We start from the raw sequence: 67,098 nt of genomic DNA, 5'->3' as shown, positions 1-67,098 counted from the left end.
ACTGATGCCTCTGGGAGGGGACAATGTGAAAAATGCCAATCCCTTGTTTTTAAAATTTTAAAAGCTTAATAGTAATAAAATGGTTATAAAAATAGTAATATAATTAGAGTAATAAAAATTTGGACAATCAGGATTTAGGACAATTCGAGACAATAAATCAAAGACTTATGGATGGTCCGGGTACCTCTTTCTGGGCAAAATAAACCCGAAAAAGGCCCCACATTAACAGAGGATTGACCCTTAAAAACAACAGCCTGTTGCATATTCATACACCTCATCCACGATGCATAAATTCCATTCAAACACAGGATTCTGTCTGGTCAGTGTCAACTTCTTCCTCTGAATCCTGACGACATCTTCAGGGATGAGCAAGGCAGGAAAAAGTTCGTTTCTTCTGATAAGAGAGCAATAAATTCTTTTTCTCTGGAACATTTAGGAGTCCTGTGGCTGCTACCTTGGTGCAAGTCCTTTCTTTAAAGAAAGTATCTTACATAGCATAGTTTGTATTTTAACATTATGTTATAACCTAAAACTATATTTAACACACTACTTAGGACAATTAATAAAGTGTAACTTACTAACATAACACATATAATGTTCATTTTTAATATTTGCGAAAAGCCAATCATCCAGTACGCATTTTTCACAGACACCCAAGGTGATGGCCCAGGATCTCGGGAAGCCAGGAAAGCCCAGCAGCTCTCTCCAGATCTCTGAGTCCCGCAGGTCTGGGGGAGCTCCCAGGAGTCCCTTCAGCAATAAACATGTAAAAGTCTATATCTCCTATGTGGATTACTATATGTGTATCTTCAGCACAATCCTGTTTGCCTTGAGGAAGCCAGGGTGGTTTAAAACACACCGTGGGACTCAAGCAGGAATTTTCTTGCTTGCGTTAGAGAAAAAGCCAATTAACGCCATGTTAATTAGCTGGGGGCTCTGTGCTCCATGGCACTTGAACGTTTGAACAGGTGGGAGGCTGCCTTTGCAGAGGCAAGACGCTTCCTACGGCTTCGGGGGGCTCTTGGGGCCGAGAAATTTTGCCGCAGAAGTGGAAAAATCAAGTCCCGAGGGAGTTTTGAGGCAGAACGTGAGGAAAAACAGGAAAGGAGGGCGGGGAGTTTCCCGATCCGGCTGGAAAAAATGTAACTTCCCATACCGGGAGTCGAACCCGGGCCGCCTGGGTGAAAACCAGGAATCCTAACCGCTAGACCATATGGGAGGCGCTGAAGGTAGTTTAACCAGCGCCTCCCAAAGCGCTACTGTCGGCCCCGTTAATTGCCAGAATAGTTCTGCCGGGTCCCGCTCTGCCGTTCCATGGGAGACACCGGGAGTCACCGGGAATGCCTGGGACTCATCGGGACCCCCCAATAAACACCCCCGCTTTGCCAGCGATACGCTGCCCTCATCCAACATGGCGGCCGGGGTTTCGCCGGCACCCGCACCCGCATCAAGTGGCGCCGGGGGCGCGCGCGTGCGCGGGGCGGGCGGGGCGCGCGCTCACGTGACCGGCGGCGGCCGCCGAGCGCTGGGTCCCGTGAGCGGGGGGGGAGGGGGGCGGGACGGGGGCACCGCCACAGGCCCGGGCAGCCCCGGGCACCGCCACCGCCCCGCGCCGCCCCACCTGCCGGCGCTCACACCGGCAGCGCCCCCGAGCCGCCGCAGGTACCGGGGTCCCACCGGCATCGTCCCTCAAGCCGGCCCCGAGCCACCCATCGCCGCCGGAGGTACCGAGGCGCGGCCCGGCCCGGGGTGCGCGGGCGCTGCGGGGAGTCCCGGGGGAATCGCGGGGATGGGGCTGCGGGGAATCCCGGGGAAACGGAAGGACGTGCCGGGAGAAGGGGCTCCGGGAATCCCGAGGGAAGGGGCTGCGGGAATCCCGAGGGAAGGGGCTGCGGGAATCCCGAGGGAAGGGGCTGCGAGGCACTGCCGGCCGGGACGCAGCCATCCCAGCCGGGGCGGGTGGTTTCGGGAACGCCGGAGCTTTCCCGGTAGCAGCGGGAGTTCCCCATGGGCCGGAGCAGGGGGAGGGGAGCTGGGGCTGTGTCAGCGCTTCCCCGGTACCGGGGGTGGGATCGGCACTGGGACTGGCATTGGCGGATCCTGTGCGTGTGGAACGCGGCGATCCAAGGCGGCCTTCTCTCTGCAGGTGTGTGATGCCAAGCACAGCCATGAAGAAAAAGGTAAGGACGGGCAGGAAGATCCTGTGTTTCCCTTCCCCATCCATGGACACCGTTTGTTGTATCCATCCCTCGCACGGGCCTCCGGTGCCTCTCGGAGTCAGCGCTGCATCCTCTGCTGGAGGTGCCGGGCGTTAAACCCAGCTTTAAGCCTGGCCTGGATGGGCTGGGTTCCTGCAGAGCTTTCCCCGGCAGTTGCTGTTTCCCAGCGCTGCTGGGGCTGTTGCAAAACTATCTGCAAAACGCTGTGCTCAGGGAGGAGGATCTGCTGTCCCTGGGCCACCCTTCCGAGGTGTCCCAGGAGCCCCGAGGGTATGCCGGGCTCCAGGAGCATGAAATTTAACATGTGGGGAAGGAGCAGCAGCTCTGGACGTGGCAGGGGTGGGTGTATCCCAGCAGGAGCACGTCCGGAGCTCTTAAAGGAATATCTGGCTGCCTTTCCACAGTGAGGTAGGATTGGTTTTCCTGCCTGACTCTCCGTACTGCTGTCTGACCCCTTTGCAAGGCCCCTGCAGCCTAAACTTTGGGAATTGGGGCTGGTTTGGGCCGTGCCTTAGAGTGGGATCGAGTTTCTGCCTGGGATTTTGTGCTGGTGCTGTGAAATAAGAGCTTGGCTGTTCTCTGGGATCAGCTCAGGGGACAGGACAGTACAGGACAGCATCCTGGGGGCCCTCCCCAGCCCTCCTGGGTGTGGAACAGCCAGGAATGCTCCTTGTTGCCAATCCTGGAGCCTGTGGGCAGCTTCCCTCTGGCCAGGGTGCTCCCAGCATGGAGCTGCTGCAGGGATGAGCTGAGCACACAGCACTGGGGAATTGTGCCTTGCTTTTGTGCCCAGGCTGTGGCAGCTCCTGCCCTGCTGTCCAGGGTGGGGGTGGGAGGCTGGGCAGGCACTGGCTGGGCTGTTCTCCTGAAATCCCTCCTGGATGGTAGACTGGCAGGGCTGCTGCCAGGAGCTGGATTTGGCTTTGTGACTGGAACTTGTTTAACAGCTGGGTTTTGTGAGCAAGGCTATGTTGGCTGCCACTGATGGGTTTGTTTTGTTTAATTTTTATTTTTAGAACACAATGTAAAACCTTGCCTGGTGTGACTGTCTCTGGTGTGACTGTCTCCCCTCATCCCCACCCCCAGCAGCATTCCCTACTTTTTGGCTGCCTCTCCTTTCCCCTGGGGTCTGCAGGGATGGGATATCATGGAGCCAAGAGTCTCCTCTGGAAAGGCATCACTGGAGCCATAAAGGGTCTCTCCTGCTCTGGGGATGCTGACCTGGGTTGTCTCATCTCTCATCTGCTTTTCTTTTTTTTTTTTTTTTTTTTTTTTTTTTTTGTCTTCTGGTACCTGAGACTGGGAATGTCCCTGGTATCTGGGGAAAGGAAAAGCAGTCGTTTTATGGGAAGAGCAGTATTAGAAGGTCTTTAAGGTCCCTCCCACCCCTGTGTGGTTAGGACAGAGTGTTTGGGGTGGAAAACCAGGAGCCTGAGGGGTTGGTTTTGGTCTGGAGGGTGGAGACAAAGCTGTTCCTCATCTTTAAAGTCCTTTGGTGGCACCAAAGCCATCAGGTGGGAGGGACTGGGAATGGGGAAGCAGCTCCTGCTTTTCCCAAGTCCTGTCCATGTTTTTGGTGAAAAGTGTTCAGTCTTCCCAAGGACAGCAGGGAGGTGGGATGACCATGGCCCAGTGACCACCCAGGAGTGGCTGGGGTGTCTGTGCTGCTCCCCACGTGCTGCCCTCTGCCTCTCTCCTGGTGCATTCCCAGCTGGACTGTGCCAGTGCTGTGTTCAGTGGCTTTGGCAGTAAGATGTCAGCTCGAGGGAGCTGGGAGGGACTCAGTGCTCTGAGAGTGCTCATTTTTCCTTCTTTCCCTGTGTGCAGGTGCTGCTGATGGGTAAAAGTGGGTCTGGGAAGACCAGCATGAGATCCATTATCTTTGCCAACTACATCGCCCGGGACACGCGGCGCCTGGGGGCCACGAGTAAGGAACTGCCGGCCCCATTCCCGCAGCCAGGGCTCCAGCCCCTCATCAGAGGGGCGGGGCTGCTCCCTGCAGCGATCCCTGGGTCCCTTGGGTGTGTCCCTGCAGGTCCTCCCAGCTGCCACACCCCGCTGGGAGCTTCGGGATCAGCCAGGGACAGGCAGGAAGTGGAGGGAAGGCAAAGGCAGCACTGGGATTGGCTTTGCTGCTTTATTGTTCAACTTTTATCCTTAACTCCCTTTTTTTGGGATCAGGAAGCAGCCTTTGGTGCAGCTACTCCTGTCAGAGCCTCCTCTGTGCTGGTGGAATGTTCCTGCTCCTGCAGGGATCTCCAGCACAGGGATCCTGCAATGCCCCTGTGGTTTTGGCAGGATGATGCACTGGGCTTAATGAATGCTTTTCCTTCTCTTTCCAAAGCCTTTGTTGGGAAAGAGCAAGAAGTGATTCCTCTGAGAGAGGTGGATGAGTTGTTGGGATCTGGTGCTTCTCACTGGGAGGAGCCTCTGTGGATTTAATGTCAGGGATTGGTGTAAATTTCCTCTTTGCCATGGATTTGGCCTCTTCCTGAAGTTTGCATTCCCTGTGCTCCTGGTTTATTTTGTTAGGGATGGCTTAAAGCCCTGCACAGTCATTCCTACATTATCCCAGGGACCAGGGAATGTGTGAGTGAAGGGGAACACTTACTGCACTTCTCAGGAGAGCAGTGGGCAGGGAGGCCTGATTTCCTCTGGGAAATGGGGTTTTGGTGGGATTTTACAAAGTGGGGCTGCTTTGTGAGGAATGCCCATCCCTGGAAGTGTCCAGGGCCAGGCTGGATGAGGATTGGAGCAGCCTGGGATAATGGAGGGTGGCAGGGGCTGGAATGAGGGCTTTAATCCCTTCCAGCCCAAATCATTCCATGATTTGGTGCTGATTTCCATGATTTTTGGCTGCCCAAGCTCTGCCCTGGGTATGGTGCAGTCAGTGAGCTCCTGCTGTCTCTTTGCAGTTGATGTGGAGCATTCCCACGTCAGATTCCTGGGAAACCTGGTGTTGAACCTGTGGGACTGCGGAGGGTAGGTACTGATTCTTCCTGGCCCAGCCTTTGGGGTAGGCTCTGGGGAATCAGGGATGGAGCAGAGTGGATTCTCCTCCCCCTGGGATGAGGTGGTGCCAAGGGAATGCTCCTTCTCCTGCTGTCCTGAGGTGCTGGAATTGCTCACTCCAGCTCCATCCAGGTGGGATTTGTGCAGAGAGGCCATGCTGGAGGTTGATCCTGTGGCTCCTGGAGGCAGCTTTTTTCAAGGAATGTGTCCCCTCCTCAGCTCCATGGCCTCTGCAACATCTCAGTCATGTTCAGCCAGAGTTAAAGGAGATTTCAATCCTGGGATTTAAGGCTGAACTGATGCTTTGGGTCACGTTTGACCTGTTCCTGCTGCTGTGGGCTTTCACAAATAACTCCTTAAAGCCAACCTGGGGCCAGAAACAGCAGGACATGAGGGAAGCTTTGGCTTCCTGTGGGACTGGGGGGCTGATGTTCTCCAGGAGCATCCAGCTTTCCTTGGGAATGCCCAGGGCATGCAGCTCCAGCCTCCCGAGTGGGGGCTGCAGTTCCAAATCCCAGCCTCCCCCTCCTGGCAGGAGGAGCTTCCCACAAACCCAGCCTGCCAGGCAGGAGCTGCCCTAAAGGGAGTGTCCTGCTCTGCTCCCCCAGCCAGGACACCTTCATGGAGAACTACTTCACCAGCCAGAGGGACAACATCTTCCGCAACGTGGAGGTGCTGATCTACGTGTTCGACGTGGAGAGCAGGGAGCTGGAGAAGGACATGCACTACTACCAGTCCTGCCTGGAGGCCATTCTGCAGAACTCCCCCGATGCCAAGATCTTCTGCCTGGTGCACAAGATGGACTTGGTGCAGGAGGACCAGCGGGATCTGGTGAGGAGCTGGCAGTTGCCATGGAAACGCATCCCTTGTGCCCTGTGGGTCACACCTCAAAGGCAGCCCCTCGGGACTGTTCCTCGAAGGCTTTCTCAGATGTCCTCAGAGCTTTTCCTGCCTTCTTTTAAAGTGTGTCATCCTAGAATCCAGTGGAGAAGAGCAGTGCTGATTTTTAGGGACAAGAAAAGCCTTTCCTGCCTGGTTCCAGAGCTCCCAGCACACCTTGGCTCCTTCCAACCCAAACGATTTTGGGATTCTGCGGCAAGACATCCCTGGCCCTGCTGCTCCCTGGGAGGGTTCCTGGCCACTCTCCCCTGCAGTATCCCAGAGATCCATGTGAAACTCATCCCATAAATCCATACAGCAACCACAGCACAGGCAGGAACATTTAACTCAACCCTCAACTCTCTTTGCTCCCCAGATTTTTAAGGAGCGCGAGGAAGACTTGAAGCGCCTTTCCCGGCCCTTGGAATGTGTTTGTTTCAGAACTTCCATCTGGGATGAGACACTTTACAAGGTTGGTGCAGCTCCCTCTCCACATCTGCCTTCCCAGTGGGGAGCAGAGCAGGAGGAGGATCCCTGGAGCTGCTGCTGCTGTGTTCAGCTCTGCAGCTGCTGCATCTGCAGGGTGGCAGTGAAACCGAAATTAATCCTGGGTTTAATTAATTAATTTTAAAAAGTCAGGAGCGTGTGGTAAATATCAGGAACTTGGCAGACAGGCATCCCAAATATCCCCCTGGCTCTGGGAAGGGTTAGTTTGCCACTGCCCCACACCTGGGTCAGCAGCTGGGCAGGGAGGGGAGGCTGAGCTTGGAAAATCCCAGTGTGGATGAGCACAGATAGTGATCCCAGCGTCCCCCAGCCCCTCCTGGGCTTGTTCCTGGCCTGTTGGGATAAGGTGGAACTTTGTTTGGGTCAGGGATGAGCTGCCAAGTGTCCATCTGAGTGCTGACCTTGCTCAGGATTAAAAATCTCTGTGAACTTGAGTGGGAGAAGGAGACAGAAGCATTCCCAACTTAAAGCAGGGCTGATTTAAGTCTGTTCAGCAGCACTGTAGTTTCTCTGCCTGCTGGAGAAGAACTGGAGCCAGGGAAGGGTCTCCTCAGGTCTGGGCTCCCTCTGGGATCTGGGTATGGAGGGTAGAGAAGCTTCCCAGGCTGTCAGCACCCAGAAGTGCCAAAAATCCCTCTGGGAGCACATTTCTCGTGAGGGGCTGAGAAGAGGAGCTGGTGGGACCTTTCTGTGTCTCCCTGTCCAGGCCTGGTCCAGCATTGTCTATCAGCTGATCCCCAACGTGCAGCAGCTGGAGATGAACCTGAGGAACTTTGCTCAGATCATCGAGGCAGACGAGGTGCTGCTGTTTGAGAGAGCCACGTTCCTGGTGAGTTCCTGCATGGGCTCCCTGGGTGAAGCCTCCCTTTCCCTCCCCTCTGCTCTGGAGCCATGCTGGGAGAGCTGGGGGTGCTCACCTGGAGAGGAGAAGGCTCCAGGGAGAGCTCAGAGCCCCTGCCAGGGCCTGAAGGGGCTCCAGGAGAGCTGCAGAGGGACTGGGGACAAGGCATGGAGGGACAGGACACAGGGAATGGCTCCCACTGCCAGAGGGCAGGGATGGATGGGATCTTGGGAATTGGGAATTGTTCCCTGGCAGGGGCTGGGATGAAATTCCCAGAGCAGCTGTGGTGGTCCCTGGATCCCTGGCAGTGCCCAAGGCCAGGCTGGACACTGGGGCTGGGAGCAGCCTGGGACAGTGGGAGGTGTCAGGCTGGAAGTGGATGAACTTTGAGGTCCTTCCAAGCCAAGCCATTGTGGGATTCCATGGAAGCTGGGAGGTGCCAGCCCCAGTGCAGAATGCCCTGATCCAGGCCTTGGGATTCTGAAAGCAGCTGCTGGGACCTTGTGGCCCATGGGACCATACCAGAATTCCCCCCTGCAGCAGCTGAGCTGAGATTTGGTTGGGGTTTCCTCTTACAGTCTCTGGGAGTGTTTCATGTCCCCATTGTGGTGGGACTGCTCCAAGAATCCCCCTCTGCACAGGGCAGGAACCTTTTCTAGCTTCACAACCAAACCTTTTCACTTCCTCCTGCTAGGGCATTTGAGCTGGACCTGATTTCTTTTGATTTTTGATGTCCTGCAAATCCAGAGCATGGATGAGGGGTCAGCCATGGGATTGTGATGCTTTTCCAAGTCCCTGTGCTCCTAATCCCTCTGCAAGGTGCTGGATAAAACCACTCTTGGTGCTTGTCCATATTCCTGATTGCTGGGCTGGGCTCTTCACACTTTGCACCAAACTCTTGCTGAGCTGAAGGAAATACTTGAATTATTTGGAGTGTTTTCCTTGCTGGTGATTTGGAAATGATGGAGGGAATTTGGGAAAGGAGCCATGAGTTTTTTTTCCTCCTTAAACTATCAGAAACAAACACTTGGCCATGCCTGGCAGGTTCTGCTTTTTGACCTTTTGGAGATAATGAATAGTTCCACCTCGGGGTGTGTGACAGTGTGATTGTTACAAGAACATTTTTAACTGAAAGAAATTATCTTTGCTTCAAAAATTGTGTTCTTAATTTAAGTGCAATGGTGACTTCTTAAAAAAACTCCCTTTTTTTCGTATACTTAAACATTCCCAGAACTCTCTTCTCTTGAAGGAAAATCTTCCTGTGAAAATCTCTTTGGGAAATCTTATTCTGAAATTTTGTTTAAATTGTAGTGAAAAAACCTCATCTGGGAAGTTTAGGAAGGAAATTGAAAGCTGGCAACTGCAAGTCTTGAATATGGCTAAAACTGTGCTTGTGGGAATAATTGGGCAAGTTTAAAAAGTGATGGGTTTAAGGTGGTTAAGGGAAAAAAAGAGGAAAAACCCCTAAAAACCCTGTTAAATGTGACTCCCTGAATAGAGCAGTTTCAGATCCCTGTGCAAGGCAGTGACACATGCAGTGAGAGCTGATTTTGGGATTGTGAAGAGTTCAAAGCAGCTGGCCTAAGGTTTGGAAGAGATTCCTGTCAGCTTTGCTGTGGGGATGGAGCTGTTTGGGCAGGAAATGCAGCTCTCACTCCATGTGGCTGAGCAACAAAGGGTTGGGGCCACCAGCTCGGTGGGAGTGTTTATGGAGATGTTTTCAAGGGTTCCTAAAGCCCTTCAGACCCTCTGGGTGTTGGCATCCAGGCACTCAAGGCTGCTCCCTCTGCTCCGACTGGAGTCAGAGAAGGAATGGAGAAGGAATGGAGAAGGAATTCCCAAGGAACCAGCTGCCTTTGAGCTGCTTTTCTTGGGGAGGAGCAGCTTGATTTGACTTTGTGGTCACTGCCTGTGCTGGATGGGAGGGAAAATCCATCACAGTACTGAGCCCATTCCTGAAGTGATGGACACATTTTTTACTCTGTTTCCACCTATTTTTGGATCAAGATGTAAATTGCTGCTGAGGTGAAGCCCTCAGAGGGGACAGTGGTGTCACCTGGCAGATCCTTTGTGTGCTGATCCTGTCAGAGTTTCTCCACAAAAACCCCACAAGAATCTCTGTAAACACTCCCAAGATCCAGTCAGCCAAAGGCAAAGGGGATCCTCCCTGCTCCCCAGGCATTCCCAGACCTGCTGTGGGAGGGCTGGACTGAGATCCTGACTGGCTGTGCCCCCTCTCCAGGTGATCTCCCACTATCAGTGCAAGGAGCAGCGGGATGTGCACAGGTTTGAGAAGATCAGCAACATCATCAAACAGTTCAAGCTGAGCTGCAGGTGAGCTGCTCCCATCAGCACTGGGGACATCAGGGCTATTCCAGCTTTTTCCAGAGAATTCCAGTTTGTCTCCTCAGCAGCTGGAATGCCAGGGTGGAATATTGCTGGGACACAAATCATTTAAATGTTAATTTAACTCTTCCTTTGCACGTGGTGGGAGAGCTTTTGTGCTGTTTTATTCCAGGCCTCCTCCTGGATCAAGGCAGAGGAATTCCAGGGCTGAAGTGATCAGAAGTGTTTCTCTTGGAAACTGGGAATGGCAGCTGGAGAGCTCTGCTCCAGCCCAGGCCCACAGGGCTGCCTGGGGAGGATGGGGCTTGCAGGCACTGTTTATCCCTGTTCTCAGTGGACAAGTGGGAAGCTTGGCTTTGCACAGCCCTCAGGCTCCACTGCCAGGTTAATTCTGAGGATGTGTGGAGCTGGATAGAATGGAGAAGTTTCTGGGGGGATTTACAGATATTCAGATGTCTCCAGATATTCCCATTTTATGCTTATTTCTACTGCTCATCCAGAGTGTCCAGCTGGGAATGGCTGAGCCCTGCTATCCATGGGGAGCAGGCCTGGTCAGGGGGGTTGTGTCTGGAATTTCCTTCATTCAATGCACAAGCAGCTGATACTGTTCTCATTTGGCCCCAAACTGAGGAATTTGCCTTTAAAACCAAGCCCAGCCAAAGCCCTGCTGTAACCACACCTTGCCAAGTGGGAATTCCAGCTCCTCCTTGTTCCCAACAGCTCAGATCAGGGATTTTGGCCATGTGGGCACAAAGGCTCTTCATTCACTCTTTTTCCCCTTTATTTCCTTGTTTTTCAGTAAGCTGGCAGCTTCTTTCCAGAGCATGGAGGTCAGGAACTCCAACTTTGCTGCTTTCATTGACATCTTCACATCCAACACCTACGTGATGGTGGTCATGTCAGACCCCTCCATACGTAAGTCAGAGCCAAGAGAAACCTGCTTGGGGAAAAAAAAAAAGAAAAACCTCAAAAAAGGTGGAATTAGTCCAGTTTAAACTGTGTTTCTCTTGGAAAATCAGTTTTTAATTACAGAATTGAGTAGGAGAGAGGGATTGAGTGTGAGCGGGACCCTGCAGAGGTGGTGGCACAGCTGAGCTGCTACTGCTGTCACAGGGAGCCACCAAACCAGACCTGGCTGAGCAGGTCGTGCCTAAAGCCTATTTTGGGCAGCTGGGAGCTGGCAGCCCCGGTGATTTTTGGGGAGGAAGCAGAGCTGGCTCATGTTTGGGTGTTGCTGGGCTGTCTCGGGTGGACAGGCTCTAATTTTAGCAGCCTCTATTTATCCCAAGGAGGAGCTGCAGCAGTGCCAGCCCGCAGCCCCTGGGAGCAGATCCCTGTTTACACAGCTCTTGGAGTTGCTGCTGGGAGCTCAGGGGCTCCAGGGACACTGCCCAGCACTCCTCAGGCCTGCTGCTGTGCTTCCCTGCCCTCTTCACTTGGGGAATTAGGGACACTGTGGCATCCCTGGCAGTGAGGCATCAGCTGGGTATTGCTGGGCTGGAGAGCAGCTCTGGGATGAGCAACTCTCCCTGCGAGAGGCTTTTCCTCACGTTATTCTGGGATCAGCCAACTGCCCTGACCATTCCACGTTAAATTTGCCCAGACTATCCCACACTAAATTTTGCCCAGAGCTTCCCATGCTGAATTTTTACCCGTCCCACATGAAATTTTGCCCAGACCTTCCCACGTTAAACTTTGCCCAGGCCATCCCAGATCAAATTTTGCCCAGATCTTCCCCCACTGAATTTTCCCAGACCATTCCACCTTAAACCTTGCCCAGATCATCTCACATTAAATTTCACCCTGCCCAAAATCCCACTGTGGATTTTGCCTGGCTTGGGAGCAGCAGGATGCACCCGGCCCCTGCAGACAGAGCTGTTGGAGCCAGGCAGCCCTGAGGCCATGGTGACTCTCACCCTTTTTAACTTCTTTTTATCTCCCCTGTCCCTTTTCCGTCTCAGCTTCCGCGGCCACGCTGATCAACATCCGGAACGCCAGGAAACACTTTGAGAAGCTGGAGAGGGTGGATGGACCAAAGCACAGCCTGCTCATGCGCTGATCCCAGGCACCGGGGCTTTGGGGGGAGAAAAAACAGATTGGGACTACTTTTTAGGAGAATCTAACACTGTCCATGTCTTTGTTGGGCTTTCAAATGAGTGTGCTGCTTGTTTTTTCTCCTCATCACGTTGGACACTAGGGCTGGAGGCTGGCCGGATCCGCCGCGGACCTTCCCGGAGTTCCCTGGCACGGGAGGGTGGGGAAGGAGGCAGGACGGATGATGTGCCCGCAGGGGGTGTGGCAGAGCCCTCCTGGATGCGTGGCTGCCGGCTGATGGGATATTTACTGTTTCCTTGGATGGTTGCTAGAATAAGTTTATAAATTTCTCCTCATCTTTGGTCATGGAAATAAATTTTTGCTACCAGGGATTTCAGATCTGAGAGCTTTGTAAAGTGGGTTTGCTTTCTCCCAAATCCCAGGGCAGCTTTGGGAAGCAGGAGCTGTAGGGGCTGGGTGGCTCCCTTCGTGGTTTTGGGGGGATTTGGCTAAAAGCCATTCTAGAGTTTTACTGGGAATCGCTTGGCAGCATCTCCCTCCCTTTATTCTCTCTTGCTGCGTGAAATTACTGTGTAAAAAAGGGTGTGGTGCCTCGGTGCCTGGCTCTGCCCTGTATCCCTGCCCACACACCCGCTGGGAGGGGAGAAATCCACCGGGGCGAGCCCTGGAGTGGGAACGAGGAGCTAAAAGGGCCGGAGAACCTGGGGGCTTCGCACAAGAGCTCCCAGCCCCTCTCCATCCTCCTGGAATTCCACACCCGCGTCCTGCACCGCCCAGCCGGCAGCTGCCGTGCCTCGGGCTTGGGGAGTTCGATGGGAATCGTACCTGTGGGAGAGGAGCTGCTCCAAGGGCGACCCTGGAGAGCTGTGAATGGGCCGGGCCCGTGGCAGAGGTTGTGTTCCCCGGGGTGCAGGTGTGGAATACCTGGAGTGGGAATCGTGGAACAGCCCCGACACAGCCGCTGTTCCCCCATGGAGCTGCCCCGTGCCGGGGATCAGACCCTGCTGGGAATGTCACGGCTTCCCACGCTCCAGCCGTGCCCCGGAGCAAGAGGATGAGGCAGGTGTTGGAGCCTCTGGAATATCCCATCCCACTGGGAAGGGCTTCAGGAGAGCAGGAGAGGCCGCGGTTCCAGGAGCTTTGAGCACCTGCTGCAAGCTGCCGGGAAGGAGGGACGGTGGGAATGCTGCTCATTGCCATGGTGACAGGAGTTGCCGCTGGGTTTCCTTAGGGAATGAACCACAGCAGCACATGGAAGTGGGATGATGTCAAAGGGGAGTGTGGAGTGGGGGGCAGGTGACAAAGAGCTGTCAGGAGCCAAATCCTGGCCGGGCTGGAGCTCCTGGGACAGTGACCCAGTGAGGTTGGAGTAAAGTTCTGCTGTTTTCCCACTTCAATTCCCTTTTCCTGAAGTGCAGGGATGTGGGGGCTCTGTGGGAACCAGCCTGGTCCTTTTGCTGTGGCCGAGGAGCCGCTGTGCTCATCGAGTGACAGCCTGTGACAAACACGGGAGGCTGTGTCAGAGCACCTGCCCTGCCCGCTCCCGTGGCACTGAGGTGTGTCCTTTGCTTCCCAAAGCAGATCCCAGGCCTTTTTGGGAGCCTGGGGTTGGTAGGCACTCTGGCTCCTTCTAATCCAAGCAGGGAGATTTGGGAGATCAGGCTCATCATCCTCATCCCAACCTTTGGTGGGAAAACTCTTCCCACTTTCTCTGGCAGCTCCTGCCCTGAGGAAAAAAAAAAAAAAATTTGATGCCTGTTCCAGATGTTTCTCACACAAACATCCCAAACCTGGATGAGGTGGCTGTGACCCAGCCTTTTCCTTCAGCACTTGACCTTGTCATGAGGAGAAACTTGATGCCATGTGTCACTGAGATCCTGAATAAATCCCTCCTTGGCCCGATTCCTTTCCCTGGGAGCTGCTGTGGGGCCCAGGGCGAGCTCCATGGGACAGGCTGTGCTCCCTGGGGCTGTCCTGGAGCTACTTCCAGATTTTTTGACCATTTCTTTCTTGCTTTGGAGCGTGGGTGGCTCCAGTGGGGTCAGCCCCAGGCTGTTCCCCCCAGGATGACCTGTGTAGGGTCAACAATTCCTGAGGGTCTCCCTGGGGATGCTTCCACTTGTTTTTCCTCCTTGGTGGCACAGAATTGTCCCCAGGAGCTGCTGGGGGGGTGGGCATGGGGCTGTGGTGGCCACACTCAGCTCTCCAGCTGGAACCAGCACCTCCAACCCATCCAGGGGGTCACAGATTGTCCAAAGTCACCCAAACAGTCACTGCTGAACTGTGCCTTGTGGGCACCTCGTGAGGAGCATCTGCACCATTCCCTGCCTGGGCTCCAGCCCCTCCTGCCCAAATCCATCCTTGGGGAGCAGGAGAGGGGACCTTGGGGGGAACCCCTGCCCTGCTCCCCCCTTTCCTCTGTGCTTTTTGGGAGGTCACCTGTGCCCACTGCTGGTCCTTCAGCTCGGTGACATTGGGTGCAGGGCCCCCAAAAGCTCCCCAGGGGAGTTTGGCCAAGGGAGGGTCCCTACCTGAGCCTGTCCTGGGGCCTCCCTGGTGTTTCCTGAGGAGGGAAAGGGGTCTTGGCAAAAACGAGGTCGGATTGGTTCTGGTTGTGTATGGTGTGGTGGCTTGGCAGAAGTGGGGGTCACAGGGGTCCCCTCCTCACCCTGGATGAGCTCTGTGTGTGCCAAGGTCACCGCTTCGGTGGCCATGACCTGCTCCTTGAGTCACCCCTGGCAGGGACATCATGAGTAGGGGATACCTGGCTGAGTCCCCATCCGCAGGGTTTCCCATCCCTGGGGATGAGCTGGGTCAGAGCTGGGGGTGGGGGGTCCGGCATTTGGGGGGTCATGGAGTGACTAACCCAGTCTGGGCCTGTCCATTGGCAAACAGAGCAGGGTGGGGATCTGGGGACATCTCGAGGCTGGGGACACCCCGAGGCTGGGGACACAGCGCTGGGGGAAGCCAGGTCCCCAAGGGACGAGGGCTGGAAAACCTGTGGGGTTCAGGGAGAGTGGGGGTGGATTCCCACTGGCAGTTCCACCCCAGGCCAGGGGCTCCCTGAGACCCCCAGACCCCTCCAGGAAGGGGCCAGGGGGCCCCCAGACCCCCCCGCAGCTGCAGCCCCCTGGAGAGGCTCCCCCAGCTCTGCCAGGACCCTGCCACCCTGGGAGACCCCGCTGGGGTGCTGAGGGGGTACCCCACATACCTGGGGGGCTCACCTGTGTGGTGGGGGGGCTCGGGAGGCAGGGAGTGGGGGCAGTGCAGGCAGTGCCCCCCGGGCACCCGTGGGTGCTGGGATTTGGGGGTGCTCCCAGCGTCTGCAGATGGAGGTGCAGGAGAAGCCCAGGACCCCCGGGTGGGGGTCTCTGCTCCCCCTCATTTCTGCCCCGAGCTCCCCCGGGCTGAGCCCTCCAGCACCGCCCCCCTCGATTTTGGGGTGCACTCCGTGTGAGGGGGGTGGGAACAAGTTGGGGTCCACCCCTCTCCCCCAAATCCTGCGCGTTCCCATGGCAACGCCGGATGCGAGGGGAGCCGCCCATTGGCTGCCGATGATGTAATCTCAAGGGCGGGGCACCCCCACCCCAAAAAAAAGAGGGTGGGGGAAGGGAGCTCCGCCCCACGCGGCCCCTCCCCGCCCGTGGGGGCCCCACCCCGCCCCACCCGGCACCGCCCCGGGGGCAGCGGCGGCGGCGGCGGCGGCCGGGGATGCGCTCGGAGGAGGCGCGGGGGACGGTGCGTGGGGCCGGGGGCGCGGGGGGCGCGCGTGGGGGCCTGGGGGGCCGGGGGGGGGATGGGAGCGCGGGGTCGAGCGGGGGGAGGGGGAGAGAGGAGGGAGGGAGGGGAAGGAGGGATGGAGGGGGAGGGCCCCGCCCCCCGCGCCCCCTCAGGCCTCCCCTCCCCCCTCGCCCCCTCACGCGGGGGTCGCGCGTGGGGTGTCCCCCCCCGCCATGCGCCGCGCGCGCTTCCGGGCAGGGCGCCCCCCCGCGGCTGGGAGGTCACACCGGGCGGCGGCCCCGCCCTTCCCTCCCCCTCCCACGCCCTTTGCTCTTAAAGGGCCAGACCCCGCTTGCGCTCCAGCCCCCCACCCCCGTGCGCCCCGCCCCCCCACCACGGGGTCCCCCCTCTGTGTTCCCTCCGTGCCCCCCCGCCGTGTCCCCAGCGGCCGCCGGCGGAGGGTGGAGCGCGGAGGAAATTCCACGGGGGGGTGTGGCGGCGGCGGCGGGGTGTGACCCCCCCCACGCCCACGGGTGGGGGACACGCAGCGGGGGGAGGGGGTGGGGACACGGAGGGGACAAAGCGGTGTGGGGGGGGCCGTGGAGGCGCTTTCCCACGCTCCCCCTCCCCACCCCCCCGCCCAAGGTCACCCGAAATGCCTCCTTAAGCTGTTTAGGGCTAAAAACGGGGAGCACTAATTATTGCCGGAGTGTGGGGCACATAAAAGTGCTGGGAGGGGTGCACAGCACCCCCAGATATGTGGGTTTGAGGGGGGGGCCCCCCGAGCCCCCATCCCGCACCCCTGGCTGGCTTTGGGGTGCACCGGGCTGAGGACGGAGGAATTCAGTTCACCCAAAGGGGGGGAGGGTCAACAGTGTTGGAATTTGGGGGGCAACGAGGGCCCCCCGCCCACTTAGCTGCCCCATGCCGCACCCCCTACCCCCGCGGGGCTTTGGGGTGCAATGGACCCCTATATTTGGGTTAGGGAGGGTCCCCCCGGGGAGGACAAGCTGTCCCTTTTGCACCCCCCTCAATGAACCTGTTTGTGGGGACCCCCCGGGTGTGAGGGGCTGGTCCTAGAAGGCTCTGGGGGGACACTGAGGTCCCCAGGTGCGGGGGGCAGTTTGGTGTCTGTCTGGGGGTGTCCCCTGGTGAGGTTTTGGGGGGGGTCTGGCTGGAGGAGGTGCATTGAGGACCTGGGGATGTGTTGAAGGGGGTCCCTGACTGAGCGTGTGGTGGTTGATGGGTGTCTCTCCTTGTTGGGGAGGTGTTTTGGGGGTCCCTGGATTTGGAGGGATCTCTGGGGGTCCCTACCTGAGAGTGGAGGTTTTTTGGGAGCACTGGTTGTTTGTGAGTGTGTGAGGGGGGTGTTTTGGGGGTCCTTTGCTGGTTATGGGGGTGTTCGGTGGGGGTCCGTGGCTATTTGTGTTCGGGGATCGCCCCAATATGTGGGTACTGGGGGGAGGGTCTCTGTCTCTGTTTGGGGGTGTCTGGGGGTGTTTGGGGGTGTACCGTGTGTTTGGAGGGGGCTCTGTGCGTTGGGGGGTTCCCCAGGTGAAGAGGCGGGTTCTGGGGAGGGGGGGATGTCTCTGGCTCTTTTTGAGGTGTGCTCGGGGGGCTCCCGGCTGTATCTGGGGGTGATTCGTGGGGGGCTCTGTCTGGGGGCTCCGTGGCTCTGTGCCTTGGTTGGTGGGGTCCCTGGCTGGGTGGGGGGTTCGCGGGGGATCCCAGCCCTGAGTGTGGAGGTGCTTTGGGGGGACCCGGTTTTATGGGGACGGTGAATTCGGGGCTCCGTGTATGAGCGGGGACTCCGTGCCGGTGCCTCGGGCTCGGTGCCGGGGGGGTTCGGTGCCGGGGGCTCGGCGCCGCTATCGGGAGGGTTCGGTGCCGGTGCCGAGGACCCTGTGCCGGTGCCGGGGGGGCTCGGTGCCGGTGCCGGGGGTGCGCTGTAGCCGCCGCCCCCCCCGGGCGGGGCCGGGCCGTGTGCGCGGGGCGCGGCGCTGGGTGTGGTGGGGCGGGGCCGCCGCGCGAGGCCGGTGCGTGGGGGCTCCGCGGGCGGGGACGGTCCCTGCGTGGGCAGGTACGTGCGGGGGGCCCGGGGCAGCGCCGGGGGGTCCCGGGGCAGCGCAGGGGGTGACGAGGAGCTCGTTCGGCCGGGGGTTCCCCCGTACCGCTTGTCCCCACGCGTGCCCCGGGACCCAGCGCGGCGTGAGGTGGGGCTGGGGGTCCCGCTCCTCCCTCGGTCGTGTCGCGGTCTCGCGGGGGCGCAGCGCCGGCCGTGCCGCGGGTGGGGCCGTGCCTGGTGCCTCCCGCGGGGGCCGGGCCGGGCCCTTTAAGAAGCTCCACCCGCGGCCGAGCCCAGGTGGAGCCGCGGGGCCGTTCGCACCTCGGCCAGCGCGGCCCGGGAGATGGTGCTGCGGGCGGCGGGGGGGAGCTGCGAGCACGGCGGACACGCGTGGGAGCTCCGCGGGTCAGTGTGTGAGTGACCACGGGCGGGGGCGCGCGGGCCGGGGGGGGCGCGGCCCCTTTAAGGAGCGGGGGGAAGGAGCGGGGCGGGGCCGCCACCGCCCCGCGAGCGGGACACGCCCTCGCCCCGCCCCGCCCACGGGGGGCGTGGCCGGGCCGGCACAAAGGCGCGGGCGGGGGGGCGGGGCCTGCGGTTCCCGCCCTCGGCGCCCGCAGCCGCCGCCGTGAGGGGCCGGGCGGGTCCGTCAGGGACGGGCGGGCCCGGCCCCGCCTTAGGGCACGGGCGGGCCCCGCCATGCCCGGCCCGGCGACCTCCGGGTGGCCCCACGCCCCGCCGGAGCCGCCCCGAGGCGCCGCCCCGGTCGGTTGGTTGGTGAGAGCCCGTTAAAAAAACCCCTTCGCCCCCGCCCCGTGCCTCAGTTTCCCTGGTTCCTCACGGACTGCGGGTCTCTTGCAGGGCCAGGGGAAGGCGACGCCCGCCATGAGCTCGTCGGCGCTGCTGGCTGAGGGCCCCCTCGATCCCCCGGTGCTGCTGACCGACATCAAGACGGAGCCCCCCGAGGAGCTGCTAGCCAGCGACTGCAGCCAGCCCCAGGCCGAGCCCGTCGATCTCTCCCTCAATAAATCCAAGGTGGCTCCGGCCTCGGCCCCGCCGCCACCGCCCCCCACCTCGGTCCAGTCTTCCCCCATGCTGGTGGCTCCCCCGCTTCCCACTTCCAGCACCGTGTCCATCCCGCCCTCCGGTCTCAGCTCCACGTCCGCCATCCCGGCTGTCCTCTCACCTGGCTCCATCCTGGCCTCCACGCAGGGCAGCGGAGGGCAGCAGATCCTCCACGTCATCCACACCATCCCCTCCGTCAACCTGCCCAGCAAGATGGGCAACCTGCAGACCATCCCCGTGGTGGTGCAGTCCCTCCCCGTCGTCTACACCACCGTGCCCACGGACGGCGTCACCGCCATTACCGTGCCCCTCATCGGGGGCGACGGCAAGAACGCTGGGTCTGGTAAGGGCACCTGGGGGAACGCTGGAATCTGGGGGGTGGAGGGTGTTTGTCCTGCCTCGTGGAGAGGCACCCTCGAGGGGGATCTCATTTTTCACTGTGGTGTGTCCCTGCCACCGCTATGTGCCACTTTCATACAAAGCCCCTCAGCCCCCAGCCTGTGCCCCGCAGGGGACATGGGGAGGGCAGGGACACACAGGGCATGGCACTGCCTGTTCTCCACCCATCCTGCTGCTGGCAGCCTGCCCTGCCCTTCCCACTGGCTGCCTGCTGCCAGCAGCTCTGGTTTCAGCTCAGCTGCTCCCTGTGCCCCCCACAATCCCCTTTCCCAGGACATTCCCAGCTTCCCACCTTATCTGGGGTGGGAGACCTGGATCTGCCGTGCTCTGGGCAGGAGCAGGCAGCCAAAAGTGGTGCGCCCAAGTTGTTTCCTCCCTTTGAGGGCTCTCTATCTACCCACTTGGATTTCATTCTCTGTAGGGACGAGCTGTGCCAGGAGCACTGCAGGCTGCACCCTGATGTGGGGTGGGTATTTTGGGGATGTCTCTGTGCTGTGCTCACCCCTTGCCTCTTTGTGCCTAAAGCTTTCCTTTCCCGGACCCCTCCAGTGAAAATGGACCCTGGCTCCGTGTACCCCATGGACATGAACAGCGACAGCGAGGACAGCGCCTCCGAGAGCGGCCCAGCACCTTTCCAGGACCTGCAGAGAGAGTGAGTGTCCTCCTGCCTGTGCCTCCCCACCCTTTAGCCCCCTGAGCCCCCTGTGGGCTCCATGGGCTCCGGGGCCGTGGCTCCAGCTCTCCCTGCTCCCAGCAGGCCGGCAGTGCGGGGGCCCAGGGCCGATTCCCCGGACCTGAAGAAGCGGCGCATCCACCAGTGCGACTTCGAGGGCTGCAATAAGGTCTACACCAAAAGCTCCCACCTCAAAGCCCACCGGAGGATACACACAGGTGGGGGGGGAATTGGTGTCCCTGGATTCCCCATGGGATGGTGCTGTGGCCCTTTGGGAGTGCTGGGTGGAGGTGCTGAGGGATTCCCCGTTGGGAATTTCTGTGAGGGCTTTGGGGGCCCGTTGTGGCAGTGCTGACCCCTCGGTGCTCCCCCGCACAGGCGAGAAGCCCTACAAATGCACGTGGGAAGGCTGCACCTGGAAGTTCGCCCGCTCGGACGAGCTCACCCGGCACTTCCGCAAGCACACGGGCATCAAACCCTTCCGCTGCTCGGACTGCGACCGCAGCTTCTCCCGCTCCGACCACCTGGCCCTGCACCGCCGGCGGCACGTCATGATGTGAGCGGTGCCCGCCGCGCTGGGAGCCGGCAGCGCCTCCCTGCCTCATCCATCCACACCCCGCGGCTCCTGCGGGGCGGGGCGGGGACTGCGGAAGCGCCGGGGCCAAGCCGTGCCCGCTGCAGGAGCCCCGCCGGCACGGCACGGGACGGCAAACAATGGATTCTGGACTGCTGCCCCTTCTCTCTTGTTCCCAGCTGTTTTTATTCCTGGGTTTGTCCTCGCCTGGAGGCTCCTTGACTCCTCACTTGGAATTCACCCAGCAGTTGCCTCCGGTTCTTCAGCCTCCTGCCCGTTGTTGTCCCCCGTGTGCTCCCTGTCCCTCCCAGTGCCTGGGAGCCGTGGCAAGGACGGGGGGCTGGGGGTGATGGGCTCCGTGGAGGAGCTGTTGGCCATTCCTGCTCCATCCCCAGACTGTCCCAGCAGGAGAAGGGCCATCACCTCTCTGTGTGTCCCTCAGCACATGCTGGGCTTCATGGGAAGTGCTGGGTGTGCAGAGGGCCAGGAGGAAAAGAGGAATCAAGAAAGGGAGAAACAACCCAACAATGACCCACAAACAAGACCATCACCACCACACAAAGGGAAACTTTGTGGAACATGGAACTTTTCTTTTATGGAATTCTCTGAGGGGGTGGGACAGGGTGGGGGGGATGAGGGCCAGCAGCTCTCGGGTTTTTTGGAAGACTCTGGGCCACTTGAAGTGTTTCTAAGTTAAACCAGCGGCTGTGGCCACACACTTTGCTTTTTAATAATGGTTTTGGAAGAGTGTTTCTTCATCCCCCCAGCCAAATCCCCTGGTTGTTGGGAGTGTGTCAGGATTTGGGGTTGGATGCTCAGAGCTGTTGGGTGGTGGGAAGGGTGATGGGGACCATGGCACCTCCCATGCTCAGGGCAGTCCCTGCGGGGAGTTCCCAGACTCCCTCTGAGCTGGTGCTTTTGCCCTGGCTGTGTGGGGATGGGGGAACTGATGTGAGGGGGGCTGGGGGGCACTTCAGGGATCTGTGGCCCCTGAGAACAACTCTCAGCTGCTTGGGAAAGTGCTTTTCCTCAGCTTCCCATCTGCCAGCCATGGTGTGCCATGGGCAGAGCTTGTCCCTGGCCTGAGGTGGTCCCTGACCCCCACGGCCTGAGGGAGAGTCTGGCTGGGAACAGGTGAAATGCTGTGACTGCCCCTGGCCACAGCCACCCCACCCTGCAGGCCTGGGCAGAGCATCTGGAAAACTGCCAGGTGGGGAATGTTTGTTCAAATGTATTAATGGTAAGAGGCACTGTAGGAATACCCTGGATTGGCCTAGTTGGGGTGAGGATGTCACCTCCCACAGGGGACAGGGACAAGGCAGAGCTGTTCAAGGCATTCTGTGTCCAGAGGATGGACCAAGGGGGTCCCAGTGCCCTGAGCTGCATGAGGGGACTGCAGGAATGATCTTGAATGAACTTGTGCAGGATCTCCTGCTCCAGCTGGATCCCTCCAAATCCCTTTGGGACCTGGTGGGATTCATCTGAGAATCCTCCAAGAGTTGCTGATTCCATCACAAAGCTTCTCTTGATGATTTTGAATGGTCTTGGGACTCCAGGAGTTCCCAGCTGGCTGGAAACTGGGGACTGTTCTGATTTTCCAGAAGGGCAAGAAGGAGGTCCCTGGAACCCACAGGCCTGTCAGTCTCACTTCAGTGCCCAGTAAAATCATGGAAAAGATGATTCTGGGAAGTATTGGAAGACACCTGGAGAACAACACAGTCATTGCCACAGCTCCATGAGGTGAAAGTCCTGCTTGTCCAGCTTGATTTCCTTCCACAACAGGGTACCCCACCTGGCTGATCAAGGAAAGCCAGGAGATGGAATCTTTTTGGACTCCAGCAAAGTTTTTGATCCTGTCTCTCCCAGAGTCCTTCTGGACAAAATGTCCAGGCTGCAGCTGGATACACGTGGGATGGGGAGCAACTGGCTCCTAGGTTGGTCTCAGAGGATGACAGAGTGGGGTGACACCAGCCTGGCACCTGTCATTACTAGGGTGCCACAGGGCTCCAGCCCCATCCCAGTTCTCCATCATCCAGATGAACAACCCAGATGCAGGACTCTAAGGAATACTAAAGAAAAAACCTCGAAGTTCTTCAATTGGAGCTTTTTGGGGATTTTGCATGAAAGATGCCCTATTCCAGAGAGAAAAATTACAAAGAAAAGATAAAAATACTCCTTACAGAAATGAAAAAATCCTACTTTTAGAGGATTTGGGAATTCTGTCAGCTTTTTCAAGAGCCCCGTGGCGTCACCTGGGCTCGGCCGAGGGTGGAGCTTCTTAAAGGGCCCGTCCCGCCCCCACCCGCAGCACGGCCAGCGGGACCGAGGGACAATCGAGGGACAGGCAGGACCCCCAACCCCACCGCACCCCGCGCTGGGTCCCGGGACACGCGTGGGGCACCCGGAATTAGGCTGCCAGGGGGACCCCCTGCCCAAACGGGCTCCTCGTCAGCCCCGGCACTGCCCCGGGACCCCCGGGGCTCCCCTGCACGCACCTTCGGGGGTGTCACTGGGGGTGCTGGCACCCCCAGCCACAGACTGGGGGTCCTTTGGGGGCACAGGGTGCTGGCAGTGTGTGTCAGAGCTGGGGGGTTTCCCCTGGGGGCACGGGGGGGGCTCTTGGGAGGTGCCCTTTAGGGGGACAGGGCGTTCTTTGGGGGTGCTGTCACCCTGTGTTAAGGTTCAGGGTGGCACTTTGGGGCACTTAGGCTCTGTGCTTCCCCTTTTTGGGGTGCTACTAGGCAAAGCCATGCTCGGGGGGACCCTCCTGTCCTTCATTGCCCAGGTTGGTTATGGGGTGCCCCCTCCTCCTGAGCACCCCCAGCGCCCCGCAGTCCGTGTGTGCGGCTGGGACCCCGGCAGTGCCTGGGGCTGGGTCGGGTCCCGGTGGGCGCTGTTCGCACCCCAAACCCGGCCGGGCCCGCTGCTGGGACCCGGTGCCGGCGCTCGGGCACCTGGTGGCGCCAGCGGCCCGCGCTGGGCGACGGCTGGAGGTGGAGCCGAGGGATTCCCGTTCTGTGGGAGCTTCCCCGAGCCCCTGGGGGCAGCCGTGGCAGCGCTGATCCCCCGGTGCTCCCCCGGCACCGGTGAGGAGCCCTAAAAATGCCCGTGGGAAGGCTGTACCTGGGAGTTCCGCAAGCACGGGGGCATCAAACCCTTCTGCTGCTCGGACTGCAGCTCCTCCGCTCCGAGTGCCTCGGCAGGGACTGCTGGCACAGGCTGGGCTGGACAGGGGGAATGGAGGGACAGCGCCCAGGTCTCGGGAGGAGCTGCACAGGTCTGGGGGTCACACAGGCTCCTGTTCCAAACGCCCGTGACAAAGGGACAGCGGTGTGTGGGCATCACCCTGCGGCTGGAGAAGATGCCGAGGTCCTGCCACACAGGAGCCGGTGCCACCCCTCCCCAGGGGCTGGCCCCGCCATCCCAGGAGTCCAGGCTGTGCTTCCCCCCAGCCGCCTCTCCTGGGTGAGGCCTGAGGGCTTTTAATCGCTCTGAGCAGCCCCACTTGAGATCCCCACCCACATCCCTGGGCCCATTTAAGCTCAGCCTGGGGCCCCCAACTGCTCCCTGCGCTGTTCTGTAGCTGTCTGAGCCCTTTGCACAGCCACAGCCCCCTGGCTCTCACCTTGGCCTGCCCCATCCCTGTCACCTGGGACTGTCCTGCAGCAGGTTCCAAGGGCAGGGTGACCCCCCAGGGAGGGCTGTGCCACCCCCGTTCTGGTCACAGGTAGTCCCTGAGCTTCAGCAAAACCCCTCCGGCAGTGGCTGCCAGACCCTGTGGCATGAGAGGCAAATCCAGCTCTGCGTGCCCTGGGAATTCTCCAGTGCCTGGGGTTGTGCTTGGTGCAAGCCCAGAAGATCCTCCCAGTTGTTTTGCAGGCTTGGTGAAGGTCCAAGGCTGGGGTTTAGGGGGAAAAAAGGCCGATACCATCTCCTTCCTTGCACCCCGAATTTTTGTCCTGGAAACTCAGCTCAGCCTCGGGCCCTTCTGCTTCCTCACCTCCCTCCTCCTCTCCCAGGAACGCCTGGAGCTGCTCCATCTCACTGCCTCCCAGAGCTCCCCCACTGCCTGACTGGGGGTACTCGGGGCCTCCCCTGCTCCTCTGGGCTCTTTCCCCATCATCACCTGCCTGCACTTTTCCATGACTGGGAGGAGAATTTAGCAGTCCCCAAACTGCTTCCTTGCCGAACGAGCAGTGACTGGGAGGGGTTCTGCAGCCCTCTGGGGGGTCCTGCCGGGTGGTGGCCCCCCCGTGTCCCGGGGGGCAGTGGGGTGGCGGTGCCCTGGCTCTGGGATTCCCGCGGTTCCTTGTCCCTGTCCCTGTCGGGGGTGCCGGGGCCTCTCCGCCCGCCCGCCCGGCACTGCTCAGACTGGTTTAGCAAGTGGATGGGACGGGGCGGCCGCTTTTCCTTTGAAGGGCTCCCGGGAAGCATTTGATGGCTGGAAACCTCCCGAGGAGGAGAAAGGAAAAGACAAAAATAGGTGGTTTTGGGTTTCGGTCGGGGAGCGGGGGAGGCGCGGGTCTGCTCCGGCAGCTTTGCAGACCTTTGTGTGCCGGCCGTGGGGACGGGCGAGCGGGGCCGGGCCACAGGGAGCCCGAGCAGCTCCCGGCACAAGCCCGGGGTGGCCTCGGCCCAGGGAGGCAGAGCCAGAGCGGACTGGGGATGTCCACCGCGGCCCCGAGAGAGGTGGGTGCTCCGGGGTGCCTGGGGGGGTTCGGGGGGCAGCAGGGAGGGAAGAGCTGCTGCAGGAGAGAGACAGGGCCAGGGACCCCCAGGCAGGGCCGGGCCCCTTCCCCAGCTCCCCCTCCTGGGTGGGACCTGAGGGGGGGCTCTTGGGGGTCCCTTGGGGATCCAGCTCAGTGGTGAGGTGTGAGGGTGGCTGTGGGGATGCTGGGGACAGGCTGGGGCTGCCTCTGCCTGTGCCTGGGGTCATTTGGGGAGTGGGAGCTGAGGTTTGCTTCCCAGCCTGATCCAGGTTTCCTCAAAAGTCGGTGCCTTTCTTGCCCTTTAGCTCAAGTCTCTGTAATCCGGGGCTTCACCTGCCTCATGCTCCCTTGTGAGAGGAGGACCTAGCTGTCCTTCCTCTCCATTCCTATGGACCCGGAGTGCCGGGACCCGGGATCCGGGGCTGGCTCCCCAGTTCTCCCGCAGTGACCCCCAGCAGCCCCAGCTCCTGGGTTGGGACCCTCTCTCAGCTCCGTGCGGCCCCTCCATCCCTCCCTGCACAGGAGCTCCCTTCCTAAACCCCCTCCAGCCTCTCGGTGTCGGCTTTTCAGATGGGAATTCTGCGTGCGATCAGGGAGGGAAGCGTGAGGAACGTCGGAAGGGGAGCGCGTTGGTGGCCGGGTCACGGGGAGCCGCCCTTATCTCTGCGCCATCGCGGGTGACACGTGGGGACACAACGGGACCAGCGGCGCGAAGTGCCGGTGGCAGAGAGGGACCCAAGGCCATTCTCCCGGGGCCGATAAGGACACTGCCTGGGTTTGGCCCATCCCTGCAAGGAGGGGCAGCTCCGCCTGCAGTGAGCCCCGCTCCTGGGATTCACCCGCCTGTGCATGAGATGGAGAGAAAGGGGACCCTTGTGGTTTTTATAATGGAATCATGGAATGGTTTGGGCTGAAAGGACCTTAAAGCCCATCCCATTCCACCCCTGCCATGGCAGGGACACCTCCCACTGTCCCAGGCTGCTCCAAACCCCAGTGTCCAGCCTGGCCTTGGGCACTGCCAGGGATCCAGGGGCAGCCAGAGCTGCTCTGGGCACCCTCACCACCCTCACTACAAACTTCCTCCTTTCCCCGTGTGGTCCTGCAGGGCTGGTGACACATCCCCCTATCCCTGGCACCCCCTGGGAGCCCTGGTGAGAGTTCCAGCAGCAGCATAGCTTCCCTGGAAAACAAAACCCTGCAAGGCCTGAGCTGTTCCTGTGCTTGCTCTCCCAAGGGCTCACAAGCTCTGCTCTCTGGTATGCTCAGCCCCCCCAGCTGATGGTTTGGTCCCTGGTGTGGGGTGGCAGCTGTGACACCAAACCTCTGTTGTGGCTCCTGCTCTGAGTAGTCACAGGTCCCATGTGAAGGCCTTGGAGTGGCAGGAATGCCATGGGAACAGGCATTGCCCTGCCCTGGCAGCACTGCAGCTGCTCTCCCTTTGGCCAGGGGGTAGAGCAGCCTTGGCCCCTGCCCCCACTCACTTCCTTCTCCTGCTCCTGTGGTCCCCTGGAGCTGCTGGGATGTTCCCAAGGTGGTGACAGCAGCATCCCTGCCTGTGTGGGATCCTGCCTGGGATACACAGGAAAGTGGGGAATCTGATGTGGGATGAGTGAACACAGTGGGAGGATCCAGGCTCTTCCGTGGGGAGGGGCTGGGGACAGTCAGGGCTGGATTATCTGGAGCAGAATGGCTTTTTTTTTCTTTTTTTTTTTATTCTTTTCCCAGAAAGGTAATTTTTATTCCCTTTATCTCTGGATCTTTACACTCCTTCCTTTCCAGAAGTGAAACCCAAACACAGTTGCCTGGTGTCTCCATAGAACCCTGTGCCCTCCTACCGGTGTGTGCTTTTCCAACTGTTGCTTTTCTTTTCCTTTAGGGTTTGTCCCTTTTATTTTTGATCCTTCCCTTTTATTTTTGGTCCTTCACTTTTTCTCCCTGGGAATGAAAAGTGTGAGCAAACAGGAATCTCCTCTCAAATTTAGTTTTGATACAAATTTGACCCATTCATGGGAAAATGGCATTTTCTCATTGAAAAGTCCCCATGTCTGTAAAAAAATGGAATGTCCCCCTTGTTTCAGTGCAGGGGACTCAGTTTGGGGACAGTGGCCCAGCCGGGGGTTGTTCCAGGCCTCGGGGTTGGGGACTGACCCCTCCACGCTGGTGGTGTTGAGCTGGCTGGGCCCTGTGGCTGATGAGGCTCCTGGAAGGGCTCAGGGATTGGGATTGGGATTGAATCCTGGAGTGTTGGAACTTCCTGGGCTCTCTGTGGGAGCAGGGCTGGTGCCAGAGTTTGGAGTTGGGGATCAAATCCTGGGTGTGGGATCTTTGTGAGCTCCGTGTGGAAGCACAGCTGGTGCCAGAGTTTGGGGTTGGGATCCTCCTGAGCTCCGTGTGGGAGCATGGCTGGTGACAGAGCTCCTGCCTACCTGCTAGGGGTTGGGATTGGGATTGAATCCTGGGGTGTGGGATCATCCTGAGCTCTCTGTCAGAGCACGGCTGGGGACAGAGCTTGGGGTTGAGCTTTGAGTACTGGGGTGCTGGAGGTTCCCAAGCACATTGTGGGGTCACGGCTGGTCACAGAGCTCCCAGCCACCTGCTCAGGGTTGGGGTTGGGATTGAATCCCGGAGTTTGGGACCTTCCTGAGCTCCCTGTCGGAGCACGGCTGGTGACAGAGCTCCCGGGTTGTGTCTGGGGTGCTGCAGCTCCCCGGGCTCCCTGCCGGGGCTCCTCTCGCCCTTTTATGAGCGGTGTCCCGGCGGGGCCGGCGCCGGGAGCCTGATTGGCTCCGCATCACCGCGCCGCTTCCCGGGGCCGCTTCCTCCTCCCGCGGCCAGGTAGAGCCTTCCCGCGGCCAGGTAGAGACTTCCCGACCGCCGCCGGCCTCCCACCAGCGCAGCTCGCTCCGGCTCGCCTCAGGGTTTTTTTTCCCCTTCCCCTCCCTTGTTTCTCCCCCTTTTCCCCTGTTTCCCGGGCCTGTTTCCCTGTCCCCGCGCGGGGCGCGGGGGGATGAGCAGCGGGCTGGTGGACGCCGCGGTGTTGGCACCGCTCAAACCCGTCAGCATGTCCGGGGAGCCCAGCGAGGACAGCCCGGTCTTCGAGGACATCAAAGCCCCCTCGCGGCCCCTGGAGACCCCTCCCGAGCTGGCGCAGGTGAGCCTTGGGAAGGGGCCGCTCCCGCCCGCTCAGGTGCCGAAGCCTCCCCGCAGCCTCTGGGTTTGGGCTCGATTCTGCTTTGTTTCTCCCGTCCTTGCTGCGACACCTCCGTGGCTCTGTGGGCTCCCGCTTCCCCCTCCACTGGCTTTTCTCCTGGGCGTGTTGGGTTTCGTTTGGGAATTTTGGTTTGGGTTTTTTTGCCTCCTGTCTGCCTTCAAAACTCCCTGGCGCCAGTGTGGGCTTTGCTCCCGCTCCAGGGTTCAGTCCCTGTCCCCTGGGCTTGGCAGGCCAGGGGCTCTCCCACGGGGAGAGGTTTGGGGATCGGGATTGCTGTGCCTGCGTCTGCTGGACGGGTCACGGGACCTTATTTTCCATTTTATTTGTTTCTCCGTTCTTTTCCACCACCGCCGTGGGGAAGGAATGCTCCTTGAGATTCCCTGGCAGCATTCCCCCCAGATAAAGGCCGGGATAAGGCTTTGGGATGTTCCTGCAGGCCCACCCCTGTCCTGGGCCCTGCTGCCCACCCCATATGGGGGGACCAGGCTCCATGTGCCACCCCCAGAGCCTCCGGCCGCTCTTCCTGCTGGAAGGAGGGTGAGGCAGGCCAGGCCCCACCCTGGAGCAGAGGTTTCCCCTTTTCCCGCTCCGTGGGGCGCGGGGTGCCCGGGGTAATGATTAACCCCAGCCCCACGGCCCCAGCGCCATTTTGATCGGGGCGGGAGCGCTCCGGGCCCGGCTCCAGGGCCCCGCAGGGACCCCCACCCTGCTGCTGCTCCTCCAGAGACCCCCGGGAGGCCACCCCAGCGTGGCTGGCACCAGCCAGGCTCAGGGCCATGTCCCCAGTGCCCCTGCTCTGGTCCCCACGTCACCGGAGTGCCCAGGGCCATTTTGGGACTGTGTCCCGCAGAGGGAGGTGGAGGCCATGGCTCCATCCCTGGATTTGCTGGAGCTCTGGGATCCTCAGGGGCTGCCAGCGGTGCTCGTGGCTGTGGGGTCAAACAGGGGAGCCATTCCTCCCTCCCCTGTGGGCTTCTTGCTCCTCTGTGTGGGGTTTGGGGATCACCTGGATCAGAGCTGGGTGGTGGCTCTTGGAAAGCTGGGGATTGTCCCCAGGGCCTGTCCTGGGGGGAAAAGTTGTCAGCTGTCCAAACCCCCCCAAAACGGGCTGGGGGAGGGCGAGCTTGGCTTCCTGCCTTTTTCTGTCCAGGTGGGATGAGGCAGTGTGGCCATGGCTGGCCCTGAGCCACCTCCTGTCCGCCTCATGGGGACACCCGTGGCTGGGGACACCCGTGGCTGGGGACACCTTCACCCCACCCCATCCCTGTTGCCCTTCCAGGGGAAAGGCAGTTTCTCCTCCCAGATTGGTCCCACTTTGCTCTGGGGTGGTGGCAGCTGAGGGGTGGCCTTGGAGGTGTCACCCTTGGCCACTGACCCTCCTGTGTCCCTTCTGGGCAGTGGGATCCTGGCACAGCAGCTGTGGAGCTGAGCAGGTCCCATGGATCCCAGGGATCCCCAAAGCCACTCAGGGAGCAGGGCTGTGCTGGGACACCCCGAGAGCCCCGGGCTGGAGCCCACAGCCCCCGGGCAGGAGTTTCCATGGTCTGGCCCCTTTTCTCCAGTGGATTCAGAGGCTGTGGTGCTGTGGGAGCCCTGCCTGGAGGCTGGGGAAGCTGGAAGCTGCAGGGCTGGGGAGCCTTTGCTCCAGAGGGTTTTTATCAGCTTGGCAAGGCAGGTGCCAAAGGCTGTGACCTGTCAGGCTCCAGCTCGGGGCAGTTCCTGCTGCTCTGGCTGCCCCAGCTTGGGAAGAGGCAGGAGCAAATTATCCCTGTGATTTCAAAGTTCCATTGCCATATATCCCCCTCAAATTGCTTTTCAGGTGGGAGCTCTTTGCTGTCAAAAACTTTATTGGATTCGGCTCAGTTGGAAACAGATCCTTTGTGGAATTTCCAATCAAATTTTCCCTTTCCTTGTCTTTTCCAACCAACAAAAAAAAAAAAAAAAAAAAAAAAAAAAAAAAAAAAAAGAGGAGGGAAAAGGGCTTGTGAGAGAGGAAAGGACTGTTCATTCCTGATTTGGATCAGATGAGCCAGAAAAAGCATTTTCTTCTTTAAGTCTCCAGTGGCTGATGCTGGAGGCAACAATAATAATAATAATTATTATTATTATTAATAATAATCAAAAGTAAGGCAGTAAATAATAATAATAACAATAATAATAATAATAGTAGTAGTAGTAAAAGTAAAGCAAAAGTAATGTTCAGGGAACATTTCAGGAGAGGAGGAGCTGATCCCTTTGTGTGGCTGTCGGGTCCTCTGGATGAGTGAGGGTTCTGGGGGATTTATCCTTGCTCCCACCTGGCTGCCACAGCATTCCTGGGTCCCTGGGGCTGCAGAAGCATCCCGGGATTACCCGGGGCCAGGAGGGGCAGGACAGGAATTGGCTCCTCCAGGCTCCCCTGTGGCTGTGGGGAGGTGGCTCTGCCACCCTCTGTCCTTGAGGGTTTGGGAAGGCAGTCCCTGTGTCCGAGGCTCCAGCTGGGGATTCTGGCTTGGGCTGTTGAGAGAGGGCAGGAGCTGCTGGGAGGAGACAGAAGGACAAACCCCTGACCCTGTCCCTCAGTTTAACCCCTTCCTGCCTGTGCCAGGCCCCAGGGCAGTTGTGGTGGGGCTGGTGAGCTCCCGGTGGGGCTGAGGCTGTGGTGGGAAACAAGGAAGATGCTGATGATTGTGGAAAGGGATTTTCCTCGGCTGTAGGCTGAGGAACAGCAGCCAAGGGCTCCCTTTGTGTCCACAGTCCCAGTTCCTGCCCCACAGGCACTTCTCCACCCTGTCCTTGGCTCCCTCTGGGCTGGGGGGGCTCAGGAGGAATGAAACATCTCCAGCATCTGGGGGGTGATTGGACACGAGATGGGATGAGGAAAATGCTGTTCCCAGAGCTTTTCCTGGTACTTCACCTCCTCAGTGCTGGGAATGGCACTGCCAGACCCTTCCAGATCGTGGAATAGCTGTGGAACAGGGTGCAAGTGCTGTGGTGCTCCTCTGACTTCATCTTGGCAGGGATTTTGCTCCTGGATCACAGGAGAAGCTGGATCCAGCATTTTTAGGAATGCTCCAGCTTTCAGGAGCTGTTTCAGTCCTGCCCTGTCCCTGTGCCATGTCCTGCACCACCTTTGGCACATCCTTGTAATGAATGTGGCTGTGGTGGCTTGAGGGTGGCTGTCCCTTGGATGGCTTTCCCTGCTTCTTGGTGCTCCAGTGCCTTGAAACCAAGGTGATGGATCCTGGTCAGGGCCAGGAGAGTCCTGCCTTCCATAAACAAAGCTCCTTTACTTTTTAGGAGAGATGTTGGAGTGCCCACCATAGCTCCCAGGGGATGATTCATTTCCTTGGAATCTCAGGAGCTGCAGGCAGGGAATAAATTTGGCTTTTCTGCAGGGAAAAGGGAGATGGCTGCTTTGGAATTTTGCTGTGGATCTGGAATGAGACGCTTGGGGAGAATTCCCTCCCTTGGGGATCCTCCTGGCTTTGGAGAAGGGTTCAGAAATTTCATGCAAAATCCATTTCCAAAGGGTACTGGCAGCCCAGGCAGGCTCCTGGAGTGAGAGAGTGCAGGAATGGGGTGAGAGAGATGGGAAGTTAAATCTTGCCAAGGAGGAATGAGAACACCTGGTCCCTCTGGCATGAGGATGGGTTTGGGAGCAGGTGGAGCCTTGCATGAGGGATCTCCAGAGGGAGGGACCCTTCCCTCTGTTTTGCTTTGGGATCAGCTGATCCCAATGTTTTTAGGACCAGCCCGTGGATTTGCAAGTCTGATGGGCTTTGTGCCTGGCAGGTGTCTGCAGGGCTACGGGGAGCTGGGACAGATTCCCACAAAGGATCCATTTATCCCTCTAATTTTGCTGGAAGACCCTCAGGAGAATCCCCAGCCCAGGGGTGTGCCAGGGGTTGGTTCCACGGCAGAGCAGCTCCAGAGCCTGCAGGAAGCTCTGGTAGAACCAGTGAGCCAAAACCCGGCGCATGTGGGGCCTTCATCCCCAGTGTTCGTTATTGGATTTTTCTGGAGGCCCCAAACCCCTCTGAGCTCCCTGGGCAGGGGCAGGAGGGAGTAAGGAGCAGGATGGAAGGAGCAGCAGGGTGGAGGGAGCAGCAGGGTGAAAGCAGGGGAAGGATGGAAGGAGGGGCAGGATGGAAGGAGCAGCAGGATGGAGGGAGCAGCTCCATGGAGCAGCTCAGCCGGACTTTGAGCCGCGGAGCTGCGGCTCTGTCCCGCCGGGACAAAGGCTGATTGTTCTGCTCGGGAAGGAGGGAGCGAGGGAAGGGGACGAGGATTCCAGGTGTGCCGTGCTCGTCCTCCTCCCTGCGACCTGCCATCCGCTTGGATTAGCTGGAAAAGCGCCTGCTGGGTTGGCCTTTTTTCCTTTTTGGAAAGCTGCAAAGGAGGGAACGAACGGGGACCTCCGGATTCCCTCTAGCTCCTCCTGAGCGCTGTGTGGGAGGCAAAGCCCGTCACCTGAACTCGCTCCCCGGGCTTTGGGGAATGCATTTCTGGCCCGTGCATCACCGCCCGGGAGTTTTCCCCCTCTCAAACCTGTTCGGTCACCTCCCGGCGCTGTTTTGTTCTCCTTCCCTGCTCCAGTGAGTTCTTTTATCCAACCCATCCACTGCAAATAATCGCACTTACGAGCGTCTTGTGAGCTCGATTACAGTGTTTGCACTGCTCGTGCTCCATTGGCGAATTCCCGCAGTCACAGGGTCCGGCCGGGCTCCGGGGATTGGAGAACTCGTGTTTACAATTCAGATGTACTCAGAACTTGAGCTAGCATGAAAACCCTCCAAAAAAAACCCCATGGGCTGTTTACCACATCAAAGAGCTTCAGCCCCGTTCAAGCTCGGCTTGAAACTCAAACAAAGAATCTTTCATTGAGTTCAGAAATGCTGCGAGAATTCTTGGAAAATTATTGTTCTCTCAGCGTGATGGGGAGGAACCTTCCAGTTCCCACCCAGAGCAGGATTTGCGAGTATTTAAATGCATTTCAGGACCTCGCTCTTGGTAGGATTTTCAGTGCAAGCAGGAGAAGAGAACGGCAAGGAATTCATCACAGTGTAGCTGCTCTGAAAACACAGGTTTATCCCAAAAAGCAGGGTATCATCCATCCCTTATCAGACCCCTCACACCTGAGGTGATTTATCTCATGGATCTGAACCCATTGTGGAGAGGCCAGAGGATGTGGATGCTCTCCAGCCCATCCAACCTTGGGGTTTTTTATTGTGTATTTATTTACTCCAAATATTTTAATGTTGTCTCTACAAAATCATAATTTTTCTGCTCCTCAGGGATATTTCAGGGAGCTCAACCCAGGAATGGCTGGATATGTTACAGTTCCTCATAACGAGCAGGTTTGATGTTCTCTAAGCTGTGGAAAAGCCCCAAACTTGTTGGGAAAGTCAGGGCATCTCCCCAGCTTCCAAACGTTTTGTTCTGGGCAGCTTCCAATATTTGGGGTTTTTGTGGTTCTGTGGTGTGGGAAGAGCTCAACTCCATTAATTTGGGGTTTGCCTTTCCCTCGGGGGTGCCAGGAGTGTCCCAGTCCTTGTGTTTCCCAGGGCTGGCTATGCCCAGGCTCCCAAATGCTCCCCCTGGAGCTTCTCCAGGGCTCAGAGCCTTGCCCTGGGAGCTGTTACTGACCTGTGCCATAATCAGCTTCCCTTAATTAACAGCAACTGGGGATTCCTTTATACACACGGAAAGTATGGAAAGGGAGGGTTTTGGTGGAAACTGCAGATTTCTGCTCCCAGCACCACACCAGAAGCACAGAGGTCCCTGCTTGTGGCAGGGGGTGGAATGAGGAGATGGTTGAGGTCCCTTCCAACCAAAACCATTCCAGGATGCCATGAAATACTCAGCACAGGGCCCGTGGCAGGAGTGGGCGTGCTCCAGTGTCCCCCTCAGCCCCTGTTTTGGCAGATCTCCTTGGCCTGGGGACATTCAGGCTTGGAAGAAGGGTTGGCCCAACCCAAGGCTGCCTTGGGCTTTGTTCTGTTTTCCCAACTGCTCTGGGAGGAAGTTGGGGCTGCAGGGATGGGGGGATTTGCTGTCTGCACGTGAAACCTGACCTTGCCCGGGGTCTGTCCTGTGGTTTTCCTGGGAAGAACAGGATTTGTGGCCTCTTTGATAGGATCTGGATGCCAGGAGGGCTCCACAAGCCCCGGCAAGCAGCGAGTGACTCATTCCATTGTCAGCCCCTGGGAACTGCCTTGGACAGGAGAGTGAGCTGCCGCAGGGGTTGGGGGAAGCAGAGTGAATCCCACCAGCTGGGGATGATCCCTGGGAGCTCCAAACCTCTCTCACAGCACCTTCAGGACCTGGGGCAGGGATGTGGAACTGGGGGAACTGGAAGGTCAAAGACAGCCCCAGTGTCCTGTGAGCAGGGACAGGTGGATAAATCTGTCCAGGTAGTCCTGGGGGCTGTGGCACCCAGGAGTCAGGGAGAGGCAGTTCTGGGCTGGAGCTGAGTCCAGAAGGAGCAGTGGTGCTGCAGGGGGCCCCTGCTCCTGGCTAATTCCAAATCCAGAGCTGATTTGTGCCCGTGTAACCCAGGGTTCCTTGAGTGTTTTGGCTGAGACTGGAGCAGCTCCAAGCCTCTTGATCTTCCGGGAGTTGAAATGGCATTAAATCATTTTTCCCAAAAAACCCTCCAAGGGGCTGTAGCAGCTCACACCAGGAATCAGCCCAGATTGACCTCCAGGAGCTTTGATGGAAAACCTCCATTGCCTTCAGGGGCTTCACCTCAGCCTTTGCTGAGCAGGAGCAGCTCAGAAATCATGGAATGGGAATATCCTGAAAGCTGTGGAAGTCCAGCTCCCTTAAACCCTCATGTCCTCCCTTCCCACGCTTTGAGAGTTGTCTTCACACCGGGTGGAGCAGTGGGAGAGGGGAGAGGCTGTCCCTAATTCCCACCTCCCTTCCAGCTCCATCCAGGGCTGAGGTGGCTCTCGATGGTCCTGCAGAAGTGGGATCTACCCCAAAAATGTGGATCAACCCCAAAGTCACCATGGGACCCCCTCCACCCTCACATCTGGAGATGCTCCTGTCATTCCCTTCCCGCTCCGTGTCTCCAAGGTTTTGTTATTTTTCACTCCATTTATGGCTTTGTATTTGGAAAGGTTTCTGCTTGCTGCTGGAGCCTGGCTGTTCCCAGCTGCTCCTCTTGCAGCCCCTTGACCTTGGAGTTGGATGAGGCTGTTTTCCCTGGCTCCCGTGGCCTTTGGGATTGTGGCATGATCCTGGGTGATAAATTCCTGAGCTGGATTGCCTTTGAGGGAGCCTTTATCAGCTGCTGGAGGGAGGGAACTGCAAACACAGCCAGCAGGTCTGGGAGTGGGGCGGCCTGGATGGAGATTGCCAGCTTCCCTGGTTCCTGGGAACTCATCATCTGCTCAGGGAGTTCCAACACAAGGGCAGGAAAGAGCACTGGGATAACCCTCCCCATCTCCTGGGCCATCCAAGGGCACAAACCTGGAGAATTAATGAAATTCCATAAATTATTTAGGAGCAGCACCTCATCCTGGAGTGCTCTGAACACCCAGCTTTGTGCAGGATGGGGTCTGACATCCTTTGTCTGGCAGGGAACTGGGGCAGGAAAAGGGGAAATGTCTGGGGCGGGTGATGTCAGCCTTGGGCTTGGTCACCTTGGAGATATTTTCCTATCCAAATAATCCACGAATGCCTCGAGGGCAGCCCCTCACCCTGGAGGTGCTTGGAGCCCATCCAGGGCCTCCTTGGGCCCAGCACATTCCCATGGGAGCTCAGATTCCATCTGGGACAGGCTTTGTTGTTTACAACAGCAAACGTTGGGCACTTGAAAGGAAGAGTCCCGGGGCTTTCTTTGCTAATCCCGTTTTACAGAGAGTTCCAGGAGACGTGAGGAACAAACAGAAAATAACGTCGATCCAGGTCGGTATCAAACCCAAACGATCAGAGGATCAAATATTTACCCAGGTCAATATTTAACCAGGAGACAATAAATGCTGATATTGAACCAAATCTGGATATAAATACAGGCTATTTATAAAGTGAGCCTGCAAAGGGGCACTGCCAGGGCTGTGCCAGGGGGGTTGATTGATGATTATCCTGCCCATTGTTTGCTGATTCCCTTGGAGGCTGGAGTTTTGTGCAGGTGCACAGAGGAGAAGGAGCCCGGGCTGGGCTGTGGCACGGCCGTTGTGCCACACCTGTGCCCCGGGTCCCACATCCTGGGACAGGCTGGAGCCTTCCTGCTGGAGCCACCTCCTGCTGCTCCTCCATTCCTTGAACCCCCAGGTCAGAGAATCATCCAGTCAGGGACTGGTTTGTGCTGGGGGGACATTAAAGATCACCAACCTGACACCTCTCACTGTCCCAGGCTGCTCCCAGCCCCAATGTCCAGCCTGGCCTTGGGCACTGCCAGGGATCCAAGGGCAGCCACAGCTGCTCTGGGCACCCTGTGCCAGGGCCTGCCCACCCTCACAGGGAACAATTCCCAATTCCCAACATCCCATCCATCCCTGCCCTCTGGCAGTGGAAGCCATTCCCTGGGTCCTGTCCCTCCAGGCCTTGTCCCCAGTCCCTCTCCAGCTCTCCTGGAGCCCCTTCAGGCCCTGGCAGGGCTCTGAGCTCTCCCTGGAACCTTCACCTCTCCAGGTGAGCACCCCCAGCTCTCCCAGCCTGGCTCCAGCCCTGGCGCAGCTCTTTGGCCTCCTCTGGATTCACTCCAGCAGTTCCACATCCCTCTGATGCTGGGCCTCAGGGCTGGCTGCTCTTGCCTGCCCAGCATGGACGCAGGTGACATTTTTCTTGCCCCTGTCCCCAAAGCTCTTGCAGCCCCCCACGCTGGGGACTGGGTGTGAGCAGGAGCCTGGATCCAGCTGAGAGGGAATCTCCCACCTGGGAGAAGAGCTGGGAGCTCTGGCCAGGCAGAAGTGGGCACAGGGTTGGTGAAATACCTGCACGTCCCCCTAACCCCCCTGTGCCACCCTCAGAGCTGGTGCCTGTTTAGCAAACACCAATTTCCCTCCTGGTCCCCTGGTGCTGCTGGGAGGTGACAACACCTGATGTTCCTCCTGGGGCCGTTTGTCATTTATCACCTGCAGATTAGGAGGTGTTTAATCAGGGGACAGCCAGTCCCACCCCAGCCCCAGCCCAGCTCTCTGTGCTTGTGGTTAATCCGGGTTTATCTGGGGCCTGCCAAGAAATGTTTGTGTTGGACTCTGCTTGAATCGATCTCTGTGCTGATAACAGCTCCCCCAGGCTGGGACATCTGATCCAGGGATAAATCCCAGGCTCCTGCAGGATTTATGGGAATTGCCAGGGCTGGAGGGGCTCTTGTCCACCCCTATGAACCACTGGAAAATCCTGCTTCTGAAAAATCCCCTCTGGAGAGGTGGGATGGCATTACTCTCTTTATCGAGCCACTGGTTTTACTGGGGCTGGGGGATTCATACCCTCCAGCTCTCCCAGGGGCTGCTCCTGAGGTTATCCCATCCTCCAAGGAATTTTGGTCACCAGGTTTGGGTGTGCTGAGTGTAACACTGCTGGTCCAGAGACACAAACTGGTGTCCTGTGGCCTTTCTGGAGTGGGCAAAGTGCTGCTTTGTGCCTTCTCCTCGTTTTTAATTTGGTTTTCTTTCTCTGCCAAGTTGAGGAGATGCTTCTCCAGGGTCGAACTTGGGTGACTTTGGGGGGAAAATCCCCCCAGAATTCAGTGCTTTGGCTGTGAGAAGAGTTTCTTGTTGGCTTTCCCTTCCTGGGCATGTAAAGAAGGCTGCAAATCAAAGAGGGTGGGCTTTAGGTGGGATTTTGGGAAGGAATTCCTGGCTGGGAGGGTGGGCAGGCCCTGGATCCCTGGAAGTGTCCAAGGCCAGGCTGGACAGGGCTTGGGAGCAGCCTGGGACAGTGGAATGGAATGAGCTTTGAAGTCCCTTCCAGCTCAAACCATTGTGGGACTCTGTGAAGGATCCCAGTCCCCCTGGCCTCCCAGAAGGTTTGTTGGTGTTTCCCCTTTCCCTGAGCTGCTGATCCCTGTCTCTGTGGTGGCTGCTGGAGCGGTGGCCATGCAGTCAGGGTTGTCTGGTGCCTCCTGCCCTCATCCTGGTCCCCAGGGATGGCAGGGATGGCCTGGCCATGACTGTGAGGGAAACTGGGCCCGTGACCTCACTGAATACCTGCTGGCTCTTCATCTGCAAGGCTCTGAGGTCTTTCCCCATGAGCCCACATCTCGTGCACTGGTGGGATAAGCTGAGCACCCTGTGTGTGGAATAAATTCAATCCTGCCCAAAAAGAGCCAGGAAATGCCTCCTTCCTGGAGGGGGGATGGGCTGAGCATCCCAGGTCGCTGCTGTCCCATGGGAGGGGGACAGGCAGAGGATGTCGGGTCTCCAGCTCTGAGATCTGAAACTCTCCTGGCAGTGAGCAGAACCATGTGGGATGAGAAGGAGCCCACAACCAAATACTGGTTTGGGATTTGGAGGAATCCCAGATCTCTTCCCCTCTTCCTGGTGCTGGAGGGCTGTGGCCTGTTTGGAACACTGACCTTGGAGAAAAGATCTAGGAAGAGCCCTCAGCCCTCTTTGGGAATCTGGGAGAGGCAGAGGCAGGAGAAGGGAGAGGTGCAGGACATTTGTGAGCTCACTGTCATCCGTGTGGGGTTGATAAAGGGATTTAAGGTACCATGCCTCCTCAGGAGAGATTGGTACTTCCCATTTGTCTCTTCTTTCCAAAGAGGCTTCCCTGTTCGTCCTTGGACAGGCTCCAACTATGGTGGGCAACCATCAACCCGTGGTGGGCAACCATCAACCCGTGGTGGGCAACCACCAGCTGCTTCCATGGTGTGGGGTGGGAGGAGACACCATTGGCATGGGGATCACCTGAAGACCCTGGGGGGCTCTGGGGGTGCTGCCCTCCTTGGCCAGGGGAATTTGGCGGGTCTTTGGTGTGGCCAAGGCAAGGAGGACACCCCACTAACCCAGCCCTGCCTCCCACAGCTGCACCCCATGAGGATGGACCAGCGGATGCCACCACTCATCCTGGAGGTGAGCACCTTCCCTCATTCCTTCCCCTGCATCCTCCTGCTCCTGCTGGGAAGAGGAAACACAGGAGTCCCCAAGAGACCAAGCTGGGACATTCCCCACTCCCCATTCCCATGTCCCTCCCTCTCTGCCAGTCCCCTGTTTGTGTCACTGTCACCTCCATGGCCTGTGTGTCCCCACGGGCTGTGACAGGAGTGACAACCAGGAGCACCTGAGTGCTTGAGTGTCACTTGGTCACCTCAGTTGTGCTGGTCTGAGCTGAGGACTTTGTAGGATCATGGAATTGCTTAATTTGGAGAAGCCCTTTCAGACCATCAGGTCCAACCATTCCCCAGCACTGCCAAGGCCACTGCTGACCTGTGTCCCCAAGTGTCACATCCACATGGCTGTTAAATCCCTCTAGCAATGGGGACTCCAGCCAGGGCTGGAAAACCCTTTTTGGGGAAGATTTTCCCACTGTCCACCCTGAGCCTGCCCTGGCCCAGCCTGAGGCCGTTCCCTCTCCTCCTGTCCCTGTTCCCTGGAGCACAGCCCGACCCCCCCGGCTGTCCCCTCCTGGCAGGAGCTGTGCAGAGCCAGAAGGGCCCCCTGAGCCCCTTCCCAGCTCCCTTCTCCAGGCTGAGCCCCTTCCCAGCTCCCTCTCCAGACTGAGCCCCTTCCCAGCTCCCTCTCCAGGCTGAGCCCCTTCCCAGCTCCCTCTCCAGGCTGAGCCCCTTCCCAGCTCCCTCAGCCTCTGCCCTGAACTGCTTTCCCCCTGCCTGGGAAGTGCTTTGGGGTGGGAGGTTCCAGCACCCAGCCGGGCAGAGTTTTCCAGGTGATTCTGAGCCACAAACAAAAGGTTCCCATCTGTCCCTGTGGGAGGGACGCTGGTGCTTGGGGTTCCTGCAGAGCTGTGGCACGGTGGGGCATTCCATGGGGTGGGATTGTCCAGGTCCTGCACACACACAGAGCAACGGGGCAGGGATGGTGTCTCCCTGCCTGGTGACAGCCACTGCTGTCCCTTATCACCCCTTTCTCCAGGAGCCTGGAGGGGAATGACTGTGGTTTTTTAAATGGAAAGACCAGGAAAAGATAGTGCTCTGCAGGGAGGGGTGGTTCTGGAGGACAGGAGGTTGGGTGATGCCAAACAATGACCCTCCATGGACATTTGGGCCCTTGATGCCTTGTGGAGGCTGCCCTAGAGCAGAGGCTGGACAGAGCTAAAGAATAAAGCAGGGATTTATTAGGAGGCCTCCATGGATGCACCTTGGGCAGCACTAGAACCCAGCCAGGGCTGCACCCAGGATGAACCAAAATGGTCGCAAAAATCCCCAATTGGGCACAGGGGCTCTCACTTTGATCAGGGTCTCTCACTTTGATCAGTTCTGCTCCATTTGCATATTGGAGTTAATTGTCCCATTCCAGCTTTAGCCCATGCAGTCCCATCCTTCTTGTTTTTCTCTCTCCAGCCCACGGTGTTTGTGCTCTTGGGCCTGAGGTCTGGATCATTTGTCCTTGGTCCCAGCTAGAGCAGGAATTGTTTTGTCTCCCTGCTCTGTGCACAGAGCTCACCATCCCCTCATATGAAGCCCAGACCCACACGCTAAAGCAGCACAGAACCTGAAAAACAGAAAAGCTAAACCTGAGGCATCACCCTCCATTGAAATTTGGGTCCTCCATGGAATCCTTTAGTTTGGAAAGGCCCTTTGAACTCCACACCTTTCCCAATTTCTCTCCTGCCTGGTCCCCTGGGCAGAAGGACCTTCCCTTGGGAACTGGAGGTGAGAAAGTGAAATGCCAGAGATAAGGGAAGTGTGAAGGAAATGGCAGCCAGCACTCGCCCTGCCTCTGCTCCTGCCAAGTGGGGCCGTTCATGGCTCAGGAATGTGTGGCATCCCGAGCTGCCCCGGGCGAGCTGATTCAGCTCGGGTGCCAGGAGTGCCCAGGGCTTGGCTCCAAGGCTGCGCCCGAGGTTCTCCCGTTCTCCCGTTCTCCCGAGGGAGGAACCGCCCTGCGGGGAGCAGTGAGGGGTTGGAGCTTTCCATGGGTATGGAGTGGAGCTGCAGCTCTCCCAGTCCCTTCCCTTCCCTGCTGATGCCTCAGGGTAAAGAGGGAGGGCAGGAACCAGGGAATGGATAGAGCTGTGCCAGGGTGGAGATCGGGAAAAGTTCCTTATCCAGAGGGTGCTGGACACTGACCAGGCTCCCCAGGAAATGGAGCTCCAGGAATGTTTGGTCAATCAGGATGAGGTTGTTGGGGTGCAGGATCATGGGCTGGATTGGATGATCCTTGTGGATCCCTTCCACCTTGGATATCCCATGAGTCCACAAGCAGCTTTAGGCTCTGCCTGAGCCAGGGTTCATTCTCCAGAGGGGCTATTGAGCTTCCTTTGACCAGAACAGGAACTTGCAGCACCTCCATGTTTGACGGGGACAGCCGTGTGTGTCATGGTTGATGCCTTAAAGGTCTTTTCCACACGTGACAATTCCCTGGTTCTGCAGGGTTCCCAGCAGGCTGTGTACACACAGCAGCCCTGGCCCTGCCCAGCCCAGCCTCCCCGAGCTCCTTCCCGAGTGGCCCAGGGTGGATTTGTGGCTGTCCCGTGCCTGGGTGACAGCCAGCTCAGCCATGTGTTGCCAGCACGGCTCCCAGAGGTGCAAAGGCTCTGAATGAGCTGCAAGCTCCGTGATCCTTTCCCTGGAAAGGGCAAGGAAATCTCTTGGCTCCCACCCAGCTTTGTTAAGGGCCCTGAGGTGGCAGCAGGGCTGACTTTGGCCCATGGCACTGTGGTGACACAGTTCAAGGCTGGAAACCTCGGCTCAGGGCGTGGGCTGAGCTCAGCTCCCGCTCCTGGAGTGCGCTCCAGGCTCTGCCAGGGAAATCTGGTCCTTTTGCAGCTGCTCTCCATGGGAATGAGGGCTTTGACACTTGGGGAACCACGCAGTGAAGGGCTGGAGCTCTGCACGAGAGCTTTAGTGCTGGGATCTGCAGCCACAGCGAGCAGAACCTGAGTCACCCAGTGCCAGAGGATGGATTTCCTTGAGGATTGCTCCATCAGGGTGCTGGATTGTTGGGCCTGGATTCAGTGGGATGCCCCAGCAGGCAGGAACCAGGAGGAAAAGGAGTCCAGAGGTTCTGGTAGCTTGAAGGAGCCAGGCTTGTAAAAACATCTCCGTAAAACCAGAACTAACCCAAAGGTTAGGCCAGGGCTGAGTCACTGCCCAGGTGAGGCAGGAAGGCAGGAACTGTTCCCATTTCAGGCTCAGAACACGCTGAATTAGTGGCAACACCACTTAGATTTCTAAGCCTGAATTATTCCCAATTAATTAAAGATATTGTCCTAGAATTCCTCAGTTCATTAAAGAGACTGTCCCAAAAATGAAACACTCCTCAGGCTGCTGAGTTTAAAGGAGACCGGAGCCAGCACGTCCAGGGTGGGCTGCAGATCCAACGTGCCTGAGGTGTAATCCTGGCTGGATTAATCCCATTCCTAGTGCTCACTCCTGCTGCTTGCGTGGCCAAAGCTTTGTACCCAAAGCTTGCTTCCCTTTATCAGGTTTGATTTCTGTCCTACCTCCATCCTCTCCCGGCGGCCCGGTGTTATCAGGGAGATAGGGAGGGGGGAAGTGGGGCAGAGGACGCTGATTCAGCCCCGGGGAGGTTGGCTGAGTCAGACCCGGAGCTAAATCACCTCAGCTCGGGTTCCTGGGCCGTCACCACCGCTCCCTCCATTTCCTGCTGGCTCAAACCCCCGTGGGACGTCGGCCTCCCCCCACTGGCTGTCAGGGTCAGCTTTCCCAGCCCCGTGTCCATGTTTTTGCCGCAGGCACGCTCGGAGATGGACAAGTACCTGTCCAGCGAGGTGCCGCCCATGCCCGTGCTCCCGGACAAGAAGTACCGCCGGGAGAGCGCCTCGGTGGTGGATGAGTTCTTCTCCACGGAGAAGCCCAGCTCGGCACCCTACAGTGTCAACATCAATGTCATCCTGCCCGACACCACCCACCTGCGCACGGGGCTCTACCGGCCCCCCAAGCCCGTGGCCCCCTTCCCGCAGATCAAATCCGAGCCCGGCGCCGGCTTCTCCCAGCCCTGCTCGTCCTCCTCCGGCCCCACACAGACCCTGCCCGACTTCACCAGCGTGTTCAGCATGCCCCAGTCGGTGGCGGTCAACAACATCTTCATCAAGCAGGAGATGCCCCCAGAGATCCCGCTGTCCGCCCACCTGCAGCAACCCCAGCTCTTCCAGCTGCCCCTGGGCGCTGCCGGCGCCGACATTCCCACCCTGGCATCCTCCTCCAGCAGCACCACGGCCATCAGCTGCCTCAGCGGGGTCACCATGTCCACGGGCTCTGTGGCCAGCGTGGCACGCAGACCCGTGCAGCCAGCAGGGCCCCTCAAGCAGTACCCACAGGTGGCCCAGGGACAGGGGAGCTTCGGGAACATCTCCGGGCAGTTCTACCCCGCCCCGGGGGTGACTCTGCCCCCCTCGCCCCCCAACTCGCAGCCCGGCAGCCCTGAGAACCAGCCCGAGCTCATCAACACCATCTCTCCCCCGCCCTCCTACGAAGCCACGTTTGGACTGAAGCTGGTGCAGTCGGCCCAGATGCCCCCAGGGCCCAACGGCATCGGGGGCCTCTCCCAGGGCCACGTTGTGATGCAGCCCCCCAAATACAACCGGCGCAACAACCCCGAGCTGGAGAAGAGGAGGATCCACCACTGTGACTACCCAGGTGTGCTCACGGGGCCTTTGGGGGCTCTTGGCACCCCAAGGATGGGTAGGAGCCTCCAGGGAGGATAATCTGGGATCCTTTTGGGGTGAAGCTGTGGATGGAGCCGCAGGGAAGTGGGAGGGAGTAGAAGAGGTTGATCACACCAGCACGGTGTGGTTCCTGTTTTGTCCCCTTCCCTCTCTCTTTACACTCTGGCAAATGCGACTCAGCACAGCTCCTAAGCCAGGGATGCTCCTGGGAATCTGCTCTTGAGCTATTGCTTCACTCTGGTCCTTCCCAACCCCGAGCAGCCACTGAAGCCACTCTTCCATTCCCATTCCCCCTTCCTTTCCCTCTCTCTCACAGTGGGTGGAAAACCAGCAAGGAGTTCCCACCAGGAGCCCAGCTGGGCTCTCTCTGAGAGTTCTGATCTGACAAAGAGGCAGTGAACTGGACATCCCTGTGCCATCCTTCCATGGCTCCACGTGCTGCAGCAGGAGCTGTGCAAGGGCATTCACGGAGTGCTTTGGGTTGGAAGGGATGTTTAAAGGCCATGTCATCCCACCTCCTGCCATGGACAGGGACACCTTCCTGTCCCAGTTTGCTCCAAGCCCTCAAGCTGGGGATCAGCCCAGAGCTGCTGTGACTGCCCCTTGATCCTTGGAAGTGTCCAAGGCCAGGCTGGACAGGGCACCCTGGGATAGTGGAAGGTGTCCCTGCCCTTGGCAGGGGGTGGAACTTGGATGAACTTTCATTCCAACCCAAACCATTCTGGGATTCCATGGCACACACCAGGGAAGCAAAATCCCATTGAGAGATGGCAGTGAGAGCTGCTCCTGGGCCAGGACACACCTCCCACTTCCTGGGCTGATCCCCAGGGCTGAGCACCTGTGGATTAGCAAACAGCTTTCCCGGGAGGGGGGTGTGAATGAGGAAAGTCACTTCCTAACTGCCTCCGGGAGATTTACTGACCCTTTCCCTGGCATGGGAGTGGCTGAGGCCAGCCCAGAGGCTCTGCCTGCTCCAGCCATGATGCCAGGAGCTGCATAAGAGCAGGAGAGCTTGAGAGAGATCTTTCTGTGCTTACACCTTCCCACTCTGGCATCTTGTGGATCAGGGACTTTCTGAGCCACAAGCTGCCAGTGGTTGATGGTTTGGGCTGAATTTTTTATCTTCTTCTGGTCATGGTGAGGACATGAAAGGTGGAATTAGACCTGAGACACACTCTGTGTCTGACACATTCCTTGTGTCAGAGGCTCATCCTGCAGGATTTGCACCAAGGCAAAGCTGCTTTTAGCAGGATTTTGGTCTGTGGTGCAAAAAAAACCCCAAACCCCAGTCTGTGCTGAATAAATCTCGGGTCTGTACAGGCAGAGATGGAGCAGGGGTCCATGTGATCCCTCCCTCAAAGGTTCAGCTAGAGGTGACTCCAATCAGGAATAATGGTGAGGGGTTCTCACCAACCTGGTCTCTGTGAGGAAGTAAGGGGGGCTTGGACACTTCACACCTGGAACCAGATGAACGTGGGAGAGCTGTTCCTAAAGCCCCCATCCAGAACCTGCCAGGGCCTGAAGGGGCTCCAGGAGAGCTGGAGAAGGACCTGGGACAAGGCCTGGAGGGACAGGACACAGGGAATGTCTCCCTCTGCCAGAGGGCAGGGATGGATGGGATATTGGGAATTAGGAATTGTTCCCTGGCAGGGTGGGCAGGCCCTGGCACAGGGTGCCCAGAGCAGCTGGGGCTGCCCCTGGATCCCTGGCAGTGCCCAAGGCCAGGCTGGACATTGGGGCTTGGAGCAGCCTGGGGCAGTGGGAGGTGTCCCTGTCCATGGAATGGGAAAAGCTTTGAGCTCCCTTCCAACCCAAGCCATTCCTTCATTCCATGATCTCTCTCCCAAATGTGAGAGGCTGGCAAAGCTTCAGAGCCCCAGAAGCAAAACTGAATGGGGTCATCACCCCTTGTCCCTCCTGCCAAGGAGGAGAAAAGCAGCTCCTGCCCCACCTGAGCAGGACAGGACCAAGGGCTGATCCTGAGCAGGAGGCTCCTCTGGGCTGGGTGGAAACACTGGGATGAAAAATATCCCTGTGCTGCTTGTGCAGGTCATAAAAATGCAAATTCATATTTGAATGTCCTCATCAAAACACAAAGCAGCAGGGCCAGAAAGGGCAGCAGAGGCCTCCTTAAGCTTTATCCAACTTAAACTTCAGAGGAGTTAAACTGACTCCTTTTGAGATACCTGCTGTTGGAACTGTTCCCCAGTCACGGTGTTTCTGTTAAACACTGTCTTGATGAAACCTGTTCATGCTGGTCTTGTGAAAGACTTCCCCCTGGCTCTGCTCTGGGACTTGGAAGCCAAGTTGTGACTGTCCCTGGCTGTTTCCTGCTTCCTGGAACATTGGTACCACGTCTGCTGGGCCAGGACTGTTACAAAACTCAGCCTTGCAAAGTCGTGTCAGCTGTGAGTGGAGCCCAGAGAGACCGGGCAGCACAGAGCCAGAAACGTGGGGGAATCAGGTCTTTTCATCCTGTGCTGGAAGGGGGTTTGAACCTCTGTGCATGTCTCCCCGCTGCTAATTCCCAGCACAATTCCCTTGGGTGGCAGGAGAAGGTGTTAAAGTCTCTCTGCCTAATAGCAAACGCTCCTTAGTTAGTGCTGAGCCCAAGCCAGGCTTATTTGCATGGCCCAGCTCTGTCCCTCCCCTCAAATATCAGAGTTTGTTTGAGCAAGGGCCCCTTTTTCACAGGGAAATTGTGATTTTTTTCTGTCCTTGCAGGTTGCTCAAAGGTTTACACCAAGAGCTCCCACCTGAAGGCACATCAGAGGACTCACACAGGTAAGAGCAGCTCCAGGAAATGCTGCCAGCCTCAGGTACCAAACCCCCCCAAAAAAGGGCAAGGTCAGGTGGGATATTGGGAAGGAATTCCTGGCTGGCAGGGTGGGCAGGCCCTGGCACAAGGTGCCCAGAGCAGCTGGGGCTGCCCCTGGATCCCTGGGAGTGTCCAAGGCCAGGCTGGACACTGGGGCTGGGAGCAGCCTGGGACAGTGGAAGTTACCGTGGTGCAAGATGGGCTTTAAGGTCCCTCCCAACCTGATTTGTTCTTTGATTCTTTAATTTTTTGTCACTCTGAGCTCTTCCCTTGAGATGTTCCAAGTCCTACCTGGGCTGATCCTGCTGATCCTACAGGAAGGCTGCAAAAGGCCTGTGCTGCACCTTTGGGATCTCTGAGGAGACCAGGGCATCTCTTCTGTGTCAAACCCCCACCCCAGGGCACCCAGGGAGAGGGAGGAACCCCTTGTGTCTCCCTGAGTTCCACTGAACCCACCCAGGGAAGGGCTCCCAGTCCATGAGGGGATGGGCTGAGGGTGCCACAGGGAGCCCAGCTGGGAGCAGCTCCCAGCACAGCTCCCCTGGGCTGATCCTAGCTCCGTGACACTCTGCATTCAAGCCCTGGCGCCCTCATTAAGGCATTTATTATACCTGAAACATTATCAGATCCCCAGGTAGTCCAGGAACCATCAGTGCCCTCATAAATCTCTTTTATAGGAGGGCTGATCTTTACTGAGAGCAATTAAGCCAGGCCCAGAGTTCACTTCTGGTTTTTATGAGCAACGACCAAAGCCCTTTCTGTGGCTGGGAATTGCTTCTTGCTCTTGGCTCTGTTCCTCAACCCCCTTATCAGCCCTTCAAACAAAGAATTTCATCTTGTGCCTGAGCCACGGTGGTTCTTTGGCAGGGGCTGGGTACGAGGGGCTGGAAAACAGCACAGAAGGGCTGGAAAAAAAGGAACAGGAAGGATGTTGTCCCAGAGCTGGGTGCTGATAGGGGTTTATCACAGTCTGGAATCAGGGCTTTGAAATTAAATTAAAGTAAATATCTCTTGTCCCTTCTGTTGGGAGCTCTGTGCCCAGGACACGATCCATGAGTTGGGTGCCTCCTTACCTGTCACATATAAAGATGTACCCAGGAAGAAAACCTGGGTGGGTTTGAAATCCAGGAAAACTCAGTGGTTTCTCCAGGTTTCTCAGTAATTATGCAGGAAATCCAAGTGGCTTTGCCTCATTCCCTTCACCTGCTGTTAGAGCGAAGGGTGAAGAGGTAAGGGAGGGTGTGAGCTGAGGAGTCAGGACCACTGGTGGTGTTGTGGGATAAGCAAAAAGCAGGGAATCCAATCCTGAACCATCCTACAGTCCTGGCCCAGGATCTCTGCATCCAATGTTTTTAAGCCTCGTGTTTTGCTTTGATCCTTGCTGAGGTCCTCACCAGAGCTGCAAGAGCATGGGCTCACCCCAAATCCTGCCTCAGTTCCACCACCCAAAGGGTTAAGAATGTCCCTTCTCCCATTCCCTGCCTGAGAAGTCACTGGTCTGGGAGCACTTTCCTTGTGGTTTCCGTTGCCATGGCCGGCTGTTTTCCTCTGCTGGAGCCGCCATTCATTTCCTGGGTGCCATTGTGAGGTTAAACATAAACCCCCGGGGCGGGAATGCCACCTCGGATCCTTTGTTTGAGCCCGCCCTGCCGTGCTGTCCTGGGAGAGGCAGCCAGCTCCCCGGACAATGGGAAACCCGGGACAATGGGAAACCTTGGGTTCCTGTCCTGGACATCCACCTGGCATTGTTTGAAAGCAAAGGGCTTCTCTGGGCTTGACCCAGCCAGGTGACCTGGAGGGGACAGGGTCTGGGCTGCAAGGGGCAAATCCTGCCTTTGGGAAAATCCTGCCTTTGGGAAAATCCCTCTTATGGGAAAATCCTATTTTGGGGCAAATCCTGCCTTTGGGAAAATCCTGCCTTTTGGGAAAATCTTACCTTGAGGCTAATCCTGCCTTTGGGAAAATCACTCTTTTGGGAAAATCCTACCTTGGGGCAAATCATGACTTTGGGAAAATCCTGCCTTTGGGCAAATCCTGCTTTTGGGAAAATCTTACCTTTTTCTCGGCATGTCCCAAGTCCCATAAACCCCTCTCCAACTCCTTGTAAATCCCCTGCAGTGCTGTGTTTACCTGAGCCATAAAAATCCCTCTCCCTTTCCCATGGAGCAGCTTCCAAGGGTTTTTGGAGGAGCAGGATGTGCTGGCACTGCTCTGCCTCCTCCAGCTCCATGTATCCATGGTTTTATGTTTTATCCACTGCAGGCAAGGCACTGGAGACCTTGCTGTGGCTGATTTCACTTCCTTGGCCAAACGTGGCATTCCCAGCCCTTGAATTATTCAAGGCCAGGTTGGATAGGACTCGGATCTAGTGGAAGATGGAACGTGGTCTAGTGGAACCTGGTCTGGGGAAAGTGGGCTTTAAGGTCCGTTCCAAGACAAGGCATTCCAGGATTCCCTGGCTCTGTGGAGCAGCCTATGGGAAGAAGGGCTCCCTGGGAGCATGGAGAGGAAGGAATCCCTAGAAGTTGCTGAAGGAATCCCTGGAAGTTGGTGGAACCTGGAACACGAAGGGCTTTACGATCCTTTCCAAGCTGAGCTGTTCCAGGATTCCCTGATTCCATGGAGCAGCCTGTGGGAAGAAGGGCTCCCTGGAAGCATGGGAAGGTCTCCCTGGAAGCCTGGGGAGGAAGGAATCCCTGGAAGCACGGCAGGGCAGGGCACGCATGCCCGTGCACGCGTGCTGCGTGCGGACGTGCGCTCCCGCCGCGCCGCTGCGCCCGGCAGTTGGCCCCGGGAAGGGTAAATATTTGAGGTCGGGAATGTCAGCACATTCCCTGAACTCTGCCTGCCTGTTCAGGCTGTTAAGAGCAGCACTAATGTTTGAGAGCACCACGCCCTGCCTGGGGACAGGGCTGCAGCCAGGGCTCAGCCCCGTGGCCCGGCTGGAAGCGGCCGCCGGCTTTTCCAGCGCAGCTCCCAGCCGGCTGGGAAGGTGCGTGTTTGAATGGATTTCGGTTGGGAATGGGTGTGTTTGGGAGGGAGGGGGAGAGGGCACAGGGATGACATCACCTGAATGCGCTGAAGGAAACACGATAGGTTGTGTACAGAGCTGCTGGCAGGGGAACTCGGAGGTGTGGAGCATTAGGTCATGGAATCCTGGAATGGTTTGGCTTTGGGAGGGGTCTTTAAAGGCTGTCTGATCCTTTAGGGACGTCTTCCACTAGACCAGGGTGCTCCAAACCCCATCCAACCTGGCCTTGAGCACTTCCAGGAATTGGGCAGCCACCAACATTGGATGACGGTTTCAAAAAAATTTAGATTTTTCAGATTGAAATTTATATTTAGTGCCCTATCTTCCTCCTGGTGCCTCCCACCACTCACAGCTTCCTTAGGAATTTCTGGCTTTTTATTTAAAAAAACCAACCTAATTCACAAGTTGTTTTTTGCCAGAAATGCTCCAAAATCCAGCAGGAACTTGAAGAGCACCAGAAGGCAAAGTGGGAGGGGATGAAGAGGGGCAGGACCTGGTTGGTGCAGCTCAGTCCCTCAGTGGCACTGGGCTGTGTGCAGCCGTGGCAGTGCCAAGGAAATTGGGTGACTCCCAGAGGCTTGGGGGTGTTTTTGGGAGGCTGGGCAGGGGGTGGAGAGGGACGAGACCTGTGGTGCAGCTCAGCCTGTGCTCCGTCAGCGGCCCCAGGCTGTGCACACCAGGGAGCCCCGGCAGTGCCACTGCCAGGGGGATCTCCAGGGTCCAGGGGGGGTTTTGGGGGCTGGGCATACGTGTGACCTGTGGCTGTCCCCGGGCAGGTGAGAAGCCCTACAAGTGCACGTGGGAAGGCTGCGACTGGCGCTTCGCCCGCTCGGACGAGCTGACGCGGCACTACCGCAAGCACACGGGGGCCAAGCCCTTCAAGTGCTTGGCGTGCGGCCGCTGCTTCTCCCGCTCCGACCACCTGGCCCTGCACATGAAGAGGCACCAGAATTAGGAGCTGCCTCCCTTCCCGCTTCTCCAAGAGCAGCTCAAACTCTTCCCTTCTCCCAGGGAAGGACCTGTACATAGGAACGACCCCGTGCCGCCATTGTTGAGGCGGCAGGAGAGCCCTGCCAGCCCGGCCCTGACGCTGTCTGGTTTTACCAGAGACTGGAACCCCCCAGCCCACCTCAAACCAGCCCTGACTGCAGACTGAGCTCCTGACGAGGCTCCTGGTGGCACTGGGGTGCTGGAGCCTGGATGCCCAAGGGCTTTCTTCTGCCAATCCTGCTATTTATTCATCACTCAGGAGCGACTTGGTGTCTCAAGACCCTCTGGGATGGGTTTTGCCCCTTTGGTGAGGCCCAGGAGGATGTGACAGCTTGGCTGTGACAGCTCTCACTTGGACTCTCTAGGACAGTCCCATGGCATAGCCATGGATGTGACACTGTGTGAGCATAGACGTGGCACCTTGTCCCATGGTGTGACCATGGGTGTGGCACTGGTGCCATGCTGTGGTCATGGATGTGGCACCTGTCCCATGGCATGGCCGTGGATGTGACACTGTTTCCCATGGTGTGACCATGGATGTGACACTGTCCCACATGGTGTGACCATGGATATGACACTGTCCCATGGCATGGCTGTGGATGTGACACTGTCCCCTATGGTGTAACCATGGATGTAACACTGGTGCTGTGGTGTGAGTGTGGATATGGCACCAGTGCCAGGGTGTGACCATGGATATGACCCTGTCCCCCATGGTGTGACCATGGATGTGGCACTGGTTCCGGGGTGTGACCATAGATGTGACCCTGTCCCCCATGGTGTGACCGTGGATGTGACACCAGTGCCATGCCAGAACATGAGCCGTGCCCAGGGCTGTTGGTGGTGACAATCCCAGTTTCTGTGGGGGGCACAGAAGAACAGACCTGTGACAAACTCACCCTTCAAAAAAGGGGCAGCACAAAACCAGGTGACAAAAGCGTCACCTCTGAGCCCATTCCTGGCAGCCAGCTTGGGACTGTGAGCACCTGCCCTGCCTGGCCAGGTTTTTATGGTTGTGTCCTTAGCATTTCTGCTTCCAAGAGGAATTTAAACTTTGGGTGTCTCTGGGAGGACCAGTGTGGGTTTGAAGCCACCCGGGGGACAGCAGAAGAGCCACTGCTGAAGGTCTGGTGTCCCAGAATCCACCAGTGGTCCCTTCTCCAGAATCCCACAAGGACTTGGTGGCTGCTCATCCCACCAGGCCTGTGCTGTGTCCATTCCAGCAGATGGGGAAAAAAAACCCAGGAAAAAAAGCATCTTGGAAACAAATTCCAATAAATCCTGCTGTTCAGAGTGGAATCACATGACTACCTCACAGGTTCACCTCCTCTGGCTCCCTAAGCTCCTTCCCCCATCCCGTGGGATGCACATCCCTGTTCTCCAAAGCCTTCCAGGGGTTAAATTTGGGCACAACAAGAGCCAGTTTCAAGACCAGTTATGAGCATTGTAAATTAATCAGGACCAAATAATGGGTCTGCTGTGTCCAGCAGAACACTGATTTGTTCCCCACCCTCCTCCTTCTCTTGTTTCTCCATGGATAAATTTGGGTGACACGGATTAATGTGTGGGATGGGGGGCCAGGCTGGACCATGGCATGGCCAGTTGGAATTTGGAGGCCACTCCTCTCTGCTGCTGCCAGAGCCACTGCTGGGTTCCTGCTTGGCCTTTTCCTTGGATAAACAGAACCAATCCCATGGATCTGTTTGACAGCAGAGGAGGGCAGGAAGGATTTGGGGTCCGTGGAGTGCTTTGGGACAGACGCTGGTCCAGCTCTGTGGTGACCCTTCCCTGTGGCTCCTCAGCCGGGAGCCTCCCATGCCTCCAGGGTGGGTGGGAAAGGCCATGGAATTGCTGGATGGCTTTCCCAACAGTGGGAACAGTTTTGCACCCCTCAGCACCAACCTCCATGCTCCAGGATGGTTTTTTGGGACATCTCTTGTGGTTGGACCTCCCCAGGGCAGGAGCCAAACTCCAAGGCACAGGTCCCCATCAGCCCCACCTGTGACCCTCTCAGAGGGGTCTCTTCACCCCCCTCTGCCTTTGGAGAAGGAAACCTCCTCTTCCCATCCCTAATTCCCCTCCTTCCCCACCCTGTGATGCTGATGGAGCCCAAAACCAGTTTGCTAAAACCCAGTACAAAGCCAAACCCACCAACAGGCAGCTTAAAATCCGAGGGGATTTGGACATAATTTTCCTGCTAATCTTGGGAATCTTTTTCCCTACAGCCTCTGTTTGTCCTCCCCTGGACTCTGTGTGTGTAAATATATAAATATATATATATATTATTTTTTCTATCTGAGAGGGGCAGAAGTGTTTTAGCACCCACGCACTGCTCTGTATGCAAACTCCTCACATGCAAACGCTTCTCTATGCAACAATTTTTTGTTTTTAAAAATGAAAACCACAGCAAATCCTCACCTTTTGTTCCTTTATTTTTCTATGGACAGAGCGGACAGCTCTGGGTTTGTATTAGTGGCTAAGGGCAGCTGGTTTTGGGGAGAAAGCTGGGGAAAGGGGAATGGTGGAGCCACACTCATGACAAATGAAGGTCCCTCCATCCCCAGTCCCCTGGGACTTTTTGGAAATGCCCACCACTTTGCAAGGAGAGGATCAAACGCTGGAATGTGGCTGCCTCATCTCTGTTTGGTAACAGGGAGAAAATCGCTGTAAATAAGCCAAAAGTGCTGTGTGACTTCATGGGTTCTCCCAGGTGATCCTTTATTATCCAAGATGAACACAATGGGGAAGAAATTGGGACCTAGAAAATGTGGGCAGGGGGGAAAGATTTCTTTTCCTGGGGTGCTGTGTTGGTTACAGATCCCCTCTCCCCCACTGAACTCCCCCAGAAATATTGATCCATCTCCTATTTTGTAATAAAATTTTATTACCTGCAGACCTGGTCTGGCTTCTGGTCCTTCCTGTTCCAAGAGCTTTTCTTGTCTCCACCCTCTGCCTTTCCAGGCATAAGGAAAGGGCGAATAAAGCTTTTTTACTGGGGAAATGGGGGTCCAGGCAGGGAAGGGTCCATGGACAGTGTGAGCCTGGAGTTGTCCCTATCCCAGTGCCATGAGAAGGGACAGGGGGGGCACAACTCTTGTTTTTGATCCCCTCACCTATATATGCTCCCATTCTTTATCCTGAGAAGGGAAATGGGGCATCCACAGGTCCTGGAAGGAGCTGGAGCAGAGCCAGGAGGGGGAGAGGGACAAGCCAGGGACAAGACACCGGAACATTCTGTGATCCCCTACAGTCCTTGGGGACACTGCTGCGCCACTGGGCTGTGCTCTGGCTGTGCCACCGGGCTGTTCCTGGTGAAGTCACCAGGACAGTGAATAACGGGGATGTCAGGGAGGTTTAGAGGGTGGCTAAATGCTTGAGAACCTGAAGTGCCCCCCCCCAAAGTGGGGAAAACCCCAGAGAGGGCCCCACTGCAGAGGTGTCACACCTGGATGAGGTCCCTCTAGGCCAGCTCCTCCCTGGGACCTCCTCTTTGAGCGGTGCCAGATCTGGGACAGGGCTCGGATGGAGCTTCAGGCTCACCCCTCAGCAGGGAATCAGCAGAGCGGGATCCCTTTAAAAAAGCCCTGCTCCCTTTCCCACCCCGTGGCTGTCCCTCCCTGCAGTGTCCCCCCGTCACCGTCCCCTTCCCGGCCTTGTCTGTGTGATGGTGAAGTGAGGGCTGTAAAAGCTGGGCCGGTGCACAGACTGTTCCTGCCGGGCTGTTAAAGCTCCAGGAATGCCAGGATCCCGCTGGTCAAGGACAGGAAGGGGAGCAGGAGGGACAGGGAGGGGTAAAATCCTGGGGGAAGCCTGTAGGAGGTCACACAGTCTCACGGGGCACGGCCGGGAGGTGACAGCACCAACGGGAGACTCCTCCCGGCTTTCTTCTTGGGATTCAGAAGGAAGCGATGCTGATGGCACCACACCGTGTCCAGGACCTGGAAAACACAAGGAAGGAGGGTGGGGATGGGAAACCCCCTGGGAGAGGCTCTGTCCTTCCTCTGCTCCCCGGGTGATTCCAGAGGGAGAAGCTGGAAGTCCCACGGGACAGCCAAGGTCCGGCTCAGTGTCACCCTGTGCCCAAGGTCTGCTGGGACGTGGGGGGACGAAAGCCCAGCTTCCCTGGGGATCTGGAAGGGCCCTGGAGATGCCCTTCCAGCCTGGCAGTGACTTTGAGGGTGGCTTTAATTTTGAACTTTGCTGTCCCGACATCTCCCCCGGCAGCTGTGGGCTGTTCTGTTTGATGTGCCCACGGCCCGGGCTGTAAAGTTGTTTATTGGCTCGGGAAAACACAGTTCCAGCGGGGAGGAGCGGCCGGGCGGGTTCTGCGGCTGTCCCGGATCTCGGCAGAGGATGGTGGCATCGGGACACGCGTGTGCTGTGGCTGCGGCAAAGCCACCCCCGGGCTGCCACCTGCGGGACAAATCCTGGCTCCCAACACCCGCCGGAAAACACCCGGGAGAGCTCCAGCAGGGTGGATTTTGGGGAAGGTGGCGCAGAACGTTCCCGTGACAGCGGCCACGAGCGCTGCCCTTCAAACCCTGCCCTTATCTCCCATATCCCGAGGACCATCAACCCCTCGAGCCTCCCGCCCAGCCGAGCCATTAAAGTTAACGATTACCCAAAGCCAGTGTTTATTTGGGGTAATCCAGGCCCGGGGGAAAGTGAGGGACGGGGGGAGGAAGGCTCTCGGTTCTTTCCTGCGAGATAGGGCCCGTCCTGCGGCGCTGAAGTGGTGCTTGAACAAGATGAATGCTCAAATAACACACGGCAAACAGCGCGGCCGGGAGAGCCTCGGCCACCGGGACACTCGGCATTCCTGTTCCTTGGGGACACTCGGCATTCCTGTTGCTTGGGGACACCCGGCATGCTCAGCCCATGGGGACACTCAGCATTCCCATCCCTTGGGGACACTCGGCATTCCCAGCCCAAGGACAGACCCCCTCTCTCATGGGGATTTTCAGTGTCCCCAGCCCATGGAGGGCTTTGTCTCCTACCAGTGGTCTGTTCAAGCTTTCCCTGGTTTTTTGGTCTCCTTTGGGGAGAAATCCTCCTTTTCCCCATGACTTCTCCACTTTGTATCTCTAGCCCTGTCCTGCTCCCTGTATCCCCACCCTGTCCTGTTCCTGCTCCATCTGCAGAGGCAGCAGGAACAGGGACAGGGAATCTCCACATCCAGACCCTTCCCTGGCTCCTGGAGGGGCCTCAGCCACCTGCAGCTCCAGAGCTGAGGGATCCCGAATCCCAGCCCTCCTCCAGACCAGCCACTGTCCCAGAGTAAAACTCCTTTTTTCCCACTCCCAGAATTTCTTTCCTCTCCCTGGAGGTGGGGAAGGACAGGGACACCCCAAAGCTTTTCAGCACCGGGATCTGACCCCAAATAGGCCCCCAGCACTGGGACAAACCCTTCCCTTCCCGGTGGTGCCTGGTCCCTCCTGGGCTCGGAGCCTTCCCAGAGCGGGCCAGGCAGGAATTGTGCCCAGGGCCGTTCCCGGAGTCCCCGGATCGCGTGCGGAGGGCTCACCTGAGCCTCGCCTGAGCCCTCTAATCCCCTAATCCGTCACCAAGGAGACCCAGCGTTACCTGGCCCGTGCGAGCAGGGGCCCCGCGGAGGGAGAGCTGGCTCTCTGCCGTGCCAAGTCCCTTTTTGGCTCATCCCGGTGCTCCAGGGCTGCGGGCTGGGGCAGGGAGCTCCCTCCTTGCCACGTTCCCGCCCCAGTTCCCCCAGCTCAGGCATCGGGGGGCCCCTGGGATTTATCCATCCCTGCCTCCCTGAGCAGCCCCACCCACGGGAGTGGGGGGTGTCCCCATGGCCCGTTTGGAGACAAGGGGGACCCCAAACTGCAGCTGGAGGGACACTGGGGTGTGGCTGCTCTGCCCCGAGTCCACCGTGGGCGGGTTGGAGAGACACGGGGATGGGCACAAGCAAACTGGGTAAAATTTCCATGAAAAATTCCCTTTCTGGCAGCAGGGAGAGCGTGAGGGCTCTAAGCCGGATGGAGAATTGTCCCAGTGCAGCTCCAGTCTGTCCCAGGCCCCACAAAGACGGAGACAAAACCCGAGCTGGAGGGGTCAGAAGGCACAGGACACGGGGGTGGGGGGTGTTGGCGTTCCTACAAACACCTGGAGGGCCATGTGGAGACCTGGAGGGTCGCCGAGGGTCCCTGCTCGGCCAGCAGGGGACAGTCCAACCACTCGTGTCACCGGGGTCACCACCTGAGCACACCGTGAGTGGGAAGGGTGAGGAGAGCAAAGGGCTCGCACCAGGAACATCCTTCCTGCTCCCTGGAGGATCTCCTGGAGCAGAGCTCAGGGCTGTGGGGCCCTTCAGCCCCGCCGGAGCACCCTCAGGGGTGTCCGTGGGGGCTCCCATCGCCTCCCAGTGCCCTCCAGTTCGGCTGGGACCTCGCGACTCACGGCTCGGGGGCTGAATGGGATTTTTCCAGCGGCGCCGCCGATCCGTGTCCGTACCGGTCCCTCCCGCTGCTCCGGGAATGCGGGGACATCCCTGGTCTAGGGACATCCCCGCTCCAGGGACATGCCTGCTCCGGGGACATCCCCGCTTCAGGACAGCCCCCATTCCAGGGACATCCCCCTCCGGGGACATCCCCGGTCCGGGACCATTCCCGCACCAGGGACACCCCGCTCCAGGGACATCCGCGATCCAGGACCATCCCTGCTCCAGGACCGTAGAGCACGGCTTGTTCCTGGGGGGTGTCACCTCCTTCACCCAGGACAGAGGCTCTGAGCAGCCCGGTCTAGTGGGAGGTGTCCTTGCCCATGGTCTTTTTGAGGTCACTTCCAACCCCAAAAATCTGGGATTCTACAAACTATTTTCTCCTAAAAGCGATTCCGTGACTCTCTGACGGCTCAGGAGGAGCCGAAGCATCCGAGGGGGACAATTCCTCCTTCCCACACCTCCACCCAGCTCAGGGGGTGAGCCAGACCTTCACCCCGGATCCTTTGCTGTCCTGGAACTCCTCTGGCTCCATCCCGCCTCTCCCACCCCCATCCCGTGCCTCTCCCAGCTCCTTCCCTTCCCTCCCACCTCCATCCCATCTCTCCCATCCCGTCTCCCCTAGCTCCATCCCATCTCTCCCATCCCATCTCTCCCATCCCATCTCTCCCATCCCATCTCTCCCATCCCATCTCTCCCATCCCATCTCTCCCATCCCGTCTCTCCCATCCCGTCTCCCCTAGCTCCATCCCGTCTCTCCCATCCCGTCTCTCCCATCCCGTCTCCCCTAGCTCCATCCCATCTCTCCCATCCCGTCTCTCCCATCCCGTCTCCCCTAGCTCCATCCCGTCTCTCGAGCAGCGGAGCTCGCGCTCGGCCGGAGCCGCGTCCTGCCCAGGCTGAGCTTTACCCGCACAGGCTCAGCTGAATTTTGGCCTCTCCCACGCCGTTATCAGGTGTTTATCTGCCCCAGAGCCCCGGGAAATGTTCCTGGGGCATTTTGTTTCCCCGCAGTGCCGAACATCCCGGAGTTGCCGTGCCAGGACGGCGTGTGGCCGCTGTGGCTCTTCCTGGTGCTCGTGGCTCCGGGATTTTTGGACAAGAAAGATTTGTGTCCTCGCTGAGCGCTGGGAGGAGCCTTCCCCTGGCTGGCCCTGCTGTGATTGCTCCGATCCATGCGGAGCAGGGACAGGATTCCTCGGGAAGCACCATTCCGTGGCGCTGCTCCCCGCTGAAAGCAGCCCCGCCCTCGGCTGCAGAGCATCCCCTGGCCCCGGGGATAATCCTTCCGAGCTGGTGCAGCTCTCGGACCTTTCCCCATTTGCTGGCAGGGGAATGGAGCCCGATTTTCCTTGGAGAAGAGCTCCGGGGTGGGGGGGTGGGGGCGTTTGTCACCAGCACCACCATCCCACAACCCCAAATTCAGAGCAGGGGTGTGGAACGGGATGATCCTTAATCCCTCCCATCCCACACCAATCTTTGACCTTCCCAGGTTTTAAGGAAGGAGGAAATTTTGGAGACAGGTTCACAGGTGCCCCTTGTCCTTCCCACCCCAGGGACACAAACTCTGCTCCCACCCACGGAATCTTGGATGGATAAAAAAAACCCAGTCCCTGGAGGGCAGGGGATGAGCTCCAACGAATTCCCCGTGGCAGTAACTCTCCCCTGCTGGTTTTCACTAACACTGAAATATTAAAGCAATCTAGTTTTTATTTGGGAATTTTTATTGGATTTGTCAGGCTGGGAAGCCACAGCGACAAACAAACCTGACAGAATCCTATTAGCCCCATTAATCACCATTAAGTGCTAATATCTGTGTTCTCCCTCCTTGCTGATATTAATTAGCACAACCAGAGAGGGGCAGAGCTCCAGCCCCGACCCTGGAGGAGCTCTCAGCATTCCTGGGAAGGGGCTGGGATTGCTCCAAGCTCCTCCTGACTGCCAGAAAATCTCCCACCAGCACCAACCTGAAATATCCTCCACTCTGGATATCCATGCCCCGTTTCCAGAGGCAGCACCCCCCCCTCCCCCCCGGTGCTTCTCCTTTCCTGCCTCCAGGGGCAGCTCCAGCAGCTGGAATAGAGGCTGCCTCTTCCCAGGATTTGCTCTGCTGCCTGCAAACCCTCTGCAGCCCCCCAAGGTGTTTTGGGGTTGGGTTTGTTGGGGTGTAGGACTGGAATTCCCAGCCTCCCCAGGCCAGGAAGTTTTTATCACACTGTAGGGACAGAGCTGCCCTGTTCCCAGAACTGGCAGGATCCTGGGAACTTAATCAGCATGGATGTGGCACTTGGGGACATGGTGGCCTTGGCAGTGCTGGAGGAGAGGCTGAACTTGATGATCCCAGAGGCTTTTTCCAGCTTCAATAATGCCATGGTTTTATGAGGCCCCTTGGAAGCACTGACCAGCTCCAGCTTCTCCCTGGAGAGGTTGGCAGTGGGGAGAGGAGGCACTGGAGGCTGCAGGGTTAGAGATCAAAGCCCTCCCAAACCTTCATCCCAGCAGGAGGGGGAGCAGGGAGGGCACAGGGAGCAGCAGCAGCAGCTGTGGTGACCTTTGCATCCCGGGCAGGGAAATGCCAGCCCCACAGCAGGGATGGCATCCCAGCCTTCCTGTGCCAGCCCCACAGCAGGGATGGCATCCCAACCTTCCTGTGCCAGTCCCACTGCAGGGATGGCATCCCAACCTTCCTGTGCCAGTCCCACTGCAGGGATGGCATCCCAACCTTCCTGTGCCAGCCCCACAGCAGGGATGGCATCCCAACCTTCCTGTGCCAGTCCCACTGCAGGGATGGCATCCCAACCTTCCTGTGCCAGCCCCACAGCAGGGTTTCCATCCCAACCTTCCTGTGCCAGCCCCACAGGAGAGTTTCCATCCCAACCTTCCTGTGCCAGCCCCACAGCAGGGATGCCATCCCAATTTTCCCTGTCCCTACCCCACAGGAGAGTTTCCATCCCAACCTTCCCTGGCTCCTGCTTCTCCCCCAGCCTTGATCTGCTCCCACACTTGGCTTGGTTTTGATTTATTTTTGGAGATGTGCAGAGGGAGAGAGCAATAAATGAATAAATAAATAAACAAACGCATCAATCAATCAATAAATCACCTTCTACCTCCAGCATCCGAGCTATTGCCAGCTCCACAGGGGGATGGAAATCAGCTCCATCCTTCCTGCTCCTCCTGCTTCTCCCTCTCCGGGCCATCCATCACGCCCTGCCCCAGCCTAGGAACAGGAGCTGTGGGGTCAGAGCTGCCCCATCCTTCCTCTTGTCCTGCTGATCCCAAACACCCCTGGGCTGGCTGAGTGGGAGCCCTGCTCCCTGGAGCTCTGGTCCATATGGGGAGGGAGAGGGACAGGGAGAGGGATAGAGATCCACGCGGCTGGGAGTGCCCAAGGCCAGCTTGGATGGGGCTTGGAGCAGCCTGGGACAGTGGGAGGTGTCCCTGCCATGGCAGGGGGTGGCACTGGATGAGCTTTAAGGTCCCTTCCAACCCAAACCAGTCTGGGATAAAACATAAAATTCCATGGAGCTGCTGGAATAAATCTAGGTGAGGCCATGGAGCTGCTCCAGGGCTGGAGCCAGGCTGGGAGAGCTGGGGGTGCTCACCTGGAGAGGAGAAGGCTCCAGGGAGAGCTCAGAGCCCCTGCCAGGGCCTGAAGGGGCTCCAGGAGAGCTGCAGAGGGACCGGGGACAAGGGATGGAGGGACAGGACACAGGGAATGGCTTCCCACTGCCAGAGGGCAGGGATGGATGGGAGACTGGGAATTGGGAATTGTTCCCTGGCAGGGTGGGCAGGCCCTGGCACAGGGTGCCCAGAGCAGCTGTGGCTGCCCCTGGATCCCTGGCAGTGCCCAAAGCCAGGCTGGATGGGGCTTGGAGCAGCCTGGGACAGTGGGAGGTGTCCCTGCCATGGCAGGGGTGGGATGGGATGAGCTTTCCTTCCCTTCCCACCCAAACCATTCCAGGATCCGGCCTCAGAGGCTCCTGGAACCGCCCCAGCACTGGTGCAGCTCCCCAGAGCAGCTGGAACCTTTCCTCTCCCGACACTGAGTCCCGGCCGCTGCCACTCCCGGGAATTTATCGCCCAGAACCTGCAGAGTGCGCAGAAAATGCGGGGAAGAGACGAGAAAATCCCGTCCCTGCTGGCTGGAGGGAAGCGGGAGCAGCGCCTCTGCAGCCCGGGCGGGTCTCTGTGCCCGTCTGGCATCCCGCCAGAAACCTCCCCGAGCAGCCCAATTAACCAGCTCTAATTAACTGCCCAGGAGGAGGCAGCACTCAGCCTCCTCGAGAGAAGGTTTCTGTGTAACCAGAGCGCTCCAGCCCCATCCGAGCAGGGTTTGGGTCTGGAACGGAGCTGCCAGAGGTTGTTCCTGCGGTCCGGGATGCTGCTGGTGGCATTAATTAACAAATGATTGGAGTGAGCGGCAGTCAGGGTTCATCCTCACGGGGGGTGGGTACGGCAGTATTCCAGGGGCTGGGAGGGGACAGGGCCGGGCTGGCACCCGCTAGGGTGACTCTGCCATCCCGGAGCCCTGTCCGTGTGTCCAGGACACGGGATGGGGCCGGGGAGCAGGGAGGAGCCAGCCCGGGATGATGGGGATGGAGCAGGTGGGAGAGGTGACTCTGCCTTCCCAAGGGATGGGAGAGGTGACAGTGCCATCCCAGGCTGGTGGGAACAAGGACAGTGCTTTTCCAAACCGGTGGGAGAGCTGACACTGCATTCCAAACCAGTGGGAATGATGGCAGTGCCATCCCAGATCACAGAATCACAGAGCAATGAGGTTGGAAGAGACCTCTGAGATCATGGAGTCCAACCCATGCCCTAATACCTCAACTAGACCACAGCACCCAGTGCCATGTCCAGTCTTTTTTTAACACATCCAGAGATGGTGATTCTACCCCCTCCCTGGGAAGAGCATTCCAGTACTTTATTATTCTTTTGGTGAAATTTTTTTCCTAATATCCAACCTGTACCTGCCCTGACATAGCTTGAGACTGCGTCCTCTGGCTCTGTCCGTGCTGCCCGGTGGGAGAGACCAACCCCACTGTCTGCAACCTCCCTTCAGGAAGGTGTAGAGAGCAATAAGGTCACATCTGAGCCCCCTCTTCTCCAGGCTAAACAGCCCCAGCTCCTTCAAACGTTCCTCACAGGGTTTGTGTCCCAAGCCCCTCACTAGCCTTGCTGCCTCCTCTGGATGTGCTCAAGCGTCTCAACATCCTTCCCAAACTGAGGGGCCTGAACTGGACACTGCACTCGAGATGCTATGGAATCCCAGGCCAATGGGAGAGGTGACAGTGCCATCCCAAGGGGTGGGAGGGGTGCCAGTGCCTTCCCAAGCCGGGGCCAGCCCTGGCAGTGCCTTCCCAGCTGTGCTGCAGTGAGCAGAGGGAGCCACCCGAGGAGGGGCAGCCCCATCCATCCATCCATCCATCCATCCATCCATCCATCCATCCATCCCTCCATCCATCCATCCATCCACCATCCATCCATCCATCCATCCATCCATCCATCCATCCATCCATCCATCCATCCACCATCCATCCATCATCCATTATCCATTCATCCATCCATCCATCATCCATCCACCATCCATCCATCCATCCATCCATCCATCCATCCACCATCCATCCATCCATCCATCCATCCATCATCCATCCATCCATCCATCCATCCATCCATCCATCCATCCATCATCCATCCATCCATCCATCCATCCATCATCCATCCACCATCCATCCATCCATCCATCCATCATCCATCCACCATCCATCCATCCATTCATCATGCATCCATCCATCCATCCATCCGTCCATCCATCCCTCCATCATCCATCCATTCATCCATGCATCCATCCATCATCCATCCATCCATCCATCCATCCATCATCCATCCATCCATCATCCCTCCATCCATCCATCCATCCATCCATCCATCCATCCATCATCCATCCATCCATCATCCCTCCATCCATCCATCATCCATCCATCCATCCATCCATCCATCATCCATCCACCATCCATCCATCCATCCATCCATCATCCATCCACCATCCATCCATCCATTCATCATGCATCCATCCATCCATCCATCCATCCATCCATCCATCCATCCATCCCTCCATCCATCCCTCCATCCATCCATCCATCCATCCATCCATCCATCCCTCCATCCCTCCATCCATCCCTCCATCCATCATCCATCCATCCATCCATCCATCCATCCATCCATCCATCCATCCATCATCCATCATTCATCCCTCCATCCATCCATCATCCATCATTCATCCCTCCATCCATCCATCCATCATCCATCCATCCATCCCTCCATCCCTCCATCCATCCCTCCATCCATCCATCCATCCATCCATCCATCCATCCATCCCTCCATCCATCCCTCCATCCATCCATCCATCCATCATCCATCCCCATCCATCCATCTTCCATCCATCCATCCATCCATCCATCCATCATCCATCCCCATCCATCCATCCATCCATCCATCCATCCATCCATCCATCCATCCATCCATCCCTCCATCCATCCATCCATCCATCCATCCATCCATCATCCATCCATCATCCATCCATCATCCATCTAGGACTGTGGATCCCTCCCAGCTCCAGCCCTGCTCTGCCCCCGCTGTGTTCGGCCCCTCCCGGCCCTGCTGCTCCCGATCCCGATCCCGACGCTGCCGTTCTCTTTTGGGAAGTGCCCCTGTGCCACTGTGACATTTTATGGAAATCCTTTCGCTAGGAATTTTCTCCTGAGGAGCTGAGAGGCCTCAGAAGAGAAATGTAAACAAAAACTACCTGATGGCTGTGGAACTGGTCTGGAGATGGTTCACCAACAGCAGCAGCTTTGACTGGTCTCATGTGGATTGTTCTACTTGATGACCAATCATGGTCAAACTGTGTCGAGGCTGTGAGCAGTCACAGGATTTTATTATTCATTCCTTTCTTTGCCTGCCTTCTGATGTCTCCTTTCTGTTTATTTAGTGTTGTTTTACTATATCAATATCATCTCATATCACATCACATAATATCACATAATAATATAGAAAATAATATAACATCACATAATAATATATAATATAATATAAGGTCACACAATAATATATAATAATATATCAGCCTTCTGAAACATGGAGTCAAGATTCTCATCTCTCACCTCATCCTGGGGACCCTCCAACCCCACCACACCCCTGGCTGTGCCTTCACCCCTGTGGATGGCTCCCGAGGGGAATCTGGGAATTCCTGACCCGCTCTCCTGGGAACAGCGCTGATTTCAGCAGGATGTGGGAGATAGGATGATGAATTAGAGGAATATTGGCTTTAGGAAAGGTGATCCCAGGATAAATGAGACAATATTTGCTGAGGGAAAGGCTTGGAATGTGCCCAAAGCTGTCAGAATTCCAGGAGAGAGGTGTGGGCACAGCCTGAGGTTAATTGGTGTTTCCTGGAGTTATTAAATCTACAAAAATCCCTGTTGGGTGTTGGGCTGTGATTAGAGCTTCCCATTTTTAGAGGACAGGGATGTGTCAGGTGTTTGTGGACTGAGAAATCCCAGAGTTTTCCCTCTGGTTTCAAGCAACCCTGCCCAGATTCCCCCTGAGGCTGGAGCCATCCAGGACTGGGGGTGCTGGGAGGGAAGGTCCCTGCCCACGGGGGGATTGGCTTTAGGGGCTCTCCCAGCCCTCACCATGCTGGGATTCTGGGATTCTGGCATCACCAAGGGCTGTGGGTGTCCCAGGCTGAAGGGACAGGGCAGCCCGAGCCATTCCCGGCAGAAGCTCAGCCTCATCCTTCAACAAACCCACCCCAGTTTTCCACCCCCCAGAAAGATCCTCAGAACCAGACAGAGGGAAAGTCTGCCAACATTTCCACGGCAGAAATTGGCTTTTTGGGACTCTTTGCACCTCCAGAACAGGGAGGGATGTCTGGGCACAGTGAGTGTTCCCCACACACAAATCCATCATTTTGGGGCTCCCAGGGCTTTCCTTGGAGCACAGTCCCTCCCAGGGAAAGAGAGGAGCAGCAGACAGGAGAACATTGGGAAGGGTAAAATGAAGCTCTGGCAGTCAGGGATGCTCCTGATCCCAGCCCCAGATGCATTTTGGATGAGCTGCTGGTTTATGGATGGGCTGGGGGGTGCTGGAGCCCTGAGTGTGAGGAGGAGCAGCTCCAGGATGGATTTGAGCATGGATCCCACAGTGTCCAACGGAGCAAATGATTGAATCCATCCCATCAATCTTTCAGTGCCACCAGAGGAGCGTTCCTGCCTGGAAAATCTGTGTCTGCTCCTCCCCAGAGCAGAAGGGAATGCATCATCCTGTGGAATGCTGGGATGGCTCCTGCCTGGAGACAGCCAGAGCACGAGAAGCCTCCTTGCTGACCAGCTGTGGGAGTTTCATCTTGGAATTTGGGATGTGCAGGAGCCCACACCTCCCAAAAATACACCTCCCAAAAATTGGGCTCCACTCTGCAGGAGCAGCCAAGCTCATTCCATGCTCACTCCTAGGCTGTGCAGGGAGCTGGGTCTGGGAAAATGGAGAGAAATCCCAGTCTGGGAGGAGATGGAGAAGAGCAGAATATCCCTGATCCCACCTGGAATCAGCAGGGCTGGCTCTGAGCAGGGTGATGGAAATCCCTGCACTTGAACTCCTCTGTTCACTGACACTTGGCACAGCCCCCAGAAGGGAATTTTCCTGTTCCATGATCCCAAAGAAGGTCAGGAATTGTTCCCAGCCCGGGATAATGCATTCCCTGGGCAGGCAGAGGCCATCCATCAAGGCAGGAGCCACTATCTGGGCTTTGCTCTCCTTGGGAAGCTCCTCTCCACCCAGAAATGCTCCTTGTGCAAAATCTTCCCAGGAGCGATGGCTCAATGCCCAAAAAAGGGAGAGGAGATGATGGATCTGGATCTGTTAATATGGGAACAGCAATCACAGGGGCTGGACAAGAGCAGCAGGATTCCACAGGAACACACTCCATCCTCCTGGCGAAAGCTGAGGAACATGGAGCTGCTTTCAGCCAGTTCCAGAGGCACTGGGAAATCCCTCCCTGCTCAAACACAAACTATGCCAGGTGCCTGACCCCTTCTTCCACCAGGATAATGTGGAAGAGGTGCTGGGAAGGCTCAGGGACCTTGGAGCATCTCCTGGGGTGGATGGAGCAGCACAGAGCCGTGCAGAGTCCACAGGGACCCCGAGGTCCAGCTGGACACATCCCCCAGGGAACACCTCCAGGGAGCCCTGTCCTGCTGCCAGCACTCTCTGGGCCCTCACAGAATTCACAGAACCAGCAGGTTGGAAGAGACCTCCAAGACCATCGAGTCCAGCCCAGCCCCAACCCCCAGCCAAACCCTGGCCCCCAGTGCCACATCCAGGCTTTGTTAAACACACCCAGGGATGGGGACTCCACCACCTCCCTGGGCAGAACATTCCAGAACTTTATCACCTTTCTGTACAAAACTTTTCCCTGATATCCAGCCTGTATTTCCCTTGGCACAGCTCGAGGCTGTGAGCTCTGGGTCTGTCAGTCCCTGGAGGAAGAGCCCAGCCCCAGGTGAGCACAGGCACCTTTCAGGAGCTGTGAGAGTGATGGGGGCACCCCTGAGTCTCCTTTTCTCCAGGCTGAGCACCCCCAGCTCCCTCAGGGCTTCCTCTCAGGGTTTGTGGAAGCAGGGGATGGAAAGGGAGGGTTTGGGGCAGCCTGGGTTGTTCCTCAGCTGAGTTATTCCTGAGCACAGCCAGAGCCTCCTCCCACGGCTGGAAGGGGAATTCTGCCTCGGGCAC

At 57.8% G+C, this 67,098-nt stretch overlaps 3 protein-coding genes, 1 long non-coding RNA gene and 1 other non-coding gene across 16 annotated transcripts; 3 read left to right on the top strand and 2 right to left on the bottom strand.

Annotated features, from left to right (window-relative positions):
* Positions 1-1,147: 1,147 nt before the first annotated feature.
* TRNAE-UUC (transfer RNA glutamic acid (anticodon UUC)) lies at positions 1,148-1,219 on the bottom strand. Its single transcript has one exon. It is a non-coding gene; the product is annotated as a tRNA-Glu (tRNA).
* Positions 1,220-1,548: 329 nt separating this feature from the next.
* On the top strand, positions 1,549-12,230 carry LOC132333747 (ras-related GTP-binding protein A). Of its 2 annotated transcripts, none has more exons than XM_059859147.1 (10): positions 1,549-1,749; positions 2,147-2,180; positions 4,047-4,146; positions 5,135-5,201; positions 5,840-6,062; positions 6,487-6,582; positions 7,324-7,446; positions 9,701-9,792; positions 10,604-10,719; positions 11,766-12,230. In XM_059859147.1, exons 2-10 carry the CDS (start codon positions 2,154-2,156, stop codon positions 11,861-11,863), a joined length of 942 nt encoding a protein of 313 aa, XP_059715130.1. In that variant the 5' UTR covers positions 1,549-1,749; positions 2,147-2,153; the 3' UTR covers positions 11,864-12,230. The 2 variants fall into 2 exon arrangements, with proteins under 2 accessions (XP_059715130.1, XP_059715129.1); XM_059859146.1 differs by having other exon boundaries at positions 1,550-1,724.
* Positions 12,231-15,521: 3,291 nt separating this feature from the next.
* Positions 15,522-21,086, top strand: KLF8 (KLF transcription factor 8). Of its 8 annotated transcripts, none has more exons than XM_059859482.1 (5): positions 15,522-15,597; positions 18,503-19,049; positions 19,631-19,757; positions 19,860-19,996; positions 20,157-21,086. In XM_059859482.1, the coding sequence occupies exons 1-5, from the start codon at positions 15,571-15,573 to the stop codon at positions 20,336-20,338; spliced, it is 1,020 nt and encodes a 339-aa protein (XP_059715465.1). In that variant the 5' UTR covers positions 15,522-15,570; the 3' UTR covers positions 20,339-21,086. The 8 variants fall into 8 exon arrangements, with proteins under 8 accessions (XP_059715465.1, XP_059715469.1, XP_059715468.1 ...); XM_059859486.1 differs by lacking the exon at positions 15,522-15,597 and adding an exon at positions 17,596-17,659; XM_059859485.1 differs by lacking the exon at positions 15,522-15,597 and adding an exon at positions 17,929-18,049.
* An 842-nt stretch (positions 21,087-21,928) lies between these two features.
* On the bottom strand, positions 21,929-23,712 carry LOC132333918 (uncharacterized). Its single transcript, XR_009488298.1, has 2 exons — positions 23,476-23,712; positions 21,929-22,484 (listed from the first exon to the last, which is right to left on the bottom strand). It is a non-coding gene; the product is annotated as an uncharacterized LOC132333918 (long non-coding RNA).
* A 1,022-nt stretch (positions 23,713-24,734) lies between these two features.
* Positions 24,735-53,745, top strand: LOC132333916 (Krueppel-like factor 5). 4 transcript variants are annotated; one of them, XM_059859474.1, is made up of 6 exons: positions 24,848-25,041; positions 25,632-28,212; positions 39,234-39,281; positions 43,084-43,987; positions 46,741-46,800; positions 50,642-53,745. In XM_059859474.1, exons 2-6 carry the CDS (start codon positions 28,069-28,071, stop codon positions 50,818-50,820), a joined length of 1,335 nt encoding a protein of 444 aa, XP_059715457.1. In that variant the 5' UTR covers positions 24,848-25,041; positions 25,632-28,068; the 3' UTR covers positions 50,821-53,745. The 4 variants fall into 4 exon arrangements, with proteins under 4 accessions (XP_059715460.1, XP_059715457.1, XP_059715459.1 ...); XM_059859477.1 differs by lacking the exons at positions 24,848-25,041; positions 25,632-28,212 and adding an exon at positions 24,735-24,835; XM_059859476.1 differs by lacking the exon at positions 25,632-28,212.
* The last annotated feature ends 13,353 nt before the right edge of the window (positions 53,746-67,098 follow it).

The sequence above is a fragment of the Haemorhous mexicanus genome, chromosome 14, assembly GCF_027477595.1.
Source record: "Haemorhous mexicanus isolate bHaeMex1 chromosome 14, bHaeMex1.pri, whole genome shotgun sequence".
NCBI lineage: Eukaryota > Metazoa > Chordata > Aves > Passeriformes > Fringillidae > Haemorhous > Haemorhous mexicanus.
The sequence above is the reverse complement of the archived record's forward strand: the minus strand, read 5'-3'. Positions and strand labels throughout refer to the sequence as shown.

Excerpts from the sequence above, each read along its gene's own strand:
- KLF8 (XM_059859478.1), top strand. The coding sequence starts at position 18,341 with ATGCCCGGCCCGGCGACCTCCGGGTGGCCCCACGCCCCGCCGGAGCCG. Across the intron at positions 18,419-18,502 it reads CCGCCCCGGTCGGTTGGTTG|GGCCAGGGGAAGGCGACGCC; the intron begins GTGAGAGCCCGT and ends GGTCTCTTGCAG. Across the intron at positions 19,050-19,630 it reads CGGCAAGAACGCTGGGTCTG|CTTTCCTTTCCCGGACCCCT; the intron begins GTAAGGGCACCT and ends TTGTGCCTAAAG.
- LOC132333747 (XM_059859147.1), top strand. The coding sequence starts at position 2,154 with ATGCCAAGCACAGCCATGAAGAAAAAG. Across the intron at positions 2,181-4,046 it reads GCACAGCCATGAAGAAAAAG|GTGCTGCTGATGGGTAAAAG; the intron begins GTAAGGACGGGC and ends CCCTGTGTGCAG. Across the intron at positions 9,793-10,603 it reads CAGTTCAAGCTGAGCTGCAG|TAAGCTGGCAGCTTCTTTCC; the intron begins GTGAGCTGCTCC and ends CTTGTTTTTCAG.
- LOC132333916 (XM_059859474.1), top strand. The coding sequence starts at position 28,069 with ATGAGCAGCGGGCTGGTGGACGCCGCGGTGTTGGCACCGCTCAAACCC. Across the intron at positions 28,213-39,233 it reads CCCCTCCCGAGCTGGCGCAG|CTGCACCCCATGAGGATGGA; the intron begins GTGAGCCTTGGG and ends TGCCTCCCACAG. Across the intron at positions 43,988-46,740 it reads CCACCACTGTGACTACCCAG|GTTGCTCAAAGGTTTACACC; the intron begins GTGTGCTCACGG and ends CTGTCCTTGCAG.